A 72,089-nucleotide genomic window follows, 5' to 3' on the forward strand; every position below is an offset into this window, starting at 1 on the left:
CCATCCCTGTGGTGCCTGACACTTTAATCTGCTGAGAAGCTTCTGCAGCTTCATTGAGGGACAAAGAAATGAAGGAATGCAACCGAATAAGAACTGGTTCTGAAGAGTGAACGACTTTTTAGAACTACTCCCTCAACTTTTTAAACTAAACCTAAAACTAAACTAAACAGTAGGTTATCTGCAAACAGCAAAACACTTCTTCCATGTTACTTTCTACTGTTGGCAATATGATATGCATGTGTATTTGTATTTGTATTATTCAATTAAAAGCAGCAAAAGTCCATCAATACAAACATTCGTACTAAGAAAGTGTTTGGAAAAGAGACGATTGTAAATTCATCACATTTACTCATTTAATCCAAAATGACAATATGTTATTTGATTTGATTTTAAATGTAGCTCATTTACTTAAATAATAATAATAGAAATCCTTTTTGTTTAATCATATAAAGGTACTAGAACACTCTCATATAAGTAATATATATCATATAATTTGTTAACTGCCATAATAGTTTGTGTCACTGTGTTTTGTGCCTGATTGTTTCTTATATAGTTCTATTTTATTGCATTATAATGATTTATGATAATATTTCTACATATATTCTATATTTTTGCTGCTGTACTCTGCAGATTTCCCTCCACAGGGATCAAGAACGGATCAGTTTATCTAATATTTACCATATTGTCAATATCAAGACACAGGCTAATTAGATACAGAGATAATACTGAACTATGATCATTTCTGCTCTTCCCCTCTTTGGCTTTTAATCTCAACACATTCACAGCCGATGAGTCTTCTCGTCCAGATGACAGTCGCTCGTCTGTCTTCCTGAATCACGTCTCTCTAGAATGCATCACAGTGGCTAATAAACTAAAGATTGATTTTGTGCTCAAACGAAAGCACATCAAGCAGGAAACCATCCCATCGGTAACAAATTGATGGTGATCGGGTCGCGGGCACGAAGCAGCCAAATGCCAGGAGAATTTTATTATTTATATATATTTTGTTTCTTATCAGAGGGTCGGCGGCGGTGCCATCGATCCCGGCGCAGAGCCTTTTGTTCTCTGAAGCAATAAAGCAGCGTATTGATTCATTGGTGGGCGTCTGTTACCTTTCGCCTCCTCCTCCTGTTCTCGGCGTCGATTCCCCGGGGGGGGGGGGGGTTTGTTTCACATTGAAGCCGACTCTCGACACTCTGCTACGAGACAATGCTCATCCATACTGACACCGAGAACCAGGCTGCCGCTGGAAGAGAAACAATGCAGAAGGTATCGATCTGGACGAGTTGATTCTTGTTTGTGTGTGTGTGTGTGTGTGTGTGGAACGGGAGCTTTATCGTTGTGTACAAATATGTTTGTTGATTTTTCCGATCTCCACTCGGGGAAGAGTGATCTCCTCGAAGTTGTCATAACAACTGGGAGCCGCCAGAGTTGTGTGATTGTGACTGTGAAACAAAAGAAGCCGGAGAAGAAACCTGAGGCAGCTGGAATTCACCCGAACACCAAACAATACTCCACCGCCTCAATAAAGGGAGAGTTCACCCTGAATATAGAGCGACGCTTGTTTCCTGTTGAGGTTTTTCACTCTTGCAAACTTCACGTACGCTCTGAATCGATACAGCCTGAGGCGCTCTAACAACTTCCGTGAATGAATTTGCACAGTATGATCCCCCCCCTCCACCTCCCCCCCTGAAATAAAATCCTAGAATTCCACTGGAAATATACCTGGAGTCACTTCATTACAGAAATGTGTTGCTTTTGTTCTACTGGATCATTTCATGGCTGGAAAAAACTAAATGTAGCTTTAATTCATTCCAAAGTTGGAAATGTGAGAGTTGGTCATCGTCGCTCTCTGCTGAGAAGAAGAGTGAAAGCCTGGAATTCACATTTTATACTTTACCTGAAGTTATACTAAATCTTGTTTAATCAGAAGCCAAGTAAGTCCCTCAAAAAAATCAATGTGATGTGTTTCACATGCTCAGATTCAGCTGAAAGAATTCTCTCATTGTTCTAGTTGCGTTATTTTTCATTTCTAATGTTCTAACAAGTACAACTAGGCTTTACATTTGTGTAAAATCTTCAGTTTTTCCATCGACATGTTTCTTTGGCTTCTTCTTCTTGCACGTGTGTAGCGCTGTGTGTTCAGACTGTAACACAAGAGCTAATTCTGCATTGTGTTGTTTTAAATTCAATCACATTTCAGAGATTCATAGAACGTCAGTCGCTGAAATACGTAATTTTCTTCATCAAGATCGATGAATTAATCCTATGTTGAAAAGGCCAAAACTCCCAAATGTCACACTCGGCCCATTGTCGGGATCTGTGCCAAACTTGAATGACTTCTTTCTTGGCTCATGTCCCATCGTTTTACCAAGTTTCATGAAAATCCTTTCAGGGGTCTTTTGAGGAACTCTGCTGAAAAGCGAACATGACCTCTGTGGTGGAGTTTAAAAAGAAAAGAAGCCAGAACACGGTCTCTAACCAGGGTCGGATCAGTCTGGCTCTCACATCTTTTTATTTATTTTTTAAATATGTTCTCATTCATAAATCACTGAGAGCTTTTTGAGGCTAACCTTCATCCTGGCCAGAGGGAATATCAACACAACAGACCTGAGGAGAGACGGCACCGGCCTCCGCTGAAAGAAATGAAATATGAACGAGGCAGAGACACACAGAGATACGAACGTCTGTTACGCTTTATTATAACAAACACTAGTGTATTTTATTCACTTTTCCTCCGTGTTTGGAGGAAAAGTGATTAAAATAGCAGCTGTGTGAGATGCTCTCCAGGGGAATGTCGCCTGTTTGCTGCTTTGAATAAGAATTGTTTGTAGATTTATTTCATCCAAGTCTGACAACAGAGTGAATATTTTGTATTTTGGGTAAAAACAAAATCTTCAGGTTCAGTCGAAGCAGAGTTCAAAAACCAAAGCAAGAGAAATAATTGCCATTAAATCAGTAAAACATGAAATGAAATGTGCGTTTTCTAGCATCTGCTCCCTTTGATTGACAGACTGGTAAACACCAGAGCTCCTCTCATCCCAGCTCACACCCCCCACTCTCACAGCGGAGGCAGCACGGAGCCACTGGTGCCTTAAACACTGATTCACCAGCTCAAGCTAATGAAACGTGACTGCATCTGCAGGATGAAGTTTTTTGAACTGGTCTGGTAATTGCTCATTGAGCACGGTGCCTTTAAATATCATAATTATTGCTCCACCACCTCAGGATCTGTTGTGTTTTTGAAGTAGGAGCATGCACAGTTGGGGGGGGGGGGGCAGAATTATGTTTCAGTTATTTTTCCATTTTTCTTTGAAAAACATCATCAATACCCATAATTACTCAGCTTGCAGAGACTTAATTGATTTTTCGGGGGAGTGAAAGTGAGTAAATATCATAACTTTTTCTTACCCCTGCAGTTTCCTGTTCTGTGATCTCATTCCCCCCCACGCACATGGTTTGAAAAGCGTTTGGGGAATTTACCGTCTCATTGTTCTCGGGACTATTTCCCTGAATTTAACTCAAAGTGGGAACAAAGGCACCATACTGACTCGTAAACAGGACCCGAGGTGCTGCCTCTCTTCCTGTCAGAGCCCCCCACCAACCCCCCCCCCCCCCCCCCCCACCCCCCCACGCTGCAGTGAAGCGCTCCCTCCCACCACGTGACTGACATGGACCGGATCCGGGAGAAGACACGCTGACATGTGGTAATACATTCCACCACCGGCTCACCTCATCAAACGCAGCCCTCGCTCAACGTGGCTCTCGACAGAAGCTGGAGTTGAAGGGAGAACAGACACAGGGAGGTGATGAGCGTTCACCTTCAGGAGCGTGACCTCCCTTTGGTCTGTCGTGTCACTATCTGTGTTAGAGGAGGCAGCTGCTAGCTCAGGTTAATAATTCAGGAAGAATCTCTCAGAAGCAAATCAGTGTTTGAGTCGTCTGTATTATTTTAAAAGATTAAAAAGCAGCCTGCATCTTGAAACAGCAGCTGAAGAGACAAGACGTTTTTTACACTTGAAAGTTTACAGTTCCTTCAATTTACAAACTGAGGTTAACCTCAATAACAAACTGTGGACTAGTGGCATTTTCAAAGTTCACTGCCGACATGAATCAGCTCCTGAAGCTGGTCTGACTCGTTTACTTTCAGAGAGGATGAATACACCCAGTGTTAGATTCATTTATCCACTACACTAAGGGAAGTGGTTGATCATGACAACAACATATTCACGACAACGATGACAACTGATCCTCTAGTAATTATTTAGCTTCACCAAACTTTGCCTCATCATGTGACCAGGTGTTTGTGCAGCCGCAGCTTGGTGGGTGTGGCTTCAGGGTTCTGCAGCCACAATGAAAGACAATCACATTACACAACTTAAAAACTGTCAATCAGCTTGTTAGCTTGCACACTAATGAACTAATTAACTATCAGGGTGCTTTGGTGTGAAGCCTTTAGCAGTGAGATCCAACCACATCGCTATGTTGTGTCTCGTCAAAACAAAACACTGCAGTGCCGTTCTCTTTCAAATGGCAAAGAAGGATAATGATGCATCTGTCCAGGATTGTGTTCAGGATTTCCAGCTCAATATGAAATCAAACTGTGATCAAGCTGCACCTCTGCATCGGTTATCCCCGACATATTGGAACACATAAAATAAGGCGAGAGTTGAGCCTCTGCTTGAGCTTGAGAATCAAAATGGTGTTATGGTTGATCTGGTTAAGGAAACAACACCGTCTGCACAATATGACCAGTGATCCTTCAAGTTTAACTCTTGTTTCCTTCCTTCATCTTCTTCTACCTCAGTCCACACACACGCACACACACACATGAGTTGAAAGCACACTTCAACAATCGGTTGTTATGCTGCTACTCACTTCACTTGTGCACAACGTGTGGTGAACTGCATGAGCCTAATTGCTATTTGTGTCATCACCTTGTCTAAACTGGCCGCGCGGTGGAAGCGGTACGTCAGCTCCACCAAAGCAGCAGCAGCCGCCACCGTCCTGGATCCGTTCAGCCATGGTACTGCCGAGCGCCCGAGACCTCTCCGCCCGATACGGGAGCGTGTCTGTGTGTGTAAGCGATAAGCGAGAGTCGGTGGAAGTGTTGACAAAGGCGTCAGGTCACGCTTACGTACTCTATGTAAAGTGTGAGCGCGGCACAAGCAGATACACAGCTGGTGCAGCCGGCTGCCAGAGTTAAGATGCAAACAGATGCTTGGGAAGAGTGGGGAGTGAAGATATGTTTTTCTAACAATGCACTGCAGAGAGAGAGAGAGAGGGAGGGAGAGAGAGAGAGAGAGAGGTCTCCTGCTTCAGCTTATTTCCAACAGTTCCTACAGTAAAAATAAATATAAATAGTCCCGTCTCCCCAGACCTGAAACCATCATGCTCAATGTTAGACCTCCGGCCTTCACTCATCCATAAATTACATTTTGTTTTGTGCACCACTGAATCATAATTGTCAGCGGATTAATTTGATGGATTTACAGCATTTGTGAGTTAGTGTGTAAGTGATTAAACCTGTGAGTGATATCGCCTTTCAAACACGGCCTCAGTTTTACATCAGCTTGCCTAAGTGCAGGAGAGTCAGTGTTTAGCATTAACAAAGGGGCTGTTGGTTGTTTCTTGAAGAGACGGTCAATGAATAGATCTGCATTAGTTTGATTTAATTTACTAAAATGTTCTTGATACCTTTGTTAATGTCTGTTTTGTGAATTAATCAGAAAAATGCTGCAACACGTGGTTTGGCATCTGAGGGAAATCTATTTAAAATCACTTGGAACCATTCCCATTTCCCCGACTCCAATTCCTTTTCAAAACGAGAGGAAATCTAATCAAGTATCATGAAAGAATGCTGCCACAGCTGGGATCTGTTATAACATGATGTTTTAATATCAATTTATCTACAAAATCTGTACTGACACCACTTTGTTCTGGTCTTCATGGAAAGTGCACTGTCACCGAAGCAAAGAAACATATAAAAATTACAAACAAACATACTGTACCATATATTATCTGTTTTTTTTTGTTTAAACCATAAAATGTCCGTTGATTTCTGTTTGGCATTCGGTACTTACAGTATAAATGAGCAGAGTCATATCGAAACAGGATGGTTCAACGTTATGCAGTGGTATCTGAAATTCTACTGTTGAACTGGTTTCCAGTTTGTTCCGGAGAAACAGATGTGCATCGTCCTGGCCGATCCACCTCATTTTAATATAATATAGCACTGAAGTTAGATGCCCACAAAACAATAAACCAAAACAACCAGATAAGTACATTCGTCAGCTGTCCACAGCCGGTCCCCCCCCCCTCCTGGTTTACCAAGCAGTTCGGTAATCCACGGAGACGGAGAACGACTTTAAGCCAGGATCACGTCCCGCAGGTGTCATGGAGCTGGTGACAGTCCAGATATCCCCCCCAGCAGCTGTTAACTGCACAGCTTGGTGGTCTCGTAATCCATAGAATTGGGCAGACGTGAGCTGAAGGCCTGTAAGGAGGCGTGGATGCGCACCACCTCGCTGGGAGTCAGTTTGAGCCGGTGCCGGAGCAGACAGGCGAACAGGTCCAGCCTCTGTTGCCCGGGAGGCGACAGCCGGTTCACCCGGTCCCGTATCTCCAGGAGCTGGAGCATGGCCGTGTCCTGGGAGCCCTGCGTGTACGGGTAGTCCAGCTGCAGGATCAGGTCGCGGATGGCCTCCGGGTCAAAGTGCATGCTGTAGCCAAACACCTGGATGCTGTTGATCTTCATGTAGCCCAGGTTCCGAGCGGGGTCGGTCATCTCCAGGGGCTCGTAGTAGACGCTGTCGTTCAGCCCTTCGTGAGTCTTTATCCTGCTCCGAAGGTAGATGTGAATGGTTTCAAAGAACGTCTTCCACTTGTTGCCCAGTGTCAGAGTCCAGTTGTAGCACTCGAAGGGCAGGTCCAGCTTCTTGGCCTGCCAGTCCGGGAAGTTGTTCTCATTGACGGGGATGTACCAGCTCTCTGAGTGGCTCCCTCCAAAGGGGTTGATGTAGAGAGTCAGGACCGGCTCCAGGGTGCTGTTCTTAGTAAGGCAGATCTGGAGGGACACTCCCAGCAGCATGTGGACCATGTTGGACTTGTACTTGTTGCTCTTCAGGGTCAGCAACATCCTCTTCCTCCACGAGGGGTCGAACCAGCTGTTGAGTCGCATGTCGTTGCTGATGAAGATGGCGTGGACCTGACAGAAAGCAGACATGAAACACAGTATGAGTGCAGTAATAAAACATGAGTACAATCTTAATACATCCCTGGGACAATGTGGCTGCTTTGCTATTTATTAATTATGTCTTGTTTGTTTCAAGATCGTTACCTCTGCCAAGGAGGTTATGTTTCCAGTGCCGATTGTCTGTCTATAAGAAATATTACACTAACAACTACTGAACAAAGTTTTAGTAATCCAATGGAATTTTCTCCTATTCCGAGCTTGTAGATGTACAGAACATCTAAAACATTGTACAATAAATCCAAAGGGAAACAAACAAGGGCGAAACTATAAAGTTGCTCAGTAGCCAGAAGGTAAACACTTTGTAAAGCCGAGTGGTTCCCATGAGTTCACGTACGCACCCCAGGCCCACAGCTCCCGTCAGCCTGGCATGATTAAACAAAGGCTCAAAGAGAAATACCTCCAGCCTGCGGTCAGCTCTCTGCAGGAGGTAGCCCAGCTCCAGGTCCTGGAGGTCGGTCTCGAAGCCCAGGTAGTTCTCTGTGGAGTCGGCCACCATCGGCCTGCAGAGCCCCTGCGTCAGGCCGAAGCCCGGGTTGCAGCTCCCGCAGCGGGTGTGGTTGTCCGGCGCACACGCTGCACACGCCGAGCCTTCCCCGACGGTGCAGGGCGGAGGCAGCTGACACGGGCTGTGCTCGTATCTGCAGCTGCAGCTGTGGAGCTCCTCGGAGAACGAGCCGAGCTGGTTACTCTCCGAGCAATACAGCAGGGACTGGAAATGACTGAGCCAGTAGGACCGAGGTCTGAACCGGGGAGGAGAGATGAACAGGAGATGGAGAGGGCGACAAGCAGAGAGAGGGAGAGTGGGTTATTGAACAGGACTTATGGGTTTAACTGGTTTAATAAGTAGAGACTTTATTTGGTCCAGGGCACCTGAAGACAGCTTTATCATACAAAATCTGTAAAGTGTCAAATATGAGGCCTGAGAGGATTGTTGTAATCCTGGTTTGGATCATTTACACAAAAGTAATCCTGCTTTTCTAGATTTATAAACACAACCATCATTTCAATCTGTCCCCATCTGTGCATTCTATATACTTTACTGTGAGTACTCTATATGTACTACATAGTAAAATACTGCGTACAAAGTAAAACCAAATGAGTTGATAAGACAACTGAACAATGTCCACGATAACCAAGCAAACCCTTTCCCCTAATGAAGTTTATAACGTGTTTGGTGCTAACGTCATAAATTCTGAGAGATTCAACATTCAAACTCAAAAGTAACTTTAAATAATTGAAAATGTTTTTGTTGATGGAATAAACAAAAAATGCAGCTCCTCAAAATGACTGCCCTTCCGGAATCTGTGATTTGTATACATCACAAAGTTTTTTTAAAGAGATAAAACTCCTATAACTAAAGAAAGTATCTGTCTGTTCCTTTAAGTTTCAGTTGGATATTCAAAGCAAGACAAATAATCTCTAGACATTTGCAGAACAATCCATAAGGACTTTTCTTTCATCAGGATTATTTGTTTGCATTATCAAGAGAGTTTTGTCTGAGATTCTTTCGGAGCATTTCCTGCGTTGCCTGCAAGTCGCCTGATGAGAGGAGGATGTACATGAAGAGGATATAGGCACAAACATCAGTGTTTGACAAGGAGGAGGAAGCGGGAGACGGGATGTAGAGAGAAAGTTGTTCTGTGATCAAACTGCGACATTAATATTAGAAGTGCGCTGCAGCTGCAGGGCAACTCGCTCTCAGACATGCACACTGTATAATTCCCCCTTGTGAGCCGGAGTTTGATTCCCGTCTGTGGCACTTTCTTGACTGTGATCCCTTTCTGCCTCTGATCCTCTTTGCTTGCTCAGGAGACGGAATGCACAGCGCATACCGCTGGCTTCCCTTTCAGAAAAACACAAGAAGCTTTTTTTCTTTGATGCTGGTGCATTGTGGTAAACTTTATGCTAATCTGAAAATGTTACAGATTACCGTCGGGGGGGGGGGCATCCTTCCTCCGTGTGTCCCCATCGCATTGTGTGGAATCGACTCCGAGTTCAGAAAATCACTGATTTGAATATCGAAACCTTCTAATGGAAAAAGGCAGCGAAGGGAAGTGAACCAAAAATGGCATTTCCTCTCCATCACCCCCGCTACCTGTGGGCACAGCAATTCACCTCCGACAGCGTCAGCGGGGCAAAGCGGGCGCCGGGACAAGCCTGCAGTTGTGCTGTTAGTTCCCCGGTGTGATTGTGTACAGCCTTTCTGCCCCCCCCCCCCCCCCCCGGCGCTGTAAATCACCGGGCCGTCTCACTCCGGTGTTGAAGGGGCAGGAAACACAGTTTGGGAGGAAAATATAGTTGAACCCACGAAGTTTGACAGGCTGAAGATTTGTGGAATTTAAAGATTAGACCCACAGTTGGATTCCCTGACACAAGACGAGAGCCGAGTTTTAACTCTTAACGTTTTTTGACTGAAGTAAAATAAAATAACACCCCAACATTACACGTTCAATCTGCCACGAGAGCAGCCTGAGTTCCTCTAACTCCTTCCACATGGTTTTGAAACCCAGCTGAAGAGATGAGCTCCCATGCAGCTGCATGTGTGCATTAATGAGTTGAAGCACAGATCAGAGATCAGTTCTGGCTCCACTTTATCCCACGGCTGAGGTCAGGGCTGTTTTCAGGTCAGTTCAACTTCTTTGACTCCAAACTGGGAAAAGCATAAATACAGTAACGCACCTACTCATTTTTGAAATATTGGTCTTGATAATCTTTACTCCATTTCATTTATTTATTTTCTGTGTATCTGATGATTCATATGGAATTTAACATCAAATCATCATGCAGTACTTTATACCTTCACTCCTAATTACACCGCAGGGTGTACATAAAGAATAACTGACGCGTATTTCTAGAACTTCTCTCCAGTGTGTAGGATTAAATTGCTCTATCTGCAAACATATAATAAAATACTCATGGGTATGATTACATTGGTATATATCCACTACACACTAATGGTAAGAGCCCCTAGTGCCATCTTGCACCGTCATGTTTCTACAGAGGCCAACGAAAGACGAGAAGGTTGCATCAGTTTTACTTCTCTCACACATTGGGAAGAGGAGAGCTATTGCAATACGTCACCTCACCTCTAGATGTCACTACATTCTACACAATGGTCCTTTAACCCCAACTTTCTCTCAGATTCTGTACATATGAAACGTGTAATGGAATAAAAAGTCCCCATCCAACAGCTATTTCCACCTCTGGCCATCTTCTCCTAATGTGACTGAACCAGTGTGAGGCTGTGAAGATGAGATTGGTCCGAATGCCCCGACGAGTTCATATAAAACCTTTTCCACATGTTCAGGGTTACATCTTAATTGCACTGTTTGAGATGAGAGTTCTCACATTTATCACGATCTTTCTTCGCGTTTTAAAAATAAATCTGACTCCTTCTTTTGGGGGAGAAGCGCATGAATAAGAGAAAGGTATTTTTTTTAATCTAATTAAAGCAGCGAGAGTGGAAACACCTCTTGAATGACCATGTAAAGGATTTTGCCAAGTGTGCTGTGTGTGTTTTATCATTCCAGGCCTAATGAAAACCAAGCTGCCTGCTCTCTCCACTGTCTTATCCACTCATAATTGTCTGCACAGACGAGAAGTAGCCAGAAAAATCAATCACACATCTCTCATCTATCTCAAGGATGCTATATAGAGAGAGAGAGGAGGAGGGGGGAGGGGGGGGGGGGGGGGGGGGCAGAGTTTCCACTTCTCCCTCAGAGAAACTGACAAATCTGCCATTTTCACTCTGAGATTTTCTCTGAAGACAGAAAAGAATGAAAGCTTCACAGTTAATGCTGCGGTAATGGAAATAGATAAACACTCCACGGCTGGAGGAGGATGACGATCCCCGTTCCCTCTCCACGCACGAGGGCGGGAGGATCAGCCCCACACATCAGTGATTAATGTGTGTGTTTCTCTGAAGAGAAGAGTGGAAGGGAGAGGTTGAACCGAGGCAGAGAGGGACTGGACATCGAAGGGACTCCACTGTATAGATTCGTCTGCCTGCTTGATTTATGTGTTGTGCTCCGTGGCGGCGCTGCCATTACTGCGGCGGCTCCGTCAAAGTTAACGTGCCGTGACTGACAGTGACGGTTGGATTCATCACCTGAAGCCGTCGCACCCCCTGACAGATGGAGGGAGACTGCTTCTTCTTGTTTTTCTTTTTTTCTGGTGATTTGTTGATTCAAGACCAAGTTAAACCAACATCGGTCAACATTAATGGATCGTGACCTTTTTTTAACGTAGAATAACGTAGAGTCTTTATTGTTGTCCCCCTGGAAATGGATGCACCTGACTGGAGATTGTTGTTTGTTAGATTTAATCAAATAAAAGCCGTAATAATTGGAACATACACGTTGTACATTACGTTTTGTTACGTGAAGTGAAATATGTGTCGATAACCACGGGAGCCCAAAAAAAACAAAAAAAGATATTCTCCAAATAACCTTTAGTGTTATAGTGATCAATTTGTTATAAGTGTTGAGCAAAGTTTAATTCAAAAGAACCTGCAGATGTTTTTTAGTTTCTAAATGAATAACAGAATGTCAGCACTTTTTATAATCTATCAAGGTTAATTGACTCACACAACATTTTAGCTTAACAGAGTTAAGTGATAGAAAAGTACTCGTGGACCGATCTGAAGTAATATGAATAATAAACCAAAACCACCATTAAAGGGGAATTTCCTCCTTTGAAGCCATCAAACCAGATTTTAAAGGATATCCTGGAGATGAAGCCCTTTTAAATGAAATTAAGTTTTCATGATTTTCTGTAAAGATTTGAATGGGGATTTCTCTGAAGTTTGCTTTTACCACTGCCAAAGACAAAGAGTTTATTAAAGAACAGACGTCTCACTGGTTTTACTGACAGTGACGACTGCGCTCCAGCTCTGAGCAGGCTGAACGTGTTTGTTGGTGAGAGCTGCACAATAGAGATTAAAATGTGAAATCCTCTTGCACACACTGGTATTGTTGCAGTGGCATTTCTCCCGTGTTCACTTTGCAAAGAAGCCATCAGCTTGTTTACCTCCACCTACGTCTCCTGGATTACTGTGAGAGAAATGCAGGGCTACGACTCCACGTAGCCTCGGGCGAAGAAATGCCAGAACTTTGCTTCTCCTGTGCGGGTTAACATCAAAATGAAGTCTGGGAATTTAGTTAAAGAAAGTGAGATGTCTTATTTGCTCAGGAAAGTTTCTCTTGACCAGGAACATGTTAAAAAAAACTAGCTGCGATTCAGACGTGGAGAATGGGGGGCTGGTGCTTACCGGTCCCTCGCGAGTCGGACTTGTGGCTGCTTGTGACATCTTTTACTGAGACTGAAGAGCTTGAAGATCACCCGCTGCACTCGTCTGGAAAGGACCCGCATGCTGTTCTCCAGCTGCTCGTACCGCCACTGGAACGAAGCGTCCAGGGACCACAGATGTTGGATGGTCGACACGTTGAGGAAGTAGCTCTGGGGCAGCCGGGCATAGAACCCCTTGAATTCATCTGTGGCGGTAAAAAGACGGAAGACAGAAGTTTAAGGCCAGTATGACAGAAATGGTTTTATGGCACTGGTATTCATGTTGATGGGTTAATGGGGTCTCCTATTAGAGTTGTGGTTAAAGAACATCCCTGTGGAGCTCTAGCAATAACGGGAGAGAGGGTTCGAACGTCACCTCTGATTGGTCGACTGTCCTGTGATGGACACATGGCCAAACCAACCACAGGAGGCGAATTGGACGTCCTACTCTAGCTTGGTAAATCTCCAATAGCAATAACAAGCACTGAAATGACCAAAACAAACCAATTAAGACGTCTGCACTGGAGGCTTTGGTGTGATTCTGTTGCAAACCCCTGGAACATCTGTCTGTAATGAGATGATTGTCCACATGGACCCTGTGGACGGACCGGTGCAGTGCCCATGTGCGTCCAGGGCCAGCGAGGGAAGCCTGCCTGGTTGCAGGAGGAACATGAGGGACATTGGGGGGGGGGGATTGGCAGCTGAGTCCAATGTGCTGAAGGAAAAAGGAGCAGCCTAGCGATCCGTCACCAGCAGACCATGTGGCGTTTTGAATGGGATTGTTTTGGGACTGCAGACGAGAGCCCGGCCGTGGCATGACTGTGGAGTATGTGGGGAAATAATGCTGGAAATATGCTTTGCCCGGGCGGCAGCAGCTTATCCTCCTCTTTCTTCTGAGCCCTGACTCCAGGCGGTAGATTTCATCCCTTAACTGTGAGTAAGCGAGTTTTCAGTCCACGCTGCCGTGAGATTGTCTGGGTCTCAGTCCAAGTGCAACTCACAGAAACAACAGGATTGATCAAACTGGGAGAATGGGAAACGGCAAAGATAAAGGTAATCCTACGATTCGTTGAAAAAACAAATATAGATATTTACAAACCAAACCTTGTTTATCATCGATGGAGAAATGTAAATACTGATATAAGATATGTAAATCTCACTGTTTACAATAAGGAACCTTTATCCATCCAACCTGCTCACACTGATGCATTTTAAAATGATGAATAACTTCTTGTACCTTTTGCCATACTATTTGTGAATTGGAATAAATGCACATGTGTTGTTTTGAAGTTCTAACATCCACCTGGATATGTATATAATTATTATTTACTCTTATTGCGTGGGATTAAATACCAGCAGTGAAAACACAACTCTAATAATGTACCATGTTAATAATAAATGTGTCTAAGTGGCCTAACTTTGATTTTCCTGCCCTACATGTTTATGTCCTGCAGGATCGTTTTTCAATCGCCTGGTCTTCTCATACTAATCGATGATGGCCACCTGAAACCATTCACTTGAAAAGGCTCATTTCAAAGCCCCATTAAACCATTGATAGGTGCACATTGGATTGCATTCTAGACACCAGAGGAGACGCTGCCTCTCTGTCGCTCCGAGGAGCCTTTGGAATTGAACGAGACCTTGGCAGCCGGTTTTATTTGGGCTGGAAACGTAGACTTTGTAGAAGCTGCACTGGGACACGGCGTCTGGCAGGTGCCGCTGTGAAAGATCACTTCTAGCAATTTGAATCATCTTCGGCAAAGCAAAACGGAAATCAAAGGCTACTAGGATGTCACTTAGGAGGTAAAAGATTGGGGGGGGTCTGTTCTGCAGCAGGAAGCCAAATGTTTTATGGGAACTGTGATTTTCACTCCGGCGCCGTTAGAATGAGCTTTACCACGGTATCATAAACATTCACTGACTCATCATCGTCAAGTTTGAAATGATAAATATTGCATCATTGGTAATTTTCTTACTGCGAATGCTACTTTTACTATTATATATTAAAGTGATTCTTATTTCTGCATCATTCTCTACTGCTACTGAGGCCTGGAGACGGTCAGTCAGGAAGAAGGTTCACCTGGTGCCTCCTGGTCACCTGCTATCTTTATCTATTTTCATCCAATCACAGCCTGACACTCGCGCCTTGAGCCAATCACCTGTAAGCTGTCAAAGTTTAAAATGTTCCCTCTGTCCTCCTATCGATATCTGAGTGACTCACCTCCACTCCTACACCACCTCAACGCTGGGTCACCTCCCTTCTCATCAGAAGCCATTCAACTGCATTTCTTCTTGTTCACATTAAACTCAATATATTTATATTTACTCGTGACTCATCTGTTTCTCCATAATAAATATCAGACTGAAATAAAGAATCAACTCCCTCGAACATTATTATCTCCTCAGAGATTAAACCACATTTATTCACTTTATAAGACGTATCTTTATTTTCCTCCTCCCACATGTCACCGTTCTGTTTCGTAGAAATTTACTTTGTGATCACTCCATTTGAATGAAAATTCATATTCTACTCTCTAGTCATCTTTATCTTCATAGAAGGTGTTAAGCTATAATTGTGTTTTCTTTCATCCGTTTCCTTTGCCATTAATTTCAAATGGTTTTGTTTTATTTTATTTGTCGTCATTGTTTTTAGATTTCTTATCGTATAATTTGCTGTATTTGATTTTGATTAATTTAGCTTGTTGTCTCTGATGTATTGTTTTCTGGTTCTTACTCCTCCTCTTGGTTTAAACACTTTATAACTTCTCTTTTGAAAAATAACTTTACAAACAAGTTATTCATCTTCATTATCACCTGCATTGCACATGAAGTAGAGTTAAAACAATGAACTACACTTTCTGATAACAGTACTATTTCCTTTTGTGTCACCATTTGGTTCAAAGATTAAAATAAGAGCCAGGAATAACTGTTCTTCATCATATTTAAAGCCTGATTCATACTTATGTGTTGACATGCAAGAGCTGTGATTGGTTGACTAGTTGAAGGAACGATCACGGACGACTTCTTTGTTTTCATCGTTGTAGTTCTTTAAGAAAAGTGATTGCTCTTCAACATCTATCAGCTCAATCTCCAACACGATCGGCTGAGCAACAATCTCCATTTTCCTAAAGTAAACAGAGACGCCAGACAAGTTGTGGACTGAAAAACCGGAAGACACTCAACACCAGCATAGAAACTCTAACACAACAATGCATAACTATGAATCCTCAGCCCTGTGTGTAGGCGAAGTTAGATGCAGAAGCGTGAACTGGGCTCTAGTTTCAGTATCTTCACCACCGACTATCCTCGTCTTCTGCTGATAAAGCAGCAGAGTAGAAATCAGTGGACGTTTGTGGATTTGCACATATCTGCATTCTGGGCACGAGCTTGCCCTCATTTCACACCCAGCCATGAAAACATTGAGAGTAATTGCACTTTGGGACATTGAGAGTGAGAGAAAGAAAGAAAAATATGCATCCATTTTGATTTCACCTGAGTAATAACAAGCAGAGCAGGGTGACCGAGCGCGGCGATAACAACCCAACATTATGCTAAGAGCCTCCATTCGAACCCTGGCTCCCTGGTGATGTGAAAAGCTGGACCACCAATAAATGTTTTTTTTTATAGCTGATTAATCTGCTGCAGTCATATTGTAAACTAGCCGAGCAGAAAGCCGGTGAAATGTTTAATCCCGTTCTGTCGGCCTGTTAATTTGCTATTTTCAGATGTCGTGCCAGAACCCAGGACCGACAACCACCTATTATACTTCACCTATAAATCATAGAATAGGGAGAAACATGCATATAGGATCCACCTCCTCCTCCTCAGGTTTAATGGTGGAGACAAAACATTTGAATTCCTCCTCTCCTGCTCTCACATGTATGATTTATACTCTACAAGTGAGATTTCTCTGCAACACTCGCACCTACCTGATTCCTCGAACTCTTTGTAGAGAATCCCCCACGTCTCTGTGATCCTCTGCAGACTCTCCTCCATGGCCTGGATGTCCATGTAGGGGCAGTTGCATTCTGGGAACTTGGGGTCACAGCTGCACCAGCAGTCGCTGTCCCTGCACACGAATCCGCCTTCCCCGTTGCAGGCGATGTAGCTGAGAGCGGCCTGCACGAAGCTTTCCCTCAGGTAGTCCGGGAGGATCATTTGCAAACCTGTCGAAACAAAAACACGTTTAGTAACATCATCATCATCGTTACTGATGTGTGTGGAAACTAAAAAAACAATAACAACATCATTCAACACTCTATTTTAAAGATGCATGTTGAATTTCCACCCTCCACTGTGTATTTCTCCATCACATGCACAGATAATTCCCAGCATCCTTCATACTACAGCAGGGCTATTGAGGCCTGCTGCTGGTCAGGTAAGTTTTGATGATATTACTGGGGGAAATCTATTAGCATGCTGATTGAGGATTGTTCATCAGTTCATCTAGCCTATTTCTATTCATTTATCCATCAATTGTAAAATATTTTTAAAGACAAATCCAATTGTTTGGCCAACTATTTATATCTCTGGCATTGCCTTAGTGTTTTTTACAAGCTGTACAAGAAGGAAAGGCTGTGTGCATTTGCAAATACTGTGCAAAGTCCTATGTTAAGAATGACACAAAGATCCAGAAGCATATAGTCAAGTGCCTAACGTTTCCTCAGGGCTCAAATCAGCCTCTGACAAAACAAAATATATATATATATGTCTTTATATGACAAGGTAAATACAGTTAGTATAAATTACCCACAACATTTCCAGTTTATTCCCGTGTATTTCCATGGACAGTTTCCAACTTTGAATAGTCCCAGAATTTTGCAACCCTGGTGAAAACACATGAGAATCACATTAAAAGCAGAGGTACTTGAACGCACCTTGCAGCTGGACTTTATTCTCGGGACTCTGAACCAGCACGGAGCTGACGGAGTCCAGGTTGTCATAGTTACTGCATCCGAGAGGACCGGTGCGGGTCTCCGTCACCTGGGAAACAACAAATAGAAAATTAAGCTCATCTCTGAATTCTCCACAGATTTCACGGCACAACATTTCTCCTCGGGTTGATTCATTTTTCTTTGCTCAGTTCCTTGTGCAACATCAACAGTTTTGTCTGTGTACGTGAAGTCACTTTGACAAAATCAACTGTGATTGAAAATGTGGAATTTGGATTCTTTCTTCTGCACTCTCATATTTTCCCTTTTTGTCTCGTCTGGCCGCTGATTGAAGACGATTCTATTGACCTTTGCCCCAAAGCAGCTCCGGCAGAGCTTCCCTTTTACACTTCATTTGCAAGAGGAGATCTTATTTCAGCACTCGGCTTTCTCCTGCTGCAACAAGGCGCGGGGGGAAGGGGGGTGGGGGGGGCTACAGCAGCAGCTCTTCAGGACCCACTCTCATTTTTCTCCCTTTGTGGTTGCGGGACACCATATTTTGTCCAGTGATTTGTCCCTGGTCGGGCTTGTCAGAGGACAGTCGGGAGCAAAGTGACAGATGGACGGGGCGTGGGCAATGAGGGTCAGTCCATCAGTAACACAGTCCCATAGGGCCGTGGGGCTCGGGCGCTGGTTTGGAGCCGGTGCTGCGGTGAAGTGCTAAAAAGCCAGTGTGGTGGTGGTGAGGGGGGGGGGGGGGCTCTTTAATCAAAAACATGATCCTTGGCGAGATTGGCAAAGGGAGGAATAAAAAATCCAGGATGAATGAGCGAAGAGGAAAAGAATGAAGATAATTCGAAAGCGCAATTGTTCAGCTGTAATATTTATATCACATCAGATCCCTTGTTCCTCTCACGGGGGATTTTAACGCTGCTGTAAATGTGAGGAAATGAGACACAACCCTCTGAATACAGATTTCATATGAGGAATTATTTGATAGTGCCATATGACACGCCGTATGGCAAAAAATATATTGACTGATGAGCAGAGCATTCAATTTCCGCTTTGCTGAGCAGCTGTTGTTCACTGTAGATACATTCTGGTATATTAAAAAATACTTAATAGGACGTTATTGGCCACCTGCACGAGGACACGAGGATGTTTGAGGGAACGAAGCCTGGAGCTCGATCTGAGACTCCTCTGTTGTGTATTATCTTAAATCTTAACTGTGCTTAAAAAGAAACACAATATTTTATACCTTGAAAATAGCAGCGTAATGAGTTTGATGGTGGAGTGGGTGTGAAGCTGGAGAAGGTTTCCTCTCTCTTTCCCTGAGCGTCTGTTCTGTGGAGCTGAGTAAAAGACTCAGAAGTTATTTAAAAAACCAGAGTTTGTTTCCAATATTCAGGAGGAAACTTTAAAAAATATGAAGAAACACGAGTTTGGTGGATTTGATACAAGCAGCAGCTCCTTCTGGTTTAGGAAGCAGAGGATCATGGGTAATATCCACCGTTTACTGAGTGGGACGGACACTGAGGCGGAATGAATCACCATGGCGTGGCTGCAGGGGGCGCTGTTGCTCAGTAGGAGTTACATAGTGTTGCTTTAAGTATTTTATTTTATTTACTCATACAAACAGAAGAGTGATCGTAAGAGATTCACAGGAAGCACAGAATTTAGCTACAAATCTTCATATACCACAATTATGCTACAAAAATCAATGCACAAAGGTCTTAGTGAGATAATGTCTGATTAGAGTTGTGACACGGAGACACAAAAATACATTTCTCCTCCACAACGAGAACACAAAACAATCGAGAGGAAGAAAACACGAAGGCCCCGAGGCTCCTGCTGCTTCCTCGTTCGAACCTGTCGCCCGGCTCATCAGCTACAGACAGGAAATGATCTTTGGAAATGCTATTGCCATTGATTCAGTCGAGGGAAGTTGTCCGACGCTAAAAAAACTGACCCCCCCGCGCATTGATGATCCCCCCTCTGCCAACGACTGGTGTCATTACTCACAAGGGAAAAACAAACAGACTCTGACTTCTTTAGGAAATCTGCAGCCAATCACTGAGCACAACCGTAACTGAGCTTCAGCTCCTCCCTTTGCATGAAGACAGAAGGGGGGGGGGGGGGGGGGTAATTGCCGCGCCGGCCCTCTCCTGTTTAACCCCCCCCCAACCTGTTTGATTCTGAATTCATTCATTCAGACTGCTTAGTTGCATCTGAGTGGGTCAACGCCCTGTGGAAAAGATGAGCAGAGGAATCTCTCCCACTCCTTCTGACTCACTCCCCCGCGATGGAGGTGAAGTTCTCCTCTCTCCTCTCTCCTCTCTCCTCTCTCCTCTCTCCTCTCTCCTCTCTCCTCTCTCCTCTCTCCTCTCTCCTCTCTCCTCTCTCTCCCCCCCGTGATGGAGCTGAAGCTCTCCTCTCTCCTCCCTCCTCTCTCCTCTCTCCTCCCTCCTCTCTCCTCTCTCCTCTCTCCTCTCTCCTCTCTGCTCCCCCCATGATGGAGGTGAAGCTCTCCTCTCTCCTCTCTCCTCTCTCTTCTCTCCTCTCTCCTCTCTCCTCTCTCCTCTCTCCTCTCTCCTCTCTCCTCTCTCCTCTCTCCTCTCTGCTCCCCCCATGATGGAGGTGAAGCTCTCCTCTCTCCTCTCTCCTCTCTCTTCTCTCCTCTCTCCTCTCTCCTCTCTCCTCTCTCCTCTCTCTTCTCTCCTCTCTCCTCTCTCCTCTCTCCTCTCTCCTCTCTCCTCTCTCCTCTCTCCTCTCTCCTCTCTCTTCTCTCCTCTCTCCTCTCTCCTCTCTCCTCTCTCCTCTCTCCTCTCTCCTCTCTCCTCTCTCCTCTCTGCTCCCCCCATGATGGAGGTGAAGCTCTCCTCTCTCCTCTCTCCTCTCTCTTCTCTCCTCTCTCCTCTCTCCTCTCTCCTCTCTCCTCTCTCCTCTCTCCTCTCTCCTCTCTCCTCTCTGCTCCCCCCATGATGGAGGTGAAGCTCTCCTCTCTCCTCTCTCCTCTCTCTTCTCTCCTCTCTCCTCTCTCCTCTCTCCTCTCTCCTCTCTCCTCTCTCTTCTCTCCTCTCTCCTCTCTCCTCTCTCCTCTCTCCTCTCTCCTCTCTCCTCTCTCCTCTCTCCTCTCTCCTCCCTCCTCTCTCCTCTATCCATTCTCCTCTCTCCTCTCTCCTCTCTCCTCTCTCCTCCCTCCTCTCTCCTCTCTCCTCTCTCCTCTCTCCTCTCTCCTCGAGTCTTTTAAAAGAATTTGGTGTTTTAATGACATCCTCTGCACCGTCACCAACAATGAGCTGTCCTTTCCACACTTTTTAACAGACTGAGGTTTTTTTAACAGCAGCACTTTTGTTTATTTATTTTTGAATAATGCTGTGAGAAAGTGTTTTGTAAAATGAGAAAAATGTGAATAAAGTGCTTGTGAAAAATCAAAAAAAAATCTCCCCTCTCCTCTCTCCTCTCTCCTCTCTCCACTCTCCTGCCTGAAAGCCCCTTTTCACTCTCTCTCCTCCTCTTCGCTTCCTTTTCTGTGGCTACAAAAAGAAAAAACCTCTAATTCCCCAAGAAATGAAACAGACAAAAGCATCAGCCTCTGCACCTCAGATGTGCCCACCTCAGCTGAGAAAGAGGACCCCCCCCCTCCCGCACACAATGAAAGGCAGTGAGAGGACAGAGCTTTGATTATAAGTACAGGGAGTCTGATTCATGTTCTGCCGCAGTGGAAAAAGAAGTCAGTGCCCATCACAATTCGACTGTACGGAGGAATGAGAGGAGGCATAGAGGAGGAATGAGAGGAGGCGCAGAGGAGGAATGAGAGGAGGCGCAGAGGAGGAATGAGAGGAGGCATAGAGGAGGAATGAGAGGAGGCGCAGAGGAGGAATGAGAGGAGGCGCAGAGGAGGAATGAGAGGAGGCGTAGAGGAGGAATGAGAGGAGGCGTAGAGGAGGAATGAGAGGAGGCGTAGAGGAGGAATGAGAGGAGGCATAGAGGAGGAATGAGAGGAGGCGCAGAGGAGGAATGAGAGGAGGCGCAGAGGAGGAATGAGAGGAGGCGCAGAGGAGGAATGAGAGGAGGCGTAGAGGAGGCGTAGAGGAGGAATGAGAGGAGGCGCAGAGGAGGAATGAGAGGAGGCGTAGAGGAGGAATGAGAGGAGGCGTAGAGGAGGAATGAGAGGAGGCGTAGAGGAGGAATGAGAGGAGGAATGAGAGGAGGCGTAGAGGAGGGTCATCTCCTGTCTCCGTCACCCCGTTAACCCTGTGCAACCTGCAGGCGACAGCCGGAGGCACAGACCTGAGACCTGAGCCGAGTTTCACCTGATTCATTTACCGTCCCCTTTTCGCCTTATGTGCTCGTCAAGCTGCTTTACCCTAAACTCTGTGTGCGTCCTGGAGCTGGAAATCATATCTAATAACACACAGGCTGATCAGAAGCACCGTCTCTGCTCGGCCTCGCTGTTATGATTTGATTATTACAAGGACAGTGTTGACAGTTGTTATAACGCATAAAACCACATGGTGCAAGTTAACATTACAATTCAAATCTATTAAGTTTTTTTTACGAAAGGATTTATAACAACGTGTCAACACAATTTCACACTCTCTTCACAAGTTTGTTTTTTAATGATGTAAATATCTAGATTTAGCACTTTCCCTCTGACATGTCGTGACTGTATATTATTTTGTTATTTAATATTTGTGTGATTTCTAAACTTGGCACCTTCTTAAAGTTGTTGTGTCACAAAACAACAAAACATTTGTCTTGACTCCTGGATCTGCAGGTAGCATCATTAAATACTGGCTTTACCGAGGTGTCATGAACGGTTACAGATCTGCTCTCTACTGTTTTATACTATATGCTGCATAACTCAGGTTTAGCACTTATTATCTGTGCAATCTTCATATCTGTCAGTGATACTCAACTTCAACATATAATCCATCTAACTGCACATGTGTTCTCCCACATTTATAAGTATGCTTCTCTTTATTACTTTACTTTACTGATGTCTATTTCTGACTCTTGCTGCTGTCAGGTTCCACACTCCTCCACTAAAGGATTATCTTTCTTATCTTATCTTATTGTGACAGTATTTCAATACTTCTTCATAAATAGAGGATAAAAAAAAAGTATGGTACAGAAACTCACATCACTTCTCCCAAAGGTAATTCATATTTAATGCAGCGAAGGGGTTTCTGAAGAAGCTTCTCTTGGCACTGAGGTGAATCCTGAATATTAAAACCCCAGAAATCATGAACCATTACTGTCAATGTTCATGTTTACTGTCAAAACCAGTGAGATGTGAAGGGGGGGGGGGGGACGGGACATATGGGGGTAATATTCAACACCTTTGTTAATATTATTCATAAAATACTTGATTTATTTGGACTAATACTGTTTGATCGGCTCTATTCACGTCCCAACTTTGTCCTTAATCAACTTCTTTGCTTATTTAACTCAGTAGCCGCTGATCTTTCAAAGTGATTTTCAGTTTCTCTTCTTCTGTGCTTCCTGGAGATCAGCCTGCCTCATGAGGACTAATCATGTGACTTTGCTCTGGTTATTAGCTCAATATTATAATTTGCGTAGCTTAGTAACACAGGATAATGGTTTTAGGCCTGACCACAGACAAAGAGGATTTGCTCCCTGATCGTCTCCTTGTTCTGTTGTGGGTCATAAAGAGGCAACAATATGAAAACGAGATTGTTTTATAGCCAGTTAAAACCTTTACAACAGAAGTAGAGGATTGACTGCGGATGAAAGATGGAGACACACATCTGCCAGGAGGAAAAACCTTCCTGCTTTACACCGACGAAGTGAGTTCCAGGAGATTGATGAATCACGGAGAATCAGAAGTAAACAGAATCTTTCTATAATTTGGCGTGTGTGTCCTTGGGTTGCGTCTCGGGAACAGAGGCCTTACCTTGATGGCGGTGGAGGCGATCTGGATGTGGTGCAGCTTGCGCAGGGTGCTCTCCCGGTCGATGAAGTAGGAGGCGGCCAGCTGGTGCAGAGCCTCCAGCGTCACGGCGGAGGAGTTGCCCGAGTAATCGCTCACCTCCGCTTTCTTACTCAGCTTCCTCTTGTCCACGAAGATCGTCAAGGCCTCCTCTCCTGCACGGGGGGGGGGAGAGAAGGGAGTGTGGTCAAATCACCTGCCGCCATTAAAGGGCTTCAGAGGATAAGCTCAGTGAACCGCTGAGCTGCTCGACTCGGACATAAAATCAAAGCGTAGACATCTTGAGTGACTTTCGGTGTTTGTCAGTATCTTTGCTTCTAAGCGCTCGTTGCTGAGGTGTTGAAACGATGCACTTCCTCAAATCAGGTGTTAACTTGTGTCAGATCTTATTATACTCATATTTTGTGGGCCTGAGTTTGCATCTGGAAAACCTTTCAAACCAGCACGTTGCTCATTTTCTCCCAATTTCACTACGATTTAGCTCTTTTCCGTGGTTTTTAAAAACCTGCCACCTGCTCTGCTCCCCGGTGGAAGCAGCTCAGCCGGAGCTTTTCCTGTGAAGCACAAAGATATTTGACCTCAGTCACTCCATCAGCCGCCACTGATCACAGCTATCAGCCTCTCATAAGAGCAGGGGCCTCGGTGCAACACACACACACACACACACACACACACACACTTTGCTCTGAGTACACATTCCATCGTAACGCAGCGTTAATGCTTCGGGGACATTGTTCTGCCGACTGTCTGTCTTTCCTCCCCGGCTGCTGAAGGGCGGCCTCTTAATATCACAATCTATTTATTAATTACATTAAGTCCATGTGTTTCTGAACACGCAGGCAATCCATTCAGAACCACAGAGGCACATCTCTGGCTACAGCCCAAGACAAACTCCTCATTTTTGTGTTTGTGCGGCTAAGTGGCCGGGAGCCAGCGTGCAGGGCTGCGGGGGGGGGGGGGGGGGGGGGCTGCATTATATGCATCCACTCACACTAAACCTTTCCTAACCAAGGAGTCAGGTCTGAAGTAATTGGCAAGTGTTGCTCTTTGAGAGAAGATCTGCTTTGGGCCTCTCCGGCATCTTAAATGAGTTTATTTCTTTCTCTCCACTCAGACGACCATTAGCGCTCGTCCATTCATCAGGCTGCACAAACAGGGAGAACTGGGTTACTGTGATTGGTGGTGGGAGCGGTGTATTTACAGTACACAGGCGTTTGCATGTATCCACACATCTCTGAAGAGGGATTTCTGTGCCGCCGGTGGCGTATTATTCTGCTGCAGTCTGTTATGCAGCTACTTACTATGACCGAGTTACTGTGCCACGTCCATCTGTTTCCCAGATGCGGCGCCGGGACGAGCCGACTCTAAAACCTTTCATCAACCCAAACTGTGGACTTTACTAGAGCCAATGCCATCGGGGGGGAGGTGATTCCTGAGGACGTGTTTTCCTTCTAAAGATCTAAAACAATATATCTGGCAGAAGTAGCTCCGAGTATGAACCTGCTTCTTGATTTCATACGAGGATCAACAGCTGACATCACCTGGATTCTGGAGTTTTATCATCGCTGCACTGACGTTGAAAAATCCTCATGCATGAAGACCTTTCTGCTGAATTCTCATTTTCTGTCGAGTTCGTTGAAACGTTTAAAAATCAAGCAGCGAGCGAGCGAGAGAGAGAGAGAGAGAGAGAGAGAGAGAGAGAGTTTTCATCCAACTCACAGAATTCATCTTAATTATCCGTCCGGTTACAGTTGATTAAATCTGCCAGCAACGGTTTTATTTCACCTGGAAAAACTGACGGTGGCTCACTGACAAAAAATAAAAATAAATAAAAATGCACGGGCTGCTTTGTCTGCGTCTGTGGGCCAATCAGGGATCTGTTGTTCCAATAATACAACGGATTTAGAATCTGCCACTATTGTAGCTGCAAATTGGAGACATGCTGAGCTGTAATGAGACTCTCAGTTCCCCGATTTATGAAATGAAAGAGTGTTTATTATTGCCAGTAAAAAAAGACAGCATAAACAAATGTATGCAGTACATCGATGTGCAGTAACCAACATGTGTGCTCAGAGTTCAGTTCAGGACTGGGATCATGTCCGGTACGACTGACATGAAGGGATTTTTGGGTCCCAGGATTATTAAACTTTTCCAAAATTAAAGAGAGTTGCACAGAATAACCCTCAGAACACCACGCTGTTATATTTATACGACAGAAACAGCAGGTTTCCATAGTTTCTCCCAGAAAATAACCGAGCAGACTAGATAATTACCAGCAGGGGGTTTGAGGATGATCAGTATCAGTTGCCCGATGGTTTTTCTTCTCAAAATCTAATTTCTGAGCAGTTAATTTCACTTTCACCATTATTAGGACCTACCACATAATATTACACATCGTTGATTGAGTTTTAGACTCTTTTAAACCCCTGAAATAAAATAATAGTTCAATGCTCGTTTACCTCCCAGTGTGGCTGACAACAGGAAGTGGGTGCCGTACTTCCTGATCAGGTTGTCAGTGACCATCTGGGTGGTGGGCCGGCGTCCCAGGAGTCGGATGTTCCTGATGAACTCGGGCGTCAGAGGCATGGGAGACTCCAGGAAGTCTCTCCTCTCCACTGCCAGGTTGTTCACCTTCCATCTCCCGAACTCCCTGCACACAAACAGACCAGTCAGTTAACAAGAGGATCATAAGAAAACACATCTTTAATTATTTGTAATAACGGGAACTTAAAGATCCATTTTAAGTTGAATTATTATTCCAAACATTTGTATTATGTATTCCACTTTTATTCTACAGACTTTAAGTTATTTCCTCATGACCTCCACCTTCGTACTGAATTCCCAGCACATGAGTCTGAAGAGGCAAATTCACCCTCTCAGAATTTTATATATATCCACCAATATCATATCAAACATCCTCCAAGAGAGCGAGAGACGTAAATTGAGTCAATGTCACTCTCTGCTTTTTGCAATGTAAGGAATCCCTGGACCGCCGCTGATAGAGAACGAGCTGAAGTGAGAGTGAACTGATGGAGTGAGAGAGTAGAAGAGAAAAGAGAGAGACCCGGTGAAAAGACGTCCAGAAAAATAAGATACTTTCCCTCAATGGCTTCGTCGTGTACATGGAGATGGATGACTTCAAAGATGGAGCAAGAAATCAGGTCGTTCCTCAAACACAGAATATTGTTTTTACAATGAGAAACAAATGGTGAAGTTGCATTTTTCTTTTCCTCTTCTGACCTCTGAAAACTCATCGACCTGACCCCGGCTCTGAGTGCTGCTTATATGAATCCCTTGTGCCTCATTGATTATAATCTGTGTCGCATATATAGCCCGACCTGTCTCCTGGGCGCTGTGTCAGCACCGTGCACCCATTATCATCCCGCTGTAACACCGTGTCGGGTGGGAGGACATGTTTTGCACACGGGGGGGCGAGCCGATCATTAAAATAGCCGATTCCACACAGAGGACAGATGTGGTGGACTTTATTTCCTCATCAAAACCTGGTGTTTTCTGTGCGTAGGTTTCCAGCTCAGCTCCTGTTGTGAAGTGAGGAATTGAAAACCAGGAGTAACAGGGCAGAAGCAGCGGGGGGGGGGGCTCCTACCCCACTGCCTTCAGCCAGTGAGGCCGACGTAAAATATGTCTGTCCATGTCCCCATGTGATCAACCCTGATAGGACATTGCTGTTCCACACAGCAGGAAGGAAAAGAACTTGAATAACGCTTTGAATCCTTCAGAATAAAAGACTTTTCTTCCTCCGTATCCCCGTCTCACAGCTTTTAAGCTCCGGTTCTTTTCTACTTTCATTTACAAAAGAAAAAAGAAAAACGCAGCACATGTTATTAAGGGGAAATAATCAGACGAGTCAAACGCAGCTGAACTGCAGCCGAACTCGAGGAACCAATGGATACAACAGTCGGATCAATAAAGACCGAGCTGGTCTCCGGCGTGCATTATTCCTCGTGTGTTTTGTAAAAAGCGTTTGCTCAAGGCGCCTGAGCTTTCTGAGCTGACACTGGATTCGCCGGCGCCTTGACTCACGCGGTGTATAGAGTTATTCCACAAACCAGTTCAAACTCAAGCTGTTCAGTGGGAGATTTCCATGCAAAGTGTCCTTCACAGATGCTTTGGTGCACTCTTCTCTCCAGCAGCTCCACACTCGCCTCAACAGGCGGCGCGCTCCGTGCATGGAAATCAGCCGACTCCGTGTTTTCTTTGTCTGACACTTGGTGAAAACAGTTTAGATTTAAGACGCCGCACGTTGAGTTTCCTGAGGAGACGTGTGCATCGCATCTGAGAAGCTCTGCAGAGTCAGATAAGTCACCGAAGGGAGAGGGGGACTGAAATATAAAGGCATTTTATTTTATGTGAAAGAAGCAAGGTGTTCATATTTCTCAAATCTAATAAGGGCCATCAGGTTTTATTTTGTGTAATAAACTCAGTGGTCAAGCTTCGAATTTCTTTAAGATGCATCCAGTGACGTGTTTTGCATCAAATAAAATTAATAATATCAGGTTCCATCTTAAACCTTTAATCTGTGCTGAATCATTTTCTATCAATTCATCCAAGTTTCTTTATTAAATAAGACAAGTTAAACACACTTATTCATGCACTTATCAATTAGATAATATCATAACATGATTTCTAAAGGATTTGCTTCACATCCACAGATGCTCCACTGGCTCAGTTCGGCTTTCAACATGACCCTCCTCGTTTTTTAACAGTTTTCAATCTCAACCTTTTTTTAAGCCAAACATTTTAGAAAAAGAGTTCTTTCACATATGAATTATATTCTTTATTTTTTTTTACAAATTTCCATCAGGAGTTTTGTGCAGCAGAGAAACAGCTTTCTATTAAAATAACTCTCAGACCTGATGCTCACTGCAGTTTCTGCTGCTGGCGTTTTGCTATAATCAAGATCTGCATTTAATCCAGTTGACCATGATATTATTATAAATACCTTAAAGCTCATTACACCAACTGCACCTGACATTCTATTGCCATTGGATAGTGTTTGACCACGTGATGGTGCAGGTGTGAATGGACCCATGATGCACGAGAGAAGATTGTGATCAGAACGCCTGAACCACATACGATGTTATCAGGGAAACAACACAATCACAACACAAATGTAAATGCATTTGTGTTGTCAACCCACATGCAACGACAACATCGACATTGAATCTCTGCACAGGAGCACTACCACACATCTGTATCTCATCTCCAGCTTATTCCAAAACTCTTCTGCCAGACTTTAAAAGATACAATAGTACCTCGCACTGCATTGGTCCCCTGCTGGTTGTGGCCTGCTACTACACTTTCCTGGGAGGATACAGCTGCTGCCTGCGTCCCTCGGGTTGGGCTGTCCTCAACATCCCTGCAGTTGTTTGTAAATTAAAGAAACTTTTTGTTCGAGTCCTGCTGCTGTGGAACTCCCTCTGTGAGAGGAACTTAATTCTACAAAACTCAGAACCCTGATTTAAATTGTCCTTAAAATCTGTTGGGAATCTATTTTTACTTGTTTTTATGATGTGTTCCATTTTATCAGATCCTGTGGCCTCTTTGTAAATCTTAATTTTGTATGTGTTTTTTTTTTTATAGCAGCTGTGTGTTTTATCTGCTCTGTGTAGATAATGAGAATGAATTGATATTAAATTGATAGTTTATAAATTAATAAATGAATCCTGCCCAATTACTTTCTGATCAATTAGCATTAATGAGGAATTGGACCAGCTCTGTCTGCAAACTGGAACATGCAGCCGGTGCAAGTTATGGTGAAGGAGGAGAAGTATTTAATTTTGTCATTTCAGTTTTGACGAGACACTAATGACTGAACGGCTTCTAACGAGCCTCAAGAGTGAGACGTTAATCACGAAGGAAACAAGGATGAGACTAATCAGCAACCTCTGTCACACACACACACACACACACACACACACACACACACACACACACATACACACACACACACAAGCTGTAATGTCAGACTGTGTCAGAGCCTCTGAAAGAGTTTGAACTCATTCTTGATGGAAGCGATGCCACTTGCCCTGAGCAGGTGAGACCAGAAGCTTTTTCTTCTGATGACCGAGCAGCAAGCGGCTGGACTCTGGCCGACGCCCACCTGCTGTCACCACTGGATGAAAAGAACTCACAGCCAAACTCCAGCAGAATAAACTTGCTTTAACGGAAAATAAGTTCACAGAAACGTTCAGCCGAGCTCAAGGATTCCACATCTCCTCTTTGAGTTTAAAGGCCCGAAAACATCTCAGGAATCAGCTTCTCTCTTTTTTCTTTTCGCAAAGTGACGGAATCCCACACGGTCCTGCTATCAGCCAACGTTTAGGTTATTTCAAATGCAAGATTCCTGTATTTATGTTTTGTCTGTGGTTTTCTCTCTGGACTGGTTTCCAGTCCAAAATAAGGTTGTTAGAACACATATTTAAATTTAAATTTGTAAAAAACTTGGTAAGATTTTTGACCGCTGCTGTTTACAAGGTCAAAAATCGGCATGGAGCAGAAAGTCCTTCATTGCTTACGATGTCACTTTTACTCACGTTAAATATGTTTACAAGGAAACACCTCTTGTGAATCAAACAATTTCACATGAACTGTCCCAGTCCCTAATTTTCATTTGTGTAAAGCCACAACATGATGTTTGAGCTCAGGATGGTTCGATAAGGACTTTGGAGCAAAGCACCTTGGGGCAGAGATTCATGATCAACAAAACACAAAAAGTGAAGGTGTCCCAAAGGTCCCTCAAGGATCATTGGGAGACTTCCTGTCTGTGGCTCTGGTTCCCATTCTAAACAACAGGTGCACTATGGTTGTATGGGATATGAAGGTTATTTATAGAAGCCATCTGTTCCTTATGTTCAGAGTGCGCTGTGAGAGCCACGGCGCTCGCTGAAGGATTGTTTATAAGATTTCCAGTCGGTGTTGGCTTCCTGCCGATTCTGTTCTGTGTGATTTTCATGGACAGGATTTCAAAGTGCAGCGAGAGGAAGGAGGGCGTCCTGTTGCCTTTCCTGACTTTTGCAGATGATGCTGCTCCGTTGGCTCCATTAAGCCGAGACCTTGGCTCTGCCCCGGGAGGGTCAGCAGCCGAGTGTGGAGCTGCTGGAAGAAGAGTTGAGACCTCCAAGTGCGAGGTCTTCTTCACAACGGACTGTTACACCGAGCCTGAGATCCACGGACAGATCGGTGCAGCGGCAGCAACAATATGGACGTGTTATCGAAGAGGGAGCTGAGCTGGAGGGTCAAGCTTTCGATTTACTTCTCACCTATGTTGTGCATTTTTGGAAGTTGAGAGTTATATACTGGATTCAGGTGGCCAATGAGGTTCCTGCTCAGGGTGGCTGGACTCAGACTTAGACCATAGACAGGTAGAGGAGCCCAGACATCCAGAGGAAGAACAGAGTTTTATTCACGTCATAATAACCGTCAGCAAATATGTTCCCCAACTGGTTTGATACCAGTATAGACCCAGAACAGGCTGTAGATACATCCTATCTGACCTGGAGGAGCTGGAGAACGTTACTGGGGAGATGTTCACTGGTCTACTCTGCTTAGCCCCCTGCATCTTTTACCCGACTGTGGTCGTGGCAAAGAAAATTGACGAAGGGACATTTGTTCAGATATATCTCCACCGCTGCTCATTTAACGCAAACATCAAATGTGCAAGAGAAATTGTTCGGATGTATAAACAAGTACAGATGCTATGAGAAGGACATGAAATGTCTGAAGAGAACTATTAACATCCACAAACCTTTATTATGTTCAGAATTCACCAAGGTCAAAAACATTAACATAGACTCCACATGATTATTTAAAAACGATTCTATTTTTATAACTATCATAACTGCTGCTAACAGACTGTGGAGTATTTGTGTTTCACCCTTTTATCTTATTGTCTCTTTGTGAGAAGCCCTTGAACTCAGTCATTTTTTAGTCATTTGCCAACTTTGTCATGCTCTCTATTTTTCCCACATAGTTTCTAAAGAGTTATTTTTATTTGTGGTCGTTAAAAATAAGCGGTAACATTGACACTTCCTATTTTAAAGGTATAAAGGAGATGCCACCCTGGCTCTCAGGATTTCAGTCTAAGTAGTTGTTTACTTCTTCTGCATGTCGAGTAATTGGCTCTTCACTAAAGCTTATGTCTGCAAAGGTTATTATTAAATATAGAGAACATAAAGCGAGACCTACGAGCAATAACCCATCTGAACTAGAACTAATTAAATGTGTGTTTGTAAAAAATCAAGATCCTGTCTGTAGCACACGTCGACTTCTTGATGTCTTTAAAAATCTCTGACAGGACGCCAGCAGCGAGCTGAGTGTCAGGAGCACGTTTTCCTTCTGTAACACAAATCTGCATGGCGATGGATTTAGAAAGAGACAGTTATGAAGTTGCACACAAATATAATAACAGCTGCGATTATAACAGATCGTCTGTGATAGCTTTGAAATGTCTCGGGGAGTGCGATGCCAATTTGTTTCCACACGCTCTTGGCACTGCCCCCAATTTACTCACATAATCACGCCTGTGTGAGAAGAAAGGGTCGGGAGACGAGTTCCTCAAAGAGACGAGTTCCTCAAAGAGACGTCTGACGCTCCGCTTGTTCTTTAATTTTTTAATTTGAAGGACTTCACAGTGATGCTTTTTCAGAGAACATGAAAAAAAGATATATCTTTCTTTGAAGCAGCCACAGAGAATGATGCGGTTTCCTTGACGGATGGATGTTGTGTCGGATCTCATCGTGTGGGAGCCGCCGACAGACGTTCAGCGAGTTGATGCGAAGCGGCATCGAACCCGTCAGTCGGACGCTGCTCTTTTCTTTCCCGACTGTTTGTTGTGATCAGAGCGGGTTGAACAACCTTGGCCACGTGATGATGGATGGGGGGAGTTTGGCCTTTTTGAAAGGGTATACATCACATTAAACCAGGAGTAATGAGGGAAGCTCAAACAATCCAGATGTTTGATTCGCTCAAAGAGTCAAATCCATCCGTCGCACAACGCAAGAGAAAAAGAGACACAACGAGCCGAGATCCGCAACACACACACACACACACACACACTTTGTCTTCCATCAGAGGAGACAGGACGGCGCGGCACACGGCATTGAGCAGAAGCCGCCGGGCCGAGAGCGGGAAGTAAACATAACGATGCTAAATGGCTACGTGGAGCCCGTTGACCTTTCTGCTGACACTGCAGTATTCAGACAAAGCCTTTGACTAATCTCTTGCTCACATGTGTCTAGTGTCGCTATTAATCTCCACCTCGTTTCATGCCACGCAAATAAATGACCTCTTCAGATGGGACGCCGCGTCTCTCTCTCTCTCTCTCGAGTTCCACTCTGCAGCAGTGGTTCAGAGCCGCGGCACGTTCTGTGGCTGCAGAGGAAAATATACAAGAGGGGGGGGGGCAGGGTGCAGAGACCAGGTATAGAACGAGTATTCTCAAATCCCCCCCCCCGCTGTCGTTTCGTTTCTCCAGTTATCGTTGACGGAGATAAGCTCCCGGCCCCCGTCTTATCTTAAACCCCCAATAGGCCAAATGGTTCATCCTGCGGGGAGAGGGGGGAAATGAAATGGGTTTCACCACGGAGCAGGTTTTAGGGGGGGGGGGGGGGGCTAAGTCATTATTATTATCAATTTCACTGCAGCTCGTCGCAAGAGGCACATCACTCTCATCAGTTTAACTCTGTCTGGGACGAGCTGTTGAGTTTTCTCAGAAGGAGAAGGAGGTTTTTTTATCTCAGCTGCTTCGTCCTATCTGGACGTGCACTGGTGTGGAAAATACAACAAAAGATCAGGAGAATAATACAGTTTATTAATATTCATACATCACTTGTTAGCACTGCAAATTAGACGGCATCTGGTTTACCTTTTTTTTTCTCCAGTGTATTTATTTGACGGCCAATATTTTGAGTTAAAACCAACACGATGCAGAGTGTGGTTATGATTGAAATAGTTTTAGTTTGAATCTTTTGCAAGGAATGATTCCCCCTCCTCCAAATGTAACTGTCTGGGTCCAAAAAAGGTGAAATCACCACTATTACTAAGTCCAGAGGAATCTGAAATTGGGGAAACAAAACTTTAGCTTATTCTTTCATGACTTTCCAAATCCATTAATCATCCGATAACCCAGAGATTTATCTGGTGACCCTGGGAGGGAGTCCAGCCCTGAAGCCTGGGCGACTCCACCGCACTCGACTGAATATTAACTTGTTACCATGAGCTGCAGCTCAAACACATAACTGATACTTCATTTTCTGTAAAAAAAACTATTTAAAAATGTGGTGCTATTTAGCTGATAATATTAAAAGTGATTTTCGGTTACTGTATTTTTAGATACTAAGGTACTCTAGTTAAGGATAGAAATAGTTCCTCTGCTATTGTGCTTTTAAATCGTCCTTCATTTGCATTTATATTCACATTTATTCACCGGTTTAACAGTTTAATAATATTTAATGGGGAAAGCGAGTTCTCCGCTGTCGAATTGTATTTGTAATGAATGAATTCTTGGTCCATAAAATAATAATCACAGACATTATCCTGGTGCAATATGTTCAGAAAAGGAGCCAAATACATGTAAACACTCCTGCTCCCCCCCCCCCCCCCCCCCCGGTGCACGTGGCAGCTTTCCCTTGGCGACGTGCGCCGTGGACAGGTGGCTACAGCGGAAGGCCCACATTGTGTTTGTACTGGAACCAATGGATATGCGCTCCCACTTCCAAAACACACACACACACACACACAGACACACACACACACAGAGACTTTCGGTGGATTCATTTCTACACCGTTACCGCGGTGGCTCCAACTCTGTAACTCACGCGGCTGAGTCTGGTAAATTCATCTTCTCCTGTCATCGAGCGTTTATGAGGATTTAGCAGGAGGTCTGGTCTGCACATGGACCAAGACCAGACCAGAAAATAATGGTGTCACTTTCAATCACCCTCTCCACCTCCTCCCTGCGTTCTGCACCAGAGAGATGAGCCGCTCCGCCCGACGTGCACTTGTCACAAATGATCATTTACAGCAAACACAAGCTGGAGATTTATGTCTCTCTGCGGCCGGTTGGATCTTCTCGACACGTCAGGACGTGAGCGTCTCACTTCATCTGAAATGCAGCTGCTCAGAATCTGCCGACACAACAAGATGTGGAGAGAGAGTCTGGATTCAGGCACCTGCAACATGTTCTGTCCATCCGTGCAGAAGTTATTTAGATGTTTGAGTTGAGAGCAAAGTGTTGAATCCTCTCATGTTGCTGTTGTGGTCTTTTCTCCGTTGCTGTGGAATCATCCGAGCGAGAGAATCGCCTGCAGCGCCAACAAATTCGAGCACGAGTGAGAAGCAAAGGAAAAACCTGAACAACTGACAGAGCTCGCTCAGGGAAGAATATCTAATGAAGCGTCTCATATGACTTTATCAAAAAATAAAGATATCTGATAACGAGACTGAGGGGAGGCATCTAGATTATATCAGCGTGTTCACCACAGGCAGCAACAAGGAGCTGCTGAGACCTGGGGTGCTCTTAATAAGAAAATAGTTTATATATAATTTTGGGTATGTAGGTATATTAGTTTGTATACATGTATAAATATCTATATAGCTTCACTTTTGGTATTTATCAATATAGAGAACAGGTTAAAAAATAGATAGTCATAGATATATAGGAAGCTGGATTCAGTATAAAATAATTATGAATTCATGATTTATGGAGAAGGACAGATTAAATCTTCCCTCTCTTTTTCGAATATGTAGATTTAATCGTTTTGAGGAGTTTGATTATTTGTCTTCCTCCTCAGTTTGTAAATAATATTTTTAGACTATGTTTTATTTTCACCACATTAAAAAGAAAATGAGAAAGGAGTCGTTTCTGGTCGCGGCTGTGGAGGTGAAGCGGGTCGTCTACTACCCACAAGGTCATAGGTTCGATCCCTGCGTCCTTCAGTCCATGTTGAAGTGACACTGAAGCCATCAGAATTTGATGTAGTGATAGAGGAGCTGAATATAAACTGTATGAATGGATGAGAAGCTCTTTGAGTGGAAGAGGCCGCTCCAGCAGCTTTCATGTGGAGGTTTGATCCAGGGACGATCGGCTGAATCCATTAAAACCAATCCATACTCTCTACTTTTTACACTTTAAATCACATTTTAACCTTGAGCGACTTTGCTATTAAAGATATTTAATTAGGAAAATCCCTTTGAGGATGTGTTATATTAAATAATTCACGAATCCAGTAAGGAAATGACCCCAACGTTAAAAAGGCGAGCAGAGAACAGCACTAGTGGTTCATTTCAAGTTTCAAGTTTGAATTAAAGTTTGACTTGATTGCTTTGACATCCCAGAACCCTGTATTGGATTTGGTTTGTTATTATTCTAATGAACTCATTACTAAATATTATGGAAGCCTTTGGTTTCGATGCTCAGATATATATTCAACCTGTGGTGAAGAGCGGCGAGCAGAAGGGTTCAGACTGGTTGTGTGTCACCTCTACGGAGTGTTGTGTTATTTTCCAGCTGGCACGCGCCGGCTCGGCCTTGATGAGGAAACTCTCGGGACCTCGGTTTCCAGACCAACACGCAGCAGGGTGTCGCCCCCCCCCCGGAGAGAATATTGCAATTTCACAATAAAACAAGCCGCCTGAATTTGTTATGAGCCAGCTCCAGATGTGCGTTTCTGAAAAACAATCACCACATCTCAACCCCCCGGCGTCAGCACTGAAATAAAGACGTTATGTTATATCTGTTCAAACAGAAGCTACACCACAGCAGCTGTGTCCCTCTTGTCTTTGTTGGAGTCTTTTCCCAAAACATTGAATGGGACAGAATCCAAGTGAATTCAACTTGGGGAAGATTTACAGGCTATTTACTTTTTAGGTTCGTTTTTTCCTTTTAATATCATCACTATAAATCACTGCCGCATTGTGGAAATCCAGAGGGCCTCAAACGCACCCTCGCAGCTGACAGGAGCCTCTCAGGGGACTCTGTGATAATGCAGAGTAATAAGTACTAAGAGCTCACTAATCACTTGGCCACATGATAAGCCTATTAATCTCGCCGCTGCTGCAGCTCGGCTCCAAACGGGGCCGCCGCCTTTCGCCAGGGAAGGAAATATTAAACCCCTCTAACACGGCAGCCGATCGGTGAAGCCGTAAAGCATCCAGATGGGAATCCATAGATGTCAGGAACCCTGTCCGTCTTTCTTTCCCGAGGCCTGGACGTCGTCCTCCTGAAAGACGACGGGTTTGATTCACGCCCCCGGCTCCTCGGATCCGGTCACAAGCCGACGCCTCGGTGCGTGCCGCCACCGCCACTGCAGCCGTAACAAATCATCTGCTTCATTTTCCAGTCGCTGATTAACATATTCCATTCCCCCACCTGATCAGGTGACCGGGCCGGTCGACAGCGACACGTCTGCTCGTCACGCATTGAGATTCCGTGGAGGCGAGTGCCAGACATCTCGTGAACGCTGGCTGTGAGGAACCTTCCTGCATGACAGCATGGGCCAAATACTGCAGTGTGCCTACTAAGCAGCCTGGAACACACAGAGCACGTCCTGCCTCCACTGTGTGCACTAACATCACACATCCAGTTGTGTTGCATTGTCTCCCTTACATCATTTTGATGTCGTGATAAAAAACAAAGGCAAATGTACGGATAATAAAAAGAAAAAGAAAACCTGTGCAGCTGTGACATCATCACGTGGTTAATTAGGAGGATAATGACCTCTGAGTGACCTTGTCCTCGACTCGAACCTGCTCCTCCTCGACCAATCACATCACAGCGGATGTCCACTCGCAGGTCGAGTCAGCCGGAGCAGAATAAAGTTCACTTCCCCCTCCTCCCTCATCTCCATCATTTCATTCCGACTCCACCTGATTTATCTGCAGCACATTTCCCTGCAGGCTGTGGAGTTCTCTCCGCAGCGCTTTAATACGGGTCAGGTGAGGATCTGTACACGTTCCTGGAGCCTGGCCTTGAAGCTGCTGGAATTCATGGTCCACATTAATTATGAAGAACACTTCTCTAAATCGAGCCTATATATTTTTCCTCTAACGAACCAGTTCAGGGTATATGCAGTGTATATCCTGTGTGTGCAGTATTAATGGCCTCATGCAGGGTTTCTCCCCCTCCACTTTAAAGAATGATGCTGAATCCTCAAAAACCTCTCAAAGGTGTTTCTCCCCGAAGCAGCGTGTGGATCCCACAAAGAAAGGGACTTAAATTATGGAGGATAATTATTGTTGTGACATTTTCACACGGCAGTAACGATGAAGGAGGGGTGAACTCCTCTTCCTCCTGACTTACCTGTAGATCTTGTATCTGGTGGAGAAGCCCTGCCGGTTCTTCTCCACGAAGTCGATGTACTCCGACGAGTGGTGGAAGGGCCCCTTGTCGGACAGGAGCCAGTCCAGGGGGCCCCCGGGCTTCTCATTGGGGAGGCTGGGCGGTGCTGCGGCTGCGGCCGCGGCTACAGACCGTAAACACACCCAGCAGTGAAGGCTGAGGCTGACCACGCCCCATAGAGCCATCAGAGGTGGAGGGGGGGCTGCGGGGGGCGGTGGCGGCGGTGGTGGCGGGGGGGGGCGTTCAGCAGCCCAGGCCACTCGTCATTCGCTGGCTCCTCCACTGGGATGAGCGGGGGACCTGCATCACCTGAATGTCCCCCGGACACCTGGAGAGAGAGACAGACGAGAGATGAGGAGACGAATCAACACAGACGAGCATCACAGACACAAGAAATATTAAAACTGCTCTGATCTGTTCCTGTGAAGGACTTTAACGACTTTATGATTGTTTAGATTTTGTTTATATTTCTTTTTGCCTAATTATCGAGATTCCGCAGAAACTACTGGATGATTTGTCAGGAAACTTGATGGAAGGATGAGTCGGGGGAAGCTCCTCTCAAACTTTGATATGAATCTGTATCATGGGACAGATCCAGGATTCAATTGTTTTCAATTTTTTTTGATAAAATGTCTCCTGATGAATTTAATTTTAATTTTAGGAGACTGATATTTATGCATATTTGGTGCAGATCCAAATTTAAGGAAACATGTGGATCTAGTGAATTTGAATGTGGTTTCATAAGTGGAGTGTTCATCCATTTAGCTTCTGACTTGTTCCCTCATGTTTCCTCTTCATTAGTTTTTTTAGTTTGGGTCCATTTCATTTCTCTTTGACTGTAGACCTGTTATATTTGTATGTATTTGATTTATTAAGAATCCACTGTCTCTTCCCCCTGCAGTCTCTTGTTAAATTCAAACCACATCACTAATAATATTTTACAATATTTTGAGCTTTAACTGGTTCAATTTTCAGATTTTTAAAAAGGTTCCAATCTGCATAAATACTTTGACATGATAACATATCATAGAATACAATAATTAGTTTTGTGCTATTATCAGTCCTCGTTTAAACAGAAAGAACAAATTAATAATTTTCTCCTGTGAGTTGAGACTTTTTATTAAATTCAACTGACAAACTTCATTTAATTAAAGAGATAAAAGTTTTGACAAGAGCCGCCGCTAAACCGCAGCTCACGATTCTATTTGTGAATTCACCCGAAATGTCGTCAGTTCCAAACCGTCTGTGACTCGTCTGTTAAGAATCATATCAACATGTAAATCAACCCAGTCTGTGCTGCTGCTGTGTTCCCTCAGACGACCTGCTGCTGAGGTCCAGGGCTCCATCACCATCCCCAGGCCTGTCAATCATCTCCCCCGCTGTGACACACTCCTCTGCTATGTGTGGGTGTGTGTGTGTGTGTGTGTGTGTCCGGGGGTTTGAGTCCCATTACAGTATTCCAATGACAATCTGTCAAGTTAACTCAGCCACTCTGTGTGTGTCTGTGTGTGTGTGTGTGTGTGCATTTCAACAATCCTTGCTATCACAGCCCACAGCCGACAGCCTGGGACGTGCACGCCAGGTGTGGACGTGCACGAGGAGCAGCAACAGATATGAGATGTAGAATTAAACCCAGCGACTCGTTTAGCCACACAGATCCGGGTCAGAGTGGAGCTCGTGGGTGGACTTTAATTTAGTAGTTTTAATAAGATAAGATTAACAGGCGAGCTGGAAATTGATTCCGGTGAGACATCGCTGTCCCCGTGTTTGTGTGACCCTGGTGGGGATGTGTGTGTGTGTGTGTGTGTGTGTGTGTGTGTGTACATGTGTTGGTGTGCAGTTAATTAGAAACAGGCAACGACTGGATTCTGAAGCTCATACGTGGAGTTTCTATTGATTGTCAAACCGCTCCGTCTTTAAATCTGATCTGTCCTCGTTCACAGGAGCTGGTTTTAAGTCTCCAGTCGACCAGATGTGAGTCCTGATCCCAGTTTGGGGACACGTCAAAGCGTTGTGGGTCTTTTTATAGTTTCAAGGCCCTTAAAGGTTTTTCACATCGTCACAAATGCTTAATTGAGTCTCAGCTCTGACTCCGGACTCCAGCGTCTGTGCCTCTTAAGTCTCGAGTCACGTTTGCGGAGCAGCGAAGTACAAATGAAGTCTCACAGTCCTAATTGCTCGGACTGGGAACAAACCCGGAGACTATTAAAACCTACAAAGAGCATAACAGTTCCCAGATAGACGGAGAGAGGAGAAGCTTTCAACGGCCTGGACGAGGTGGGGAAAAGGTAAACGCAGGAACCCGGGGACTCTGCAGCCGGGAGATAGAAAAGCTTTATGGGAATGAGGTGAACTCTGCTCGGCTGCTGCTCTACAATGAAACATGAGGAAGTGGATTAAACTGTTCACAGACAGCAACACACGGGGAAACCACTGGGTTTGACGGCTTTTACCACACCGAGCAAAGAGGTGGTGATTTTCTCCCCAGTTGGCTTGAGAGTGAGTTTGATTGTCAGCAGGATTGTGCAGAAACTAATGAACAGATTTACATACGACTTGGTGGAAGGGTGGAACATGGGCCAAGAAGGAACCCTCTGAGTGTTGGCACTGAAGGATGAATCCGTTTTCCATTTTTTCTTTAAACATTGTGATATTTAGTTTCTTTGACATTTTCACCTATTTCCCAGGAATCTTTGATGGATCTTAATGGAAAATATCTCAGAGGAAAAATGTATCTTTTTACAACTGGAATCATGTTTTTATTGATGGGCAGAGACTTGAGAAGAAGAACAAATTAACTTTGGTCTTTAAAACACGACAGAATATATCAGTTTATATCCCAATGGGTTCAATCAGGCTCGTCACCAAATCCAATCCTCATTCTCAAATTTTCAATTTTTATATCTCACACATTAGAATCGGTTGTATGTACAACATGATGGAAAATGCAAGAGTAAGAATAAAGTAGAATTCTGCTCAGCACTGCAGCACATAGTGAAGGCTGGGATGAAGTGGACTTACTTGTTTCTGATAACTTATCTTTAACAAAAAAATATGTATATTCATCCGACGCATTATTCTTCACAATCTTTTCAACGACACAGAGAAGAAGACGATGTGTGTTTCAATCAGTGTTGGATAAAGTGTGACCCGACTTATCACTGAGGCTCCGTCTTCACGTTGCTCATGTTCACATCTCATGGACGTGATGCGTTGTGAGTCAATCTGCAGCTGTCGAATTAAATCACCAAAAAGTCCAGCGTTGACTCAACTCTTTATTCAACAGATGAAAAGTTTGCAGCCTCAAACTCGGTGTTCTCGGGAGGAGACCGGGTTTCTGTTCGATGACGCATTACAATGTGTCTGTGCTGCAATAAAACAGACCCCAGATCACCTGTATGTCCATGTTGTGTCAGTTAATCAAAATCTATTCTGAGCTTTGACTAAACAACGTGGGTGGAACACTGCCCTGCACATTGTGAACAGCGTGGCCTTGCTCCAAGGGGGAGCGTGAGGCGTGTTAGTAACAAAACAGAGCACGGAGGTCAAATTCAAAGAAGATTTAATCCCATCATCCAACAGGCAAGTGTCCAAAAAGCTGAGGCAGGAGAACGCAGGCGTCTCTGAGCCTCCTGCTGCTCATCTGCCTCTTTCCTCCTTCCTCCTCCTCTTCCTCTTCCTCCTCCTCTGAACTTACTCTCATCCTCCTCTGCAATCGCAAACACCTGGAGAACCCACTCCTGACTCTCTCCTCCTCTCCGTGCTGTGTTGTTATTGACACACTCGCTGTGTCTGCAAACAGTCCCTGTTTTCAGACAGGTCTCCACCAGCCTCATGATCACATTATCACCCAAACAGAAGCCGTGCACGCACTGAGCCTTTTTGTTATCGGCCGCCCGGGTGATATCAGATTCCTGCCTTTTTCACTTCACCAGGACATTTCATCACATTTCCAATCTTATGCAAACACCTCTTTTCATAAAACAATGTTAAAGCGCTTCTCCTTGAGGCAGGGAGCCCCTCGCCTAATCTGGAAACAACAAATCAAATGCTGTGTGATACAGGACGTGATTTTCAATTCAGGCAGTGAGCAGCCGGCTCCGGTGGATCCACTCAAATATGATTCTTGCTCAACACGGGCCAGCGATGACCCGGGGCTGTTTGGAACCTCTGTGTGAAATGAAAGCCGTGTTTGTTCCTGTGCGGTTCTCTCGGTGGAACAGTGAGAGGAGAGCAAATGATGCAGCGACAGATTTTACCACACACAGATGTTAGAGGACTGGAAACACCGGAATGGGAAAACACCCCACCCAGATAATATCTGGGGGGGGGGGGGACAGATGTGGCATCATCTGGAAACTTCGGCCCCTTTTACCAATTACTCAGGTTTACTCTAGCTGTCGAGTGACTCTCTGGAATCTGGTTCCAGATTATGAAAACATTGCCAGACGTATTCTCAAAGCACCGAGGTAATCAGAATTTAGAGTTAAATTAAAAAGTGCACGAGTTTCCCTGAAGCATTTTTCTGTGTTTTCCCGTCTTTTATTGGGCCCTCAAGGTTCACAAGGAGCTCTCTGGAGGAAATGAGAGTCAGCGTGTGACCCCCCCCATCATCCCTCCCCCCCCCATGCACGATCACTTAAGCTTTGTCATAAGAAGCATTATTTCCCTTTCATGTCTTCAGAAAACATGTTTACTGGAAACAGAATGTTCCTCCGAGTCGAGGGAAATCTCGATCACTGCAGTTCATCTTGGAACAAAACACCTGTGACAGGATCCTGTTGGTTTCTGCACAGGAGAGAAATACGTCTTTTCTCCCTCGCTCTGCCAGTGGGGTAGAGAAACAGGAGGCGGGGGGGCGGAGGGTGGAGGGGGGTGGGGGGGTGTTAAACAAATGGCCATTCGAGTGAAGTACAGCCAACAGTGGATCAGAATCAACACCATTCCCTTTACGCCCACTGCTCGTCATAATGACAGGCTGCGTTCAGTAAGCACCAGTGAATGTCAAACACTCGGGCGGCCGAGGCTCTCAGCGAGTCGCCGGTGATGACTCCTGTCGGTGCAGGGTTTTAATATCTCGTCATTACTCCAGAAGAAAGGCTCAGCGCGGTGAACGGCTGCAGTGACGACCGGCTGTAGGTTTCATTTCCCCTCATTCTGTTCACTTCTATTTACCGGAGCTGACTGAACATTTATCAAATAATTACCTCCACCGAGGAGCGGCTGTGTTTTCCCCTCGTGTGCGTTTATGCAAAAACCAAAAGAAAAGGATTTTCCAGGAAACTTAGAGAAAGGGAGAAGCCGAGAAAGTCTGGTTTGGATCATGACCGAGGAGCAGATTCAGGATTTTATTCCACTTTCTTTCAAATTGCCAGATTTAATTTCAGATGCATGGATCTGGAGATGATGACACAACAGAAACAAGATGAATCTAAGACTCTTGGTAGTTCACTTAGTGGTTGAACGGATTCTCAGCAGGATAAAATAGGATGAGATAAGAGTAAGATAAGTTTATCGTTAATTAATCTCACGACAGGGGAATTTGCTGTGTTGCAGCAATAAAGAACAGTCAGATAATAGACATCAGTAAAACAAATAAATAAGTAAACCTGAAATATAGAATTATAAATAGAATATAAATAATATAAACAATGTAAACAGAATGTGTTCAGTGTGATCAGAATATAAACCCAGTGAATAAAACACCAGGATTTGTTTGTTTATTTAATAAAGCAGAATGCATCCACCAGTAAATGTTTATATTTCCTCTCTTTTTATGACTAATGGACGATAAACAAAGAGGTGTTCACTGTTAAATCTAATCTGTGCACGACAGCAGAAACAAGACAAGGTGGAACATGTAAGGACCAGAGCTTCCTTGTGATAAGTGTAGTATCAAGTACCTGAAGGCCGATCTGATCTGAGAGGTCGTCCTCCAGACGTCTACCTTCATATCTCACTTCACACTTTGATCAACGACAGTCCAGACGCATACCCTTCGACTCATTTGAATGATTTTATAACTCTGTGTGGTTTCCTCGTTTCCCATCGAGACGATTACTCATCTCATCTCCGGTTAGAACCTGAGACCAGCTTGGAACCCAGCACAGATCCCAGCACAGATCCCAGCAGAGCGTTCACTGTGGGAATCCAAGCAGCTTCGGAGAAATCTTCCCTTTGTTAAGAAAAGAGGAAATGCTGCTGAAAGACCAGTCAAAGCAAAAAAAAGGAGAAACACACTCATCGCTTGTTCATGTTCTTCCCCGAGGCTCCGTGTTTTAAAAACGTCAATGAAGTGACGAGACCAGTGAGTCAAAGGCACTTTTCATCACCAGCACTCCCAGTAGCTGCATTAAGGTTCCACGTGCACGGTGTGAGTCTGTCCTCTGGCTGTTTGGAAACTCAGAGGGAAACGATAACACTCTTTGTTTTCAGCCTCTTCCTCTGGATGACCAAGAAAAGAAAATCTGATGTTATATAATTTAATGTTTACTGCTCGACTCGTACTACAATTTATAAATCCACAGCCTTCGGGGAATGGATATAGAATGTCTGCACAATGTTTTACGATGGAGTATTTAGGCCACATTGACAAAAAACTGGATTTTAGGAGTAATATGTAATATTAAGGGAAATAAAGTCAGAGTTTAATGAACAAAAAGTTGTAATACTATAAGTATAAAGTCTTAACACAGATTTACCTGATCTGGTTCTGTCTCCAGAACGGACTCTGTTCTGGAGCTGATGAGCCACAAGATGAAGGATTTCATTATTTAAATTAAAGTTCAATTTAACAAGATGCTCCACATTCCTCATTTCAACACAGGCCACAGACGGATCTGCTGATATTCTCCCTGGAAAATACAATTACAACCTTTTTTCTTGTAATATTATGACTTTAGCTTTAAAATCTCCAATTTCCCACAACGGTATTAATTTGAAAGAGACAGGAAGTAGTGCCCCTAAACATCCAGGAGTCAGTTTTTCCCAATTTCCACTGATTCGTTGACATCAAATCATAGAAGTTGTGATTTCTTTCATTCTCGACATTAGTCAGCTCTTGTTTTGAAATTACGTGATTGATCCACAGCCTCCTCGAGCTAATTGAACCAAATTGGCAGCGTTGCTCCTTTGAATTAATTCCTCAATTGATCCAAACGTCTGAAACAACTCTCGTTCCTCCGCCTCCCCCGCCAACCCGCTGCCTCCAAGATGAATGGGCTCATTCTGCCTTTAGAAATAACTGTTGGTAAATGTTTCAGACTGTGCCGCGGCTCCTCCTGCAACTTCGGCGCAAACAGCCAGAGCTGGCAGCAGTGTCTCTGGGATGATGCTCACCTGTGTCTCTGTGAGGACACAGTGAGCTGGAGGACACAGTGAGCTGGGGGACACAGTGAGCTGGAGGCCACGTGTCTCTGGGAGGACACAGTGAGCTGGGGGACACAGTGAGCTGGAGGCCACGTGTCTCTGGGAGGACACAGTGAGCTGGGGGACCCAGTGAGCTGGAGGACACAGTGAGCTGGAGGCCACGTGTCTCTTGGAGGACACAGGACACAGTGAGCTGGAGGACACAGTGAGCTGGAGGACACGTGTCTCTGGGAGGACACAGTGAGCTGGAGGACACAGTGAGCTGGAGGACACGTGTCTCTGGGAGGACACAGTGAGCTGGAGGACACAGTGAGCTGGAGGACACAGTGAGCTGGAGGACACAGTGAGCTGGAGGACACAGTGAGCTGGAGGACACAGTGAGCTGGAGGACACAGTGAGCTGGAGGACACAGTGAGCTGGAGGACACAGTGAGCTGGAGGACATGTGGGAGAACCAAGTCTAATCTTTCTTAAGAGACTCGGCAGCAGCTTTTCAACGGGAACAAAGAACTGAGCATTCATCTCATAAACATCTGCTCCGCTCACTGTGCAACACCAACGCTGTTACTGTCACCTACTCCAGCTCTGTGTGTGTGTGTGTGTTTGTGTGAGTGGATGCATGTTTGTGCGTTTCCCTGCAGTGTGTTCGCTTTCCATGACTGGAGCCGCCGCCACAGCAGATCCTCTGTGTTGGCAAATTGGAACGAGTCTCTTTCTGCGATATCTCACACTGAAGGAGAACAATGGGGGAGAAGGAGGAAAGATGGAGGGAAGGTGCTCGCTCTGCAGGTGTGTGTGTGTGTGTGGGGGGGGGGGGGGGGGAGGGGGGGTTGATTAAAACGTTTCATTAGAACCTTTCTTCAACAGGATCCACTTTGTTAGCCGTCTGCGAGCCAACCGCGGAACCATCCTCAAAGTGGGGAAAACAGGAACTGATAAACTTTACATCTTCCCCTCCAACGCTGACTAATGAGCTTTTTTGGCCCTAATTAACCCGATTATCTCCTCTCCTACAACAACTGTCAACAATACCTCTCGCACCAGCGCCGGGGGGGGGGGGGGGGACGCTGCCTTTGTGGAATTATAATATGGCTGCCAGTCGCACTCATCCGGCTGTCGTACAAAACACATAGAAAAAGGATGAGCTCCCACGCTGGCCCGGGAAGACGACATCAAACACAACAGGTCTTTCACTCACGTGCACGAGAACCTGCATGTACCGATCCTAGAACTTATACATGAGAGGCAGAACTGGGTTATAGTAGATATGTGTTTGTTTTGTAAGTTGTGCATTTGACGTCTCAGCCTCCTGGAGAAGACGTGGAACTGATTTAACGATACAGAAGAGTCTCCAAACTAAAACCTTCCCACTGAACACAACCTCCCTCACGGTGGTCTTCAGGTCCAGCTCCAGATTAAGGAGCTGGACACCGTGAACCATCATTTCATGCATATTAACTCTGGGCTTTCTAAACAACTTATGCTCTTTATCGCTGCAGTTTGACTTTAAAGTGCAACGCTTTGCATTTTAGCTGCAGCGTTTCCTCATCTTTTATAATCCTCTTTGTATGTAAATTAGTTTTGGTGAAGTCGCACGCTAAAAAAAAAAGATTCTTATTTACATTTGTTATTTGCAGCTCTATATGCAGACTCACTGTATGTGAAGCTTTATCGGCACCGACTGTCGCCTGTGGCTTCTCGAACCCTCGACTTGTGTTGAATTTGGCTTCACTTCCTCTTTGTTTGGAGCCTATGATGTGTCTGAAAGAGGCTAATGTGTGTTTGTCTTTGAATTTATCTTTTCACAAAGCGCTCGCATGTTGATTCAAGATGGTAACATACACTTCATCAGGCCAAATATGTTTGTAGACACATGAATAACAGACACCTGACCAGGAGAAATTTGGGAGAAAGTCCAGATTCTCTTACTCAGACGTTTGTGTTCTCACATACAGCTCCTCCCGATAATGTCCAGAGATCATCTGGAGTTCACTAAATGTCTGGATGAAGCTATAGAATCTCATTAACTCCGTGTTAACTTCTCTAACACATGTGCATCAATATCAAAATCATCTCTTTATCATTATCTTATATTTACCTAAAACTCTATTTTCAAACAATCTTTTAAAACTGTAAATTCCCTCAAGATAATTTAATGAAGGTTCAAAATTACCACAAGGTTAAATTAAGAGAAATAACGAAGTACGTTAAGTTTCACATTCAGCTGCAGAGGAACATTATTATATATATATATATATATATTCTCTGAGCAGAGAAGTTGAGTAGGAAACGATCCTCCTTCTACATCATGTTCTCGCTCAGTTTGACCTCAGACTCCCGAGGTTTGAACTCCTGAGCACAAATTGTTCTGAATCTCAATCACAGACACGTTTGACTCGTCTGTTGAACTCTGCTGAGCAGCTGAGGCCCCCGAGGCTCCCGGAGCACGACATCACTTCCTGCCACATGCTCCTGAAGCGCGTCGTCATGTCACCCCAAATGATTTCACTGATTCTCATGAATAGTATTTAAAAAAAGCTCATTACACATCAAACTGGGGCAGTTTGGAGCAGTTTGCAGGAAGCCAGACAGAACATGAGCTCTGCCTCCCGCCCTGAACGATCTGTTGTCTGTGGTTGTTACAGAAATTCAAAAGGTCTTTGTTGTCCGTGTGAGATGAAAGCAGCCGGTAGACAGAGGGACCCACAGAGCACATCCACCAATAAGCCCGGCCCGTGTTACTGTGTGTGATCTATTCTCCGAGCTGGAGCATATGTCACTTCAGAATCGTGTCTTTTCTCAGAGTCCAGTTCTTCCCGGCTCCCGACCGCTGCTGCGAAATACGACTGAAGCTTATTAAAGCAGAGGGAGGGGGGGGTTCAAATCAGATCTGTCCTCGGAAACAGATCAGGCCGACAAATCCTTCCCTCTCACAAGAAATAAAACTGCACGATGGAAATTTGGCCGACAGAAGCGATAAAATGAGAAGAAACACGGCGACCCCCCGTTCCTCTCTTTTATTACACAACTAATCATCACGGATTCTCTCTGACAACCAAACACAACACGCTGCAGAGAGGGAAGAAGCAGCCTCACAACAACTTTAGACACTATCAATTATGAATTAGCAATCAATTACATTAATATAGGCAGAATGTGTGTGTCTGTGCATGTGTGCGTCATCCTCGGTTTGTGTTACAGCAACAGTCATCATCAAGGTATAGATCCAACACCCTGCTGGTGTCTCTCTTCCCGCCCTTGTGCATTTACCGATATAAGCTCAAGTTAAAATCATCTCAAGCTGCTTTGAAAGCTGAAATTGAAAGCGAGCAGGGGGAGGAGTCGGTGTGAAGATGGTTCCCAGACTGTAAACTTCTCTGTGGCACGAGTTTTATTCGGCTGCAGATCACCGGGCGGCCGAGAGCGCACGGAGAGCGAAGCTGCTATGAATCACGGTAAAAGCCCAAATAGAGCTCCTCTGCTGGTGGCCTCGTGCAAACAGGGACCAGAGCTGCTCTTAAATTAAAAAAAGGAACTCACTCGTCTCTCGCTGCCGTTTTCCTGTGATTTATTTTGTTTGGGTCTTCAGCTGCTGCTCCGACTTCCTGAACACCTCCCGAGTGAAAAATGGAAATGTTGGAGGGTTGGATCAGATTTCACTGTTTGTTTTTCTTTCCTTTATTTACAATCGAGAATTGTTTTATTGAGTTGCTAGGTTGTTTTTTTAATGGGGTAACATTTACATTAGAATGATTTATTTAGCTCATCCCTCTGAGCTAATGCATGCTAACCGTGTATGGATCCCAAACCCTAGATGTCCAAACCAAGGTGTTAGTCGTGTGAGGTTTCTCTCTCAGACTCGACCTGGGTGCAGTTGTGCAGCTTTTGCAGACAAATGGGAAAACTTGACAAATTTGACCCTAGATAGCGGAGTAAAAACTAGGAGCGCTCACTCTGCAGCTACTTCTGGAGACCAAAAGTACACAACAATACACAAAGGCTTGACTTGAAGTGTTTCCTCTTTCAGGAGGCAGTGCTGATTTACACTTCACTTCCTGTCACTACACAGAAGTGGTGGGGAAAGGAAAAGTATGAAGCTCAATATTTTTTACTTTCTGAGGGATGCTTTTGTTACAATTGATTGATGTTTATTATTTTATTATTGTGTCACAGGTCCTCGGTCTAAAACAGGCCTGTAAGACACCAGAAGAAGAAGAAGAAGAAAGAAACTAGAGCAGAAACATCGATGATAAAAACCATCCTGAGGTTCATGCATGTCATTCTGTCTCATACTCTCTTAATTAAAACAACCTGTTGTCCTCAGGGAGGTTTTTGAAGGATTCCTGTTCTCTGAATCCTCCATGATTTAGCGGCTTAGGTGTTTTTTTAATTCAAAATATGTTCATAGTTTTGGTTTTAACACAAGATCTTTGTATCGAATAAAAGTTCCTACTTTAAATAAACGTTTCTGTAACATCTGATGCCTTAAATTGCTGTTGTGTGAATCGTATTCATGGAACCGTTTTAATTACCGTCCATACTTTCAGAAATTAACCTCTTCAGAAAAAAACAGAGTTCAGGACGTGTTTTGAGATGGTGATGTTCTTAAAACTTGTGAAATCCAAAGACTTTAATGGGTTCTCTTTTTCATCCTCTCTTTTCCTCTAAAATGTAATAATAGCTAAACTCATGAGAAGAATATGGAGTCATTTACTTTATAAACCCTCATACAGGAGTTTTCGTGTGACGTAAACCTTTTGATCGCGATTTCACATGTGGAAACTACATGTTCCCTCTGAAGGCAGCTTTCATTCTGATTCACGATGACAATAATTTGGTTATGATATTACATATAAGTTATAGCCGGTCGGCCGTAATGTGAATATGACAGGACTGAAAATTCTGCACTTGCCTCGTCCGTCTAATATTGTTTTTGATTTTAGGAGAATGTTCAGATTCATCAGCCGCCTCAGAGAGAGAGAGAGAGAATTCAGTCGAACGCCCCAGTCGCTGCTAATCTGAGAGATTCTATTTCAGCGTCCGAGTCAGTCACAAATCGTTCTTCTCTCCTTTTCTTTTTATCATTTTCCTCTTTTGCTCTCACGCTCATCTTCTCATCTTCACCACTTTTCACCCTCTCCCGCCAGCTGCTCCTCTCCATCATTTTAGATTGAAGTCAAACTCGCCGGTTTTGCTCATTATCATAAAATAATGGGCTGTGGATACTGAGCAGAATCTGACAAAATTCTCTCTTTCTTTCTCCCTCGTCTTCTTTCAGACTTCGTATTACCTCTCCCTCTCTCTCTCTTTTTCAACTCCCACTTTCCTGCGAGTACAAGTCATGTAATGCACTGCGGCAGCACTTCACACGGCGAGGGCCCTCGTTCATTAAGTCCAACACTTGTTAGCATTCTTCTCCCATACCTGCCCATCAGTCTGGAATTATGATGGAGAACTGAACACTGTGACTCTGCTGTGGCATGTTGACAGTGGCAGTGGGAGGAGGGCTGCAGTGAGCCACTCGTCTCCCTCCTTCCTCTCCCACTCTCACACCCACGGACGATGACGTCTCATCCAGCCGCTCGACGCTGAACTGCGGGGGGGCTCTCAGTGGAGATGCTCCGTGGTGTCATTAGTCCAGAGGCCTATAGATGGCTCCAGTCGCAGTGGTCATGTAACGATGCAGAGGGGTTCTCAAGCTGGAGCAGATCCCAGGTCTGTTCCTTCCTCAGCTCCAGGGACGAACAAGCGCCCTGAGACATAGAGAATTAGACGAATACAAACATGGAGCCGGGCCGCACTTCCTAACGGTGACAAACGGTGGCGTCTGGGGATGTAATGAGCTGAAATCCCTCTCTTCATGGGAGGGGACAGTGTGCCTTTCAGGCCCGGACACGGTCGGGTTCACCAGTCTCCCAGGATCGATGGGGACGCTGCCGAACAGTGGCCCTGTTGTGGCCCTATAAACAGTCTGAGGCTCTGGCACCGCTGCCCAACCCTGGCAAGTGGCAATGAGAATTACAGCAGTGATTCACTGTGCTCTCCTCCATAAAGCCCCGGCTACAAAACTGCCTTCCTGCCACTGGGATGGCAGGAAGGCAGGAAGGCATTTTTCACTCTGATATACTGGTTCAATATAAAGTTCCATCTAAAATACTACAACCAGCACCTGTGCCAGTCTACTCCTGGGCCAGTGTGATTGCATTTAGAGTGTTATTTGTTTTCTTGGAGGGCATTTGGCTCATTATCAGAGCCTCCACTGACGGCCCCCAAGAGGCCACCCTGACTCATGCGCCTTCAACGTGGGTGACGCTTCAGGGGGAAATGTATAATTATGAAATCAGTGGGACTTCTTTCCCTTTTTTTTTCTCCTCCTCCCATTTCTTGATATTTTATGTTTTTCCTCGGCAGAGGAGGAGCTGGTGCTCGGCAAACTGAGCAGCGTGCACACATCAGTGTTACAGATCTGATCCTGCACAGGCGAGAATTCCAATACACCCCCAAGGAATAGAGATTAGACGTGTTTGCTGGAAAGGGGAGATACGGGGGGAGGAGGAGGAGGAGGAGGAGGAGGAGGTGGGAGGACATGAGTCTCATTGTGCTCATGTACATAGTGACAAGGCATGAAAAGCAATATTGTGTTTGGTTTCCTGAAAGCAGTAGCAGGAGATGGGGTTTGGGCATGTGTGTGTTTGCGTGTGTGCTGGTGTGTGTGTGTGTGTGTATGTGTGTGTGTGTGTTTGTGTGTGTGTGTGTGTGTTTCTGTGTGACTGTGTGCGCACTGTGATCAAGCCTTAGAAAACATCTCACACACACTTCAGAGCTATTCCAACAGAAATCCTGGCCATGTTAATTTAATCTAAATTCATATCCACACAACCCGATCAACAACAACAAATGCACAACGATACAACGATAAGAACTCACCCTGGTTTGGAACTGGAGATAAAGTTCAACTCAGTATTTCCCATCCTCCACATGAATCTCTGTGGCTCGCAGATGCCCAGTTCGGCGAGTAACTCATCTCCCAGTTCGAGGGAAAGGTTTGAATAGTAACTCCGCAGATGAAGAAACAAACACTCCAGGTCAAAAAAAAAACAGTCAGGGATCCAAAGTGATCGGTGAAGCTGCTCCGGACGATATCTCGATTCTGCACCGGTGAGAAACTTTGGGCAAAGCAGCCGGGGCGTGCGCTGGGGCTGAATCCCAGTTATCCCAGTGCAATGCAGCCTTCCTGCAAAACACAGGCGTTGACCTTTCTGCACATAATGGCTTTACAAAATGAAATCATCCAGCAGGAGATGTAGTGAAGAGGAGAGGAGTGGAGAGAGGAGGAGGTGGAGGGGTAGGTGGAGGGGTAGGTGGTGGAGGAGGAGGAGGAGGAGAGACTGGAGGAGCGCAGAGGGTTGGTCGATTAGCAGATTAAAACGGCGCGTTTACGCATCGGTTTCAGCCTCGAGCCTGCGGGGACCAGCGTCGGAATGCTGCTACGCGCGGACACAACACCCCCCCAATGGAGATGGTTGAAGATCCCGTCCTGATTCCGCCCTGGAGCCGGTTCTCCCCCGCTACTTGACCCGCCTACTCCGCATCGCCGTGTGGAGGAGCGCAGGAGCCGGAGTGAGCCGGAGCTGCAGCGAAGGACAGCTCGGGATGCTCAGCTCCCCCCCCCCCCCACCCCGTGTCCCTCTCTCACTTAATCACATGTTTAAGACACAAGGAGCCTCTGTAATAGCTGCCAACGAGGGGTGGACGAGGATGGGGGTGTGGGGGGGGGGACGTGGGGAGAATCCTAACCAGCGCCTGGTTAACAGTTACCCTCTCTCCTCCGCACTTTAAATGGAAAGCACCGGTGCGCACTAAGCGAAATGACACTCCTGTCATTAACTTTACGCCCTAATATACTTCCCTTTTAATGCAGTTATTTATGAATACATAAATAATACATAAATAACTGCCCCCCCCCCCTCCCCCCCACATAACAACTGGAGCTCTCCATGCAGCGCCACCACAGAGGACGTCAACATTCAGAGACTTGATTTGTCTGAGGTGCCACATTAGTGCGTTCATGTCTCATCCTCCCTGGTTTTTCTCGCCTGGTGACGCGTGGCCGTGCACGAACCTCCAGTCATTAAGTGGCACCGTGCACGAACCTCCAGTCATTAAGTGGCACCGTGCACGAACCTCCAGTCATTAAGTTGCACCGTGCACGAGCCGCCAGTCATTAACTGGCGTGCACGCAGCTCCCGCAGAAAGCAGCTCGCCCGCTGGATGGATGAATGGATGCTGGCGGTTTCATAATGACTGTGACAGCTCGCATTACAGCGCCGGGGATCAGCGCTGGTTTCACAAACTGTACATATGTGCCCAGACACCTGGTTTCATTTTCACACTGCAGGTGATGGGAACCAGTGCCGTCACAGCCTGCGGGAGGTGAGAGGACAGGATGAGGCTGGTCCTCTGGTTGGCTCCTATAGAGCTCAGAGTGTAATACTACATATGCAGAGATACAGAAGAAAGAGAGAGGTCCTCAGAACATCTTAGATACAATCTGAATCCCCACAGTGGACATGCAGATAGATGAATAGATGGCTGGTTTAGGTATCATCACTATTCAAAGAAACACAACATCATATTCACTTCATCTATTTACACCAACCGGTCCCAGAAGACTAGGTTTAAAATGGGAAAACAGACTAGAGATGTGATTATTGCCACATACCTTTAAGCAGATCTCACCAAAGTGTCTTAAAGGGATAGTTCACCTTCATTATCTGCTCACCACGATGCTGATGGAGTTGGTGGGTGAAAGTGTTAGAGTCCACAAAACACTTTTGGTGTCTAAGGGGTGCAATTGCAGTAAATGATGACCACTTATTGAAATGTTAAAAACAACAGAACATACATAAAATGCCTCCAAACCGTCATCAAGGTGTCCAGAAGCCCCCGCCATTCAAATATGGCTAAAAATGGCCTCATTTAAAGTGGATCACAGCTGACATTCAGGATAAACACATGGTGTAAAAGATGTTTCGGATCAGAAAGAAAACTGACTCTAAGCCCCAAGTGAAGCTTGATGCTAACCAGTTCACAGGATGATAGGAACAGGATGTACTACTGAGCTAACTGCACAGATCCATACATACAAAAGTGTTAATGCTTAGGAAGAGACACTAACACACAATGGAAGCTCCAGTAAAACTGCATCTTAACAGGGAATCAAAGTAATTTCTCCTGAAACACTTTGTTTAATGCAAACAGCTTCCAGGTTTCACTTCTAAGAGTAGGAGGAGAACATGAGGTCAGAACTACAGTTAAATCAAATATAGTTAAACCCTAAGCATATGGAGAAAAGGAGTATAATAAGGTATAAAAATCCATTTCCACCACTTGTCTCTTCCGACTGTTCTTGTAGTTTCAGGCCATCCCAGTTCTTCAATGTAGATTTCTTTAATCCATTGCCCCCCCTCCCCCATTTCCTTATAATAGCCATTTTTGCAAGCTACTAAAAATGATCTTTATAAGCTTCCCATCTTTTGTTCCTATATGGTTCTTTTGGAATTAAACTTCCTCCAGCAGCATGTTTTAATGAAGATAAAAGTCAGTGACACGTGGAGCCGCTGGGTTCGGGCCTCTGCCTCGTCCACGACACTTTGTTTGCTAACTCGTGATCGGGGCCCGGAACTGAACAAACGAAGTCCACCTTTTAAAAAGGGGAATTGCAGAAATGAGTCCATGGAAGCGATCAGGCGTGGAGTTGTGCCGGCGCAGCAGCCTCAGTGTGCTGCTCATTAACCCAGTTCCCCGTGAGTCTTAAGCCTGAAACATGCTTCTGCGACTGCGTCTGCGTCTTTTCACGCCGCTGTGGCGCAAGACTCGTTTTCATTCATGCTTCCCCAACCGTTGCGCGTCTTACAAAGCAATTCCGCGCCAGAACACTAGGCGGAGTAATGCTTTTTGTCGAGACGACCTTAGAGACGCTTCTTTCTTCTTCGTCGATTGTTTATTTACATAGCCACTGCGGCTCCTCGTAGCCTTTTTCTGGCGGACAAATCCGCCAGTCAGTGACAGGTTATACAAGTGATCATATTATCGGATATCTTCTGCCAAGTGCTCTTCTATTTGGTCCATATTCGTTCTTCTAAATCTTCCGTGATTTCTGCCGGTATTATGGGGGCATGAAACCGGAAATGCAGCTCCAGAAGGGATGTAGAGCAGACCAATCACAGCCTTGCGGGCTGAGTGAGCTTGCGGAGCTTTGCCGTAAATTTTAGAAAAGGGGGTCGACACCCGTCAGCACGTAAGGAGGGATACATAAGCACGTAAGGGACCCGGAAGGGCTCTTGCGCTTACGGGCCCGTGAAAACGCAGAAGCATGTTTCAGGCTTTAGTGTCCGTTTAGTATGCTGCGCCGCGCCGGAGCTGTCCATGGTCCTGAACTTGATTTATGTCGCCTCCCAGCAGAGATTCGTGCCAGATACGCTGAGACACGAACCCAGTTTCATATTCCCCGACTGTCAATTTGCCGTCAAGGCATCGCCGGCGGGAGATTGTGACAACTTGTTAGAAAAGTGTCATTAATTTAACAGTTTCCTTAAGTGGATTCATTTGTGTGTTTGCTGCGTTGGAAACAAAAAGTGTTGTTTCCCCGTCCGGATCCATTTGTCCTATTAAAACCCGACTGGAGCCGTGGTTGGTGGTGATGAGCCGATGGTGGAGGAGCAGAGAAACCACTAGACTGTCCGGAGCCGTCGAGGATTACAACACTACTCACAGGATTGGATAATGATTCAGTGTGTTTGTATTATCGAGCTGTAATGTCACTTTAAAAACACAATATGGAGAAGTGTCTTTGATCAAATGTGTTAAAACAACGAGACCTTTGTTATTCAGTTTGTTTCCTTGTGTTCTTACGTCATCCAGACTGTTTCCAATAATGTTCAAAAGGGACGTTTCTATTTTGGTTGATGATGAAGAAATAAAAAGATAATTCTGTCTCAAAGGCAATAAAACCAAACTAACAAGCCCAGTTTCTGAAAACATAAGAAGTGGAAAGAAGAGACGTCTCTATTTAACTGTAGGGAGCAGAAATAAAAAGTCTTCAGAGCTTTGTTTTTGTACTTTCTTATTTCACACCTCTGTGTTTCACGGCACAAATCACAGCGATGACTAAACGACTGACACGATTTTGTTTTTCACTGGCGAAGACATCTCAACAGAAATATTATTATTCAGTATTATATAAACTGGAACTGCCTCTACTGGAAACTGTGTCCCTTTCTTCTCGGCCACGACCTGGTAAGTACCTTAATTCCATTAACTTGGCCATCAAGCATTAATGACTTACCATTAGCATATTAATGAGTGATGTTCATGAACTGGATCTCCGTCATGTCTGCTGGAAGCCGGAGCAGCCCGGTGGAGTCGCTGCTCCCGTGTCATTGATGAGTAAGGCTGCGTAACTAATTTACACCTCAAGCAGAGAGTCATTAGAGGAGCTGAGAGTGTCTGGAAGAGGGGGGGGGGGGTCTCGTCCCGTCCCGCTGTCTGGGACGAGTCCTGAGAAACTGTCACGTGGGGCGTTTGGCCTTTTTTTAACGGTTGTTCTACGTTTTTGTTCGATTCTACAAACGACTTGAATACACAACAGCCATTAGCATGTCCCCCAACCCCCCCCCCCCCCCCGCTCTTGCTCTCCGTCCTCCCTGATCTGCGTCGAACTCTTCAGGCAGTTTCCTCCACAGTCATCGACCCCCCCCCCCTCCCTCAGCAGTCTGACCTTAGCCGTCTCCAATATCCCTCAGGCAGCCGCGGAGGACGGTCGATTCAGATAACTCCATTCCAACCGGGCCCGTGAAATGAATTTAGGTCTGTTCAACTAAGCGCCCGTTTCATTTTGGCTTCATTTTCTCGGTCTATCATTTCCTCCCGGACGCCATCAGACCAGCAGTTGTCTCCTCTATATTTAAAACAGCTGGGATTATTTGGTGCAGGGGACGATTAGGCTGTTCATACTTCACAGAGATTTCCTGAAGCGATCTGGCGTTACCTTCTATCTACTGCAGCTCTACAGATTCCCTATTAGAATACAGGAAGAGCACCAGCAGCATTATAGCCTGTTTATGATTATGAATGCTCATCGTTACCAGACTTAGGAACAAAAAAGTTCACGAACAAAAGGAGCTTTTTAAAATACTGCTCAGAGAGAATATTCAACTTTTTGTCAGATCACAAACTTCTGCTGCTTTCAGTCGTGTTGTTGTTCTGAAGAAAATCAAGAAGCAGTAAATGTTTTTTGCTCTTTATTGAAGGAAACTAAATCCTAATTATGCATCAGACACACAACCCTTAATGAGACTGTCCCGGGTTAACGATTCAATCTTTATGAATTTCCCAAATGCACTTTTATCATTAATAAATAACTCATTTCATAGTATGGCGTGTTGATGACCCTCATGAGAAGAGGAGTGAAGCTGATACAAGACAAAAACGTGAGATTACCTTATTATCAGCTGCAAACAACAACAACAACAACAACAACAACAACAACAACAACGACAACATAAATACTACGATACCTATCAGTGTTTTCACTCAAGATATCTCTCACTGTACTGCAGCAGCTGCTTATTCAGTGGGATTGAAGGGGGGGGGGGGGGGTAAACAGAGATCGCGTTTTACAGATAATGAGCTCTTCTTTTGAACATCGATCTGCTCGCATGACGCCGGCAGCACAGCGGGGGTGGAAAGTGCTTTACTAACTACAAATGCAAATTGTGTTTTTTGCTGTTGGAGTAAAGTCAACTCTTTACAAACAACAACCCCCCCCCCCCCCAAAAAAAAGAGTTACTCATGCAAACTCCCTGGACGGACCCGGAAGCAGAGAATCGTCTGCTGTCAACGAGCCCTGAGATCGGACACTGAACTCACCACGACCCCCGTCAAGCTGCTCATTGGCCGAGCCCGAGCCGAGACAAACATTCGACAAAGAATTCCCGCTGCTCCCTTGTTGCCGCTCTAATGTCTTCGTCTTTAACAACCCGAGCAGATTCAAACATTAAAAGAACAACAACAAATAATTATTGTCATTATTATGATCCGCGGCACAGCTGGAATCGGTCTTTGTTGTTGGAAGTTTAACAGCGATGACGTCATCAGTCACTTCTCCCTCCAGAGAATAAAGATAAATAAACTTAAAGAAATGCGGACGGGGACACACCGGTGCTTCAATATCCAGAGTACACAGCCGTGAAGGAAGCCAATCATTTAAACCCAACCAACAGATGGCTTGGAGATTTATCAGAAATGATATAGTGCCGTGAGAGAGAAGGCTATGGCTTCTCCATTACCCATCCATCACCGGTGATGTATTACAGATAAACTACGAGGCAGCAACAAGCTCTCGCTGAGAGCCTGACCTCGTGGATGAAAGAGAAAAACTCCTCCATGGCCGTGGTCGGGGCGAACGCACCCCCTCTCCTCCACGCACCAGTCAGAGCCCGTCTCTGAACGAGGGATCTCATATCAACAGTATTGCTTGTTGGGGGTTGGAGTGTGTGCGCGATGACACAAGAGAACAAACACACAATTTGTCTCCTGACACGGGACGGCAAGCCGCTCTCCTCGACACCGGCTTCTTGAAGGTGAAGTCAGACGGCTGCTCTCACACTGTGCGGCGGCTCGGCGTCTTCACCGAAGTCTTTACCGCCGCTTCTCAAACAGCAGCCGAGCTGATTCCACACAGACACTGATAAATAGACCGGAGCTGCCTCGGCTTCATTTGATGGAAAAGGAGTGAACCGTGAAATCTGATGGGGAAAATAAATCTCTATTTTCGTGCTTATGAGAAATAAAAAAACAAGACTCAATCCAAAGGCACAAATTTTTACAATATCATCAATAGCAAGGTTCAAGTCATATCTATGTAAACCCAGTACGGAGGTGTGTTCATAATTGATATATACGTTAGTAAAGTGTTTGTCATCCTCTAGTTCAACCTTCACTCAGCAGCACACATCTTCTGTGTTGCCTTTAGCATGAGGAGTTTAGAACATAAGACATTTGTCATTACAGTAATTGATATTGATCGATACGAACATGTTTATCTTGACGTATCATCCATACATCAGCTATAGGACTTATCCTTGTAGGGTCATGGGAGGAGTAGAACCATTTCTAGGTGGAGTACTCCCAGTCTGTCATGGGGCTAACATCTAGAAACCATCAACCAGTGGCACGTCCACCCCATTGAGCAACTTAGAATCTCCACTGACTCGTTATGTGTGACACAGAAGCACCCAGAGGAAAGGCAGCGGCCGAACCAGGAGTCAAACCCACAACCTCGCTGGTGCTAATTGTGTACTTGAGTATCCAGGAGTCAGTGAACTAACTCATTATCAGGCAAAGTCAGCCAATAAACACAACTAAAGCGAGAGATTCATTTAAAAATACGACCCTCAGCAGCAGCTTTGCATAATAATATTCTGGCAATAACAGTTTCTGCCTCAGTCGGGGGGGTCTCCATTAAGGTTACACTCCACAGGCCTGATTTAAGTTCTAATACTGAGGTTAAGAGGTCAACTCCATATTTACGCTTTCTGTCGGACTTTAGCTGCACGGTGCATAAATTACCTCCTGCACAGATCAAAATTAATAAGCCAATTTATAGATATCTTTTAAATTGTTTGCTGCTTGCATTAAGGAAAATAAAATAAAAATACTCTTATCCTTTCAAATGTAATTGAGTGTTTGAATCTCTGGGTGTTTGTTTGTAGGTTTGGACGGGATTAGGATTTACCCTTTAGCCTTTGAAGGTTACACTGAAGGTAAATATAATTATTATGATCCTGGTATCTGCTCCATCATTTGAAATATATTTCTGTGTTAGGCTTTACAAAATATTTGCATCGCAAATGTGTTTCCAAGGGAACAATGCTGCTTATATGTATTTGTTTTAACAAAAATGTATTCTGCTCATATTCAGGTTCACGGTTTTAATTTGTGTTATTACTTGAAAGGGTTTAAATATTCATCAAACATTCCTCAAGCTGTACATAGCTAAGAATCAACATCATGTTTTTAAGCAGAGATTTGTCTTCTCCCTCCAGATCAAACCTCTGGAAACATCTGTGTGAAGTTAAGAGTCTTGTTGTTCAAGCAGGAACATGAACAGGATCGTAATGTTGTGGTTGGATCACATGCTCACGACAATTAGCTGCTTCGATCACAGAAGAAGAACTGTTGATACAAACCTGCTTATTTAACCATTTCAAGAATAAATACCAACACATGTTTTATTCTTCTGGGAAAATATGCAGGACAACCTTGGCCTGGGAAGCTGGTTTTGCTCCTGTGAGCAGACACTATTCCTTCTAAGGTATTTCTTTGCATAATCATCCATCACTAACTGAAATGCTCTCAACCTTTCAGGGTTTTTCTTGCATGTTCTGCCCGTTGGAAATCCCTCCACCACATTTCAATGGAATTCAAATGTGTGGCTTTGACGAGGTCTTTCCATAACCCTCCGTTCCTCTGTTTGAGCCCTTTCCTCGGTGGGTTAATGCTCTCAGGACCATTATCCTATTGCAAGACCCACATTCGGACAGATGGCCCCACATTATCTTCAAGCACTCTTTGATACACTGCAGAATTCATAGTTAAATCAATGGCTGCAAGCTGCCCAGTCCCCGGGGCGGTGAGGCAGAACCAAACCATAACATTTTCACCACCACGCTTCACGGCCGGCACGAGGTCTTTCTGCTGAGAAGTATTTGGTCAGCGCCAAACAACTCTATCTTTAATTCATCTGTCAGGAGGACATCATTTCAAGTGGAGGCTCGTTGGCAAACTGCAATCTCAACCTAATATTCCTTTTGGAGAGAAAAGGCTCTTTTTCCTGGCACGCGTCCCGTGCAGCTCACATTCGTGCAATCCCCTTTTCCTGATTGTAGACACATGCACTTTGACACCGGCAGCGAGAGTTACCTTCAGAAGCTGGGATGGAATTTCAGGGTGGTTAAGGGGGGGGGGGGGGGGGGGGGCGGGGCAATCTGTTCCTGAACAAGTCGCTTGTAGATTATTTTAGTTCTTTTCTTCTTTACAGCAGAGAGTTTTATTTTAAATAATTTGGATATGTTTTAATAATCTCTCGCCAGACAAGCTTTTTCAGAGAGGCCTTAGAGAGGTCTTCATGATGGGAGCACTGCCCATTTAAAGAGAACACCAGACCCTGTTTTCACCAGTTCAGAACGACAAGCTCCAGCAGCTCTCTGAGAAAAATCTTTTTAATTCATACCTACTGTAACAAAAGACAGATTTGAAGGAGTTTATATGTATTTTGTTCATTTAGTTTTATTCTATTCCACGTTGCATGCACGGCCTTATTTTGTAGGCCTGTCTTAGATGACAGCCTAAGTCTCTGTTAACTCAGTAGGTCAGTGCAGTTCATCTGCCTAGTTTCCCTAAAGCAAGTGTTCAAACCTAATTTCTTACAAGACTTCCCTCTTACATCACCGTCGTCCCACAGTCCTAAGACGTGCAGAGTGGGATTTAGTCGTTGCTTCAGAACCATTTTTATTTTTGCACATCTTATATTCGTATTCATTTATTTCAGTCATGTTCTTACATTTATTTTTTGCTTTATCTATCTATCTATCTATCTATCTATCCATCATTCATATTTCTATCTTTATTTCCATCCATCCATCCATCTTTCTTTCTTTCTTTCTATCTATCTATCTATCTATCTATCTATCTATCTATCTATCTATCTATCTATCTATCTATCTATCTATCTATCTATCTATCTATCTATCTATCTATCTATCTATCTATCTATCTATCTATCTATCTATCTATCTATCTATGGATATATAACTTGCACCTACTTGTTTTGCACATCTTATACTCATATGTATATGAATATATGAATATGACTGGTCTTTGTTTTTTCTCATGACTCAGTCTTGTATTGTCGATGTGTCTCAAGATCTAAGCTCTACTGAGATCTACACATCTAATGAGACGACTCACAATGCGGTGGAGCTTTTGACCCACACACAGTTCTTCCTCCTCAGTGTTTAAAACAGATGTCCGTGTTTTATTTGGGTAAATATGATAAATCCATGGTAACTTATCTCAGCAGCACTTCAGGATTTAAGGTCGAGAGGATTGTTGGGAAACAGAGTGGCTCTCTTGTCTCGTCTCTCTTTTTTTTCCCTGTGTGTTCTTCTTATCCAATCTTCCGCTTCAGCTTGAGCGAGTAAACAAATGACAGAAAGCTGAGTTGAATTCGGAGAGAGAGATAAATCCTCCACCTGTGGTTCGTGGAGGATTGAGAGCTGGTAGGAGGGACGAGTGGAGCCATGTGAAGTGACCCGGGCCACATTACCCCTGTCACTATCTGTACTTCCCAGCCCGGCCTGATAGATCCATAGGCCCTGTGCTGACAGAGATAATACAGGGCAGAGAGAGAGACTGGTTTGTGACAGCGCTGGGAAAAGCGGAGAGGAGCAAGGCGGACGAGGGGGTAGGGGGGGAAGTGCATGACTCAGCGAAAGGTGTCGCACCATTAAAATTAAATTTACAGCTGGTTTCAGACAGATCTCGGAGCTGTGAGGCTGCAGCAGGAGGAGGCGGCTGGGCATTTGGAGGACATTACAAATTGACATACCGGTTCTCGGGACTACTGAATCATTTATTACACCTAGCACTACTTAAGCTGTCTGAGCGGCGATGGGCTTGGCTCTGTGTTGTCCACAGTTAATTCATCAGAGGTGAGCCGGCTGCTGCTCGGGCCTCCGTCGAATCCTCCTCCGTCATTAAAAGAAATGTCCGGCTTCCGTTTGGTCAGCGGAGCTAAAAGGAGGCGAGCCGGTGAGGGTCCTCGCTGGGACGTGGTACAGAGGAGATTTACACGTGCTCCGATATGAATGATGCACGTGATAATGTAAACATGCATCGTCGACAGGAGGAACAGAGCCTGGTCACTTTGAAAGGATGCAGGAGGTGCACCCTCCTCCTCCTCCTCCTCCCATAATGCAACATGGTCGACCCCTCATCCCCCAATAAAGGCAAGACTGACTTCATCTGTGGATTTATTTTTGAACTCGTGTTCGTTTTTGCCTTTTTATATTAATAAAACTCCATGATAACTTAGAGTTTTTTCCTAGGATTTTCAACGAGAAAAAAATATGTACTTGTATTTTGACCTTTAACATCTGTTTGCCTTTGTTAATAGTTAGTGAACTTATGAACTTTGACTTTAAATAACTTTAATATGATGTTTTCTCCCAAGTTATTTATTAATTCAACTTAAACTTTATTATTTAAAATATTTCTGGTTTGCCTGTTATTTATTAATAACTTTTGAAACTGTATTCAACTGTACTTAAATCAATTTCTATATAATTTTATTTAAACATATTTGTTTTATATAAAATGGATTAAAATCAAATAACCTGATGAAAATATAATCAGCTAATTAAAAGCTAATGTTTATCTGGATCATCTTGGGACCAAGGAACACGAGAACTAAAGTTTTGTCTGAGCAGGTGCTGGTTTGGATAAGGTGAGATTTTAATTTAATTTTAATATCAAATATTAGCGTTGCTGCCGTGTTGCTTCCTGTGTTGAAGATTCTTTATTTAGAAAGTAAGAGTCTCTGCTGGAGTCTGTGTGAATCAACTTATTCACTTTTGACTTATACAACTTAGTGAAAACAGAGCATTTATAATTCTTGCAAAATAAATTTGTTAGTATCTAATTCTGACAGTTACATTAAAATGGTTGAATTAATGTGACTTAAAGGCTTTAGAGGAGGATGTGTGACGTGATGCATTTCCTCAGTGAACTATGACCCCTGATTGACCACAAATTAAAAACATGAGTTAAGCCTGCATGGATTTCGTTGTTGTTGTTAAAATATCACTTATAATAGCAACTCTTCCACCATTAGCCAGAGGAATTGATTTTCTTCCCTCACATTACTGTAATAACCCTCAAATTAATTATGTCTATTACACTGCAGCTTAGAAGAATGGATTGGAGTTTCCCCGGGGCCTGAAAGCTGAAGCCAGTCACTTTTATTCTGACAATCACCCACTGGCTGTGCTTCCAGTTGTTTGAAGTCTCTATGTTCTTCAAAGTCCTCCTGATGTAATACTTCATGAATGTATTCATTGTCAAAATAAATGTCTCTTATGTATCAGCTCTAATAAATGTGTTTTACTTCCTGTCTCTGTCGGGTAATGAGCTTAGTGCACAGCAGGTTCACACAACGTTCTGCTTCACTGTCAGCAGACGATAACACAGTGAAGGTCGCTGCTCATGAAGAACCAACAGAGAACATTTTGAATCTGTGACCGATGATCCTGAGGAAATGTAAATTCCTTTTAAGGTCCAGTGTCAAGTCAGTGTCCCTCAGAGTCTCCTTGAAGTGGGAGTTTTGTGTTATGGGTTTTATGAAAGAAGAACTCATCTTATCAGCTACACACTATTCATAAACCTTTAATAAACAGGTCAGGTGACAGGGAGGACGCATCAAGGAATGTGAGGTCGTCAATCACGACTTTGACGATGGCACCAGATTCTCCAGCTCCGGGTTCTGCTCACCAAGGAAATCTTCACTGAACGTTGACGAAACCAGGTGAGCAGCTGTTAGTGCAGCAGCGGGGGGGGGGGGGGGGGGGGGGCAGCCTCTCAGCAGCTCCTTACCTGCTGCAGCTTCAATTACCTGGAGGTCACTTCTACAGTTTCACAGAGAAAACTGCAGCCAGCTTCACCACAGGCCAAACCAAGAGCTCGTTTCAAACAGGATTTCATTCATTAAATAAATATTAACCTCACTGAATTCAAAGAGATTCTCTCTTTTGGCTAATTTTTCTTCTTCTGAAAATGAAAGAATTTCGCTTTTGTCTGAATCTAAGGTTAGAATTTATGTCACTGCACCTATCTGAATAAAAAGTATTATTGAACTCACTTCACATGGTCTGAAAACATCTATTCAAGCATCTATTCAATCAAGAGCTGTTTCTGCAGCTGCTGTGGTGAGTTGTTAATGACTGTCATAATAAATACTGATCGGGGGGAGATTAAGAGGTTTCGGGCACAAGCACCAATTGTGCCGCCGACCTTCCACGTCCCAACCGTCAATACTGGCTCAACATAGAGAACATGCCTACAAATTAAAATCTGTAAATAATGATTCAAACCTGAAATGTTGATCTCTTTGTCGAGGTGAAAACAACTTCAAAACAAACTGTAATATTTAATATTTATTTTTTCTCTCTGTCTATGTTCTGTAACTAATACATTTTATAGAAACACACAGAACAGTCGTGATTTGGCTTTTGAAGCTTCAACACCGACTTTCACCCGTCACCATTAATTCTGAGTCTGAATGCTGGTCATCTGTTTTTCAGGGGGTTCTGGAGAACGTTGACTGGGAGCCCGAGCTGTCCCCAGTTCCCTTGGTGGTGTTGTTTAATCCCCAGTACAGACAAGGGATTTAAGCGCACCTCTAAAAAAAACTGTGACTGACAGCCATGTAAATTACAGAGGGCTTCCAGAAGAGGCTTCTTCCCCACGTGGTTCCACCGGCTGCCATTTCAAACTCAGTCTGGTGGAAATGTCCCCCTGCTCCCGGGCCCCCCCCCACCACCACCACCACCAATACCAATAGCACTACCACCACCACCATGCACTGAACAAAAACCAAACGCTGCTAATGCCAAGTTAATTATTAGAAACTCAGCTGCCCGGGCCTCAGAACTATTCCTCACCCTTGCACGTGTCGGTTTTGACAATAACTCCTCGGTGTCAGCCCTCGTCGGCCCTGTCTCATTTGCTTTGTTAATTTTGTTTACCGAGACATCGCTGCATAAAGAGTGTTCTGATTAATTCTAGTATCGCGGCTCTTTGGGGGGGGGGGGGGGGGGTTCTCCATGTGCTGTCAGATCTGAGAGGAAGTCGGTTCTTCTGCACGTTTCCACTCAAAACACCAACTCGTTAAGAATCTGATCTGATGGAATCCAAAGGCTTACAAGAAAAACCCGCCGGCGCTCATGAGCCTCAATATTTAACAGCTCTGAACATTTGCATTTTTTCGCAAAACACGTGGGTTAAAAGAAAACTGAATCTGTTTTTCCAAATCATATTCAAGAGATGAATATTTATCAGCGTGATTCCTTTATTTTGTCAATTTCAGTGTTTTTACCACAGAGAGACAAGGATTGATGCAGTTGAAAAAGTAGCAGTGTATCTCCAGTACTACACAGTACTACTACACTATACTCACAGTACATACAATACACAAACTACAGTATATCGCAACACGATATTATGAAGTGCCGAAGGACCCGACTGTTTTGAAAAAGGTCCAACTCAACATCAGAATAAAAAAAGCTCTTAGGATCTGGCAACAACATGGACTACAGACAGAGCGTGAAAGCAGCCTGTGAGATAATCACTGCATTGAACACAACAGACCTTCATCCTTCAATTACAGGCGTCTTCTTTCCTGTGTAATCCCTCCTCCTCTTCATCAAGGGACCTGGGTAATTGAAAGGATAGATAACACCATGTTTGCATTGGGGCGCAAAAGCTTTATCTAATCCAGTTTGGAGGAAGATAATTAAAGGTCAAACGACTGACCAAGGCAGTGCCCCGCCTCCCACCCGCCCCCCCACCCCCTCTGATAAAGCACCGTGTCACCCAATCATTTAATTGACTTTTGCTTTACATGTGGTATCTCAGAAGTGAAGAGCGATACACGATCGGGGGAGGCAAGGTCATAAATCATCGAGTCCGCCTGTAAACACTATCGCTTAGAAAGGAATAGCAGGGATCTCACAGGCGCTGTTAACAAATCTCCTTTGACCTGAGCGAGAGAGAGACTGGCAACCCCCCCCCCATGCCACCCACCTTCAATACACACAGACACACACTTTGTATTCTGTACCCTATCCTTTAATTTTTCATATACCTCCTGATATGAACAGGCAGGTCAAATTGAGAAACATTGCCCAGAGAATGGTAGCTGTGGTCAGATAATGACCCTGAAATATGTACGCTTCAACCCCCCCCCCCACCCCCCCCCACCGTCAGATGCACGCATGCTATTGATTCCTTCGGGGGGGTCATCAATCATGGCGATAACTTCACCGTCATATAAGTTACTGAGAGCCATCAATCAGGCCGGAGGCTGAGAGAGGCCACGACAGGAAGGGACAGAAATCTATGGGCTCTTTATCTTTCCCGTTTATTTTACTGTGTTGTTGCCGCCGCTGACTGTGTGTGTGTGTTAGTGTGTGTGTGTGTGTGTGTGTGTGATGTCATTTGAATCAGCTGACAGGTTCATTGACAGTTTCCCTCTTTAAGTGCGAACATTTGATCGTCTCCTCTTTGTCGCCTCTTAACTAATCAGTTCTGCAGCATCGTCAACTCACAGGTCTTTGGGATTGTGTGTCATCTCGCTCATCGTTGTCGTCACACACACAGACGCACAATTCTTTAATTTCAACTCTGCTCCGCTCACAGGTTTGATTCTTCAACAGGGACGTGCAGGTAGTTCAGTAAAGAAATTAAGTTGTTTTAAAGCCTCATTAATCACAAATACAATTTGCAAATCAAATGACATGGCTTATTTTGGTTCTATGAGTTAAAACGTTATCTGTTAATCTGGCAGTTATTGTGTAAATGATCATAACGTTTATGTAATGTTAAAAGAGAGAAAAAGTTGCCAGAATCAAAGGTGACAAACTTTTAAAAGTGTTTATTTCTTCTTTGCTTTAACAAACCAAACCTAAAGTGGCCCTTTTCCTCTTCATTTGTTGACAGTGGTAAACATTTCTGAATTATTAAAGCCAAAGTTCTCTTCTTTGTTAAATGTATAATCACTGCTGCCTGGAACGTCTCATTAGCGTCTTTGTCCCATGACAACAACAGAGATGTTTGTGTCTGAGGAAGAGGTGAGAAGTGTCTGACACACGCTAAGTGGATTCATCACAACAGGTTCATTATTTTAATTAGTGTTATTGCTTGAAAGAGTTCTCACACTCTAGTGTTCAGAGAAAAAACATCCCTTTCCTCTGTCCATTGCTGCTGCTCCTCTATTCAGCCTCTGTCCCGGCTGCAAACACCCACATGTAACATAGAGAGAGAGGTGCTGTTGGACTGGGTGACACAAGCTGATATACTGGGAGGCTGTGGGAGACATCTTCAGACTTGGGGGAGGCAATTGCTCATGTTATCGTTTGTATGTTGTTGCACCTTCTGGTCTCCTTGATGCATCAAGTCTTCATTAAAACCTTCTGCTGCCTGACTTCTCCTTTCACCAGCTTCCAGAACACGTCCATCCCAGTTCTCTGTATCTGTGGTAGAGAGCAGCTCCCTTTACTGCCAACTTTGGGCTTTTTAACTTTGGAGAACCTGGCAAAAAAAACCTCTATAACCCGCTAGAAGGGCAATTGAAAACACAGAGAAAGCATAATTTGTCTCCTTTATGCTCCTCCCATGGCGAACAAGGTCCCCCCCCCCCCACACTGCAGGGTCACTGTCACTGCGTTCTGGGTGTCGCGCCTCTCAAGGCGACTCCGATTGGTTTTATGAAATACAAACGAGCCGAAGCGTTTTCTTTCCCCTGTAGCACGGTGATAATGGCTGCACCCAGAATGTTCCACAGTGCTGACACAGCGCTGTGGGAGATGAGCTCTGGCTTTGTGAGAATACTGTGCACTTGACAACCATAATTCGCCCTCCAACAGCAACATGGAGCCGTTTTCAGCGAGAGCAGCCACGATAAATCTTATTGTCCACGACCTGTCCAGCACCAAGGAGTGGACAGACAGACCGGGGTGAGGACAAGGAGGGAACACGTGGCTGAGGATTCATCAGGTGGACAGAAATCTAACTATAGGAGAATTCTAAAATCAACCTGTGTCTGTTAACGACAAACTATCGCGTTCACAGACAGGTTTTCAGACAGAGGCTGAAGAGAGGAGCTGCAGCGATGGACACTATAGAGGAAAGTCTTGAGCCTGTAAACATGTTCATGTCATCACTCAAATAAAAATGAGAATATCGCTCCTGGCTTGTTCTGGTGAGCTGCTTTGGTCTCAAGCGGCCACAGAAGAAACGTGAAGTAAAAGTTCTTTGCTATCAAATGTGGAAATTGGAAAAAAAAAGGAAGTACAATAAACTATAACTGCTATATCGTCTTTTCATATTCTGAATGTTCTTTCGAGATTTTTCCAATTCTGGTGAAATAATGATTACTTCCCCCTTCCCAGTGCTGAAACCCAGACATGTTGAATATCAGCACAAAACACTGGCAGCAGAAAAACGTCCCCATCAATACCCCACCCCCACCCCCCGCCCCTGTATCCGTCGCCCAAACACCATCGCGTCGCCATTTGTTTCTTCGAGTGCCACGATGTTTGGCGTCGCCGTAGATCAATGCAATTAGTTTCCTGACAGTAACATGGATCTATGAGGAAGTCAGTTTAGTAGATTTGCTGTGTGACTGACAACCTGTCCACGCTGCTGACACTGTCTTAATTGTGCCGCTGCAGTAAATCCCTGGCAGCATGTAGCGCACACAGATTAAAACACAGATATTGATTTGCACTTGCTCTCTGACCCCCCCCCCCCCCCCCCCCCCCCACCGGTGCCTCGCTCGCCAGCCTGTGTGAATGTCACTCACACATTCCAGCAAAACAAAAAAAGCCAGTGGAAGGCAGCGGGGGAGAATAAATGTTTTAAAAATTGATTTGTCTTTTTTATGTGAAAGCAAAAAGGTTTGTTCTGTTTCCTATTAATGAAAAACAACAACTGTGAGTAAACAAGTGGCCATTGTCTGATTGCTTTGCTGATGTCAAGTCTCCCCGGACACCGACATCAAATATTCATGAGGCCTGTTGGAGATGCAGTGGGATGTTAACTCACTGTAGAGTTTCCTCTGTAGGAGTTTTTATTCTGGAGGAAAACACCAGCATGACTTCGATTCAGGCTGAGGAGACTTCTGCTCAGGTCCATGTCGGAAGAAATATCAGCAAATAATATTATAGAATCTCAAAAGGAGCTTATTAAGTTGAGTTGCTGGATAAATCAAGCGCCCGATGAGGAAACAGGTTAAATTTTATTCTTTTATTTGTCTCTTTCGTTCATGACTGACACACAATCATAGGTTTTCAGAAAGATTCCTGTTAAAAAAAAACTCCCGGATAAAGCGGGAACATTTACTGAGGATTAGATTTCATAGTCTTAAAAGCGTTTTTCCCCTTTTGAGCTTCTACCAAACAATTTTCAAACAATTTAACAAAGGGAAGAAAATCAACTAGGGAAGTGATGAGACCTGTAGAAGAAAGTGTTGGATCCTTTGTTATGATAATTACACATTTTCAAGCTCTGAAGATTATTAAAGGAGTGAAATGTTTGGAGCGAAAGAAAGTTACCACAGTTTGAACAGGGGGAAACACACAACACACACACACACACACACACACACACACACACACACACACACACACACACACACCACAAGCTCTAGTCAGTACAAACAAGTGGAATCCCCTGTGTGGGTGGATCACGTTTAAAGCCTCAAGTCTTCAGGCTGAAACGTGTGAAGCTTGAAACAAAACATGTTTGATGACTGTTGTTTATTTAAACACTTTATTTACTTATATGTGAAAAGCACATGAATCTCTTATATAATCTTTCTTACAGGTCAGAAGCCTTTCTTACTCCAGTACTGACACTTAAAATTAAATTCTTACCATATCAATTATATTTACATATTCTATACTATAATATATATATATATTTTTAGGTTGAAGCGTACATATTTCAGGGTCATTATCTGACCACAGCTACCATACTCTGGGCAATGTTTCTCAATTTGACCTGCCTGTTCATATCAGGAGGTATATGAAAAATTAAAGGATAGGGTACAGAATACAAAGTGTGTGTCTGTGTGTATTGAAGGTGGGTGGCATGGGGGGGGGTTGCCAGTCTCTCTCTCGCTCAGGTCAAAGGAGATTTGTATTTACTACTACAACTCCTGTTCACTTTAACTTTCTATTTATCACATCCTGATGTAACTTTACATAACTTCCCATGAGGTACTTTTGCAATTCTCAATCCATGTTGGCTCTATTCCAGTTTGCACTACCTATCCACCTTGTGCCTTGTGACTGCATGTTGTACTGTTCATTTTGTATTGAGTACTTCATATATTGTGTACTTATATATATATATATATATACATCAGGGATCAGAGCGAAACGTCATTTCAATCCATTTATAAATAGTTTTGTAGGAATAGCCTGTCTGATAACGTTGACCCCCCCACTATAACAAGTGGAATCTTGTCTTTACTTCCTAAATCCTGTCTCAGGGATACAAAGCTCCGCCTCCTGTTTCTGTGACTGAACGTCAACTCCTCTGTTTCTTTCTCTTTCCACTTTTCTATTGAACAAACAGCAGGGAGGCCTGAGAGGGAGGAGTTCCATCATGTCACCAGGAGGCAGCAAGGTGAGAAGGAGCAGCAGGTGACACGTCCACTCTGCCACAGGAGCCGTCAACTGTCAGACTGATGCTGCTCCACGTTTTATTAATAATCTGAAGACTGGGAAAAACAACGCTTGTGATAATAAAACATTTCTTTATGGTTCAGTCTATCAAAGTTCGTAGACTTACTTTCTTTTCAGGAGGATTTATCTCATTAAGTTAATTTTGCCAAGAAGTTTTATTTGCTTATTTCATAAATAAAGAAACTGTCACCACATCCAATTACACATCATTTGGAGATATTAATTAATTATTATTTATCAAGGCTTTTATATAATTGTATTATTTTATTTCTGTGTCTCTGCTCGTCCCTGTAGGGTTTATACAACACTTCTCATTTTCAAAACATGCTCCTCCTCTGGTTTTGCATAGACAAAAGAATAAATACCTATTATTTGTTCAATATTTCACATTTGTCATGTATATCCTT

The 72,089-nt window shown here is 44.4% G+C and overlaps 1 protein-coding gene across 1 annotated transcript; it reads right to left on the reverse strand.

The window, feature by feature from the left end:
* Positions 1–5,922: 5,922 nt before the first annotated feature.
* brinp3a.2 (bone morphogenetic protein/retinoic acid inducible neural-specific 3a, tandem duplicate 2) lies at positions 5,923–52,645 on the reverse strand. Its single transcript, XM_062394783.1, has 9 exons — positions 52,022–52,645; positions 37,689–38,055; positions 25,828–26,018; positions 23,333–23,523; positions 17,419–17,524; positions 16,471–16,707; positions 12,525–12,747; positions 7,653–7,995; positions 5,923–7,207 (listed from the first exon to the last, which is right to left on the reverse strand). The coding sequence occupies exons 2-9, from the start codon at positions 37,910–37,912 to the stop codon at positions 6,437–6,439; spliced, it is 2,286 nt and encodes a 761-aa protein (XP_062250767.1). The 5' UTR covers positions 37,913–38,055; positions 52,022–52,645; the 3' UTR covers positions 5,923–6,436.
* Between the last annotated feature and the right edge of the window lie 19,444 nt (positions 52,646–72,089).

This window comes from Platichthys flesus, chromosome 9 (genome assembly GCF_949316205.1).
Source record: "Platichthys flesus chromosome 9, fPlaFle2.1, whole genome shotgun sequence".
NCBI classification, from domain to species: domain Eukaryota; kingdom Metazoa; phylum Chordata; class Actinopteri; order Pleuronectiformes; family Pleuronectidae; genus Platichthys; species Platichthys flesus.

Coding starts and splice junctions, on each gene's coding strand:
- brinp3a.2 (XM_062394783.1), bottom strand. CDS start 37,912: ATGGCTCTATGGGGCGTGGTCAGCCTCAGCCTTCACTGCTGGGTGTGT. Junction 23,524..25,827: donor GTTGTCAGCCACACTGGGAG/GTAAACGAGCAT, acceptor CCCCCCGTGCAG/GAGAGGAGGCCTTGACGATC. Junction 17,525..23,332: donor TCGCCTCCACCGCCATCAAG/GTAAGGCCTCTG, acceptor GTTGTTTCCCAG/GTGACGGAGACCCGCACCGG.